The sequence below is a fragment of the Ranitomeya variabilis genome, chromosome 4 (genome assembly GCF_051348905.1).
Source record: "Ranitomeya variabilis isolate aRanVar5 chromosome 4, aRanVar5.hap1, whole genome shotgun sequence".
In the NCBI taxonomy this organism is placed as follows: domain Eukaryota; kingdom Metazoa; phylum Chordata; class Amphibia; order Anura; family Dendrobatidae; genus Ranitomeya; species Ranitomeya variabilis.
Window position 1 is genome coordinate 206168377 of NC_135235.1, and position 72089 is coordinate 206240465.

At 43.0% G+C, this 72089-nt stretch overlaps 1 protein-coding gene across 5 annotated transcripts; it reads left to right on the top strand.

Annotated features, from left to right (window-relative positions):
* The first annotated feature begins 12179 nt into the window (after positions 1–12179).
* Positions 12180–46603, top strand: LOC143768618 (galactoside alpha-(1,2)-fucosyltransferase 2-like). 5 transcript variants are annotated; one of them, XM_077257259.1, is made up of 4 exons: positions 12225–12281; positions 16581–16721; positions 23623–23794; positions 45527–46603. In XM_077257259.1, exon 4 carries the CDS (start codon positions 45546–45548, stop codon positions 46581–46583), a length of 1038 nt encoding a protein of 345 aa, XP_077113374.1. In that variant the 5' UTR covers positions 12225–12281; positions 16581–16721; positions 23623–23794; positions 45527–45545; the 3' UTR covers positions 46584–46603. The 5 variants fall into 5 exon arrangements, with proteins under 5 accessions (XP_077113373.1, XP_077113377.1, XP_077113374.1 ...); XM_077257258.1 differs by lacking the exon at positions 16581–16721 and having other exon boundaries at positions 12180–12281; XM_077257262.1 differs by lacking the exon at positions 16581–16721 and having other exon boundaries at positions 12180–12281; positions 45625–46603.
* The last annotated feature ends 25486 nt before the right edge of the window (positions 46604–72089 follow it).

Consider the following 72089-nt stretch of genomic DNA (forward strand, 5'->3'; position numbering starts at 1 on the left):
GAATTAAAATAAAAAATATTGCTATACTCACCTGTCCGACGCAGCCTGGACGTCCGCGAGGGAACCGGCAGCGTTGTTTGCTTAAAAATCGCGGTTTTCCTTCCTTCCTTGAAGTCCCGGCTTGTGATTGGTTGCGTGCCGCCCATGTGACCGAGACGCGACCAATCACAGCAAGCCGTGACGTAATTTTAGGTCCTTCAGGATTTTAAAATTACGTTCCGGCGTTGTGATTGGTTGCGTCGCCCATGTGACCACACGCAACCAATCACAACGCCGGAACGTAATTTTAAAATCCTGAAGGACCTAAAATTACGTCACGGCTTGCTGTGATTGGTCGCGTCTCGGTCACATGGGCGGCACGCAACCAATCACAAGCCGGGACTTCAAGTAAGGAAGGAAAACCGCGATTTTTAAGCAAACAACGCTGCCGGTTCCCTCGCGGACGTCCAGGCTGCGTCGGACAGGTGAGTATAGCAATATTTTTTATTTTAATTCTTTATTTTACACACATTAATGTTGTTTCGATACCGATACCCGATACCACAAAAGTATCGGATCTCGGTATCGGAATTCCGATACAGCAAATATCGGCCGATACCCGATACTTGCGGTATCGGAATACTAAACAATGGCATCCGATCCGATTTTTTATCGGATCGGATGCCATGCAGGAGGGTCTGTGGGTCCAAACAACAGAGCTCCGGTGCAGAGCGTCTAGGCCTGGGACTTCCAGTAGGCCAGGCGCAGCTCCCGGAAGTCCCAGGCCTCTGCGTCGGATCTGTGTTGTTTGGGCGACATTGCGCTGCTCCCTGCTGCGCCGACCAGAAGTCCCAGGCTGCACCGACCAGAAGTCCCAGGCTGCACTTCTGAGGCCTGAGGAGATAGCTGTCTGGAGGCCCTGTGATAGCTGTCTGGAGGCCATGTGATAGCTGTCTGGAGGCCCTGTGATTGCTGTCTGCACTCAGGCCCTGTGATTGCTGTCTGCACTCAGGCCCTGTGATTGCTGTCTGGACTCAGGCCCTGTGATTGCTGTCTGGACTCAGGCCCTGTGATTGCTGTCTGGACTCAGGCCCTGTGATAGCTGTCTGGACTCAGGCCCTGTGATTGCTGTCTGGACTCAGGCCCTGTGATAGCTGTCTGGACTCAGGCCCTGTGATTGCTGTCTGGACTCAGGCCCTGTGATTGCTGTCTGGACTCAGGCCCTGTGATAGCTGTCTGGACTCAGGCCCTGTGATTGCTGTCTGGACTCAGGCCCTGTGATTGCTGTCTGGACTCAGGCCCTGTGATAGCTGTCTGGACTCAGGCCCTGTGATAGCTGTCTGGACTCAGGCCCTGTGATTGCTGTCTGGACTCAGGCCCTGTGATAGCTGTCTGGACTCAGGCCCTGTGATAGCTGTCTGGACTCAGGCCCTGTGATAGCTGTCTGGACTCAGGCCCTGTGATAGCTGTCTGGACTCAGGCCCTGTGATAGCTGTCTGGACTCAGGCCCTGTGATAGCTGTCTGGACTCAGGCCCTGTGATAGCTGTCTGGACTCAGGCCCTGTGATAGCTGTCTGGACTCAGGCCCTGTGATAGCTGTCTGGACTCAGGCCCTGTGATAGCTGTCTGGACTCAGGCCCTGTGATAGCTGTCTGGACTCAGGCCCTGTGATAGCTGTCTGGACTCAGGCCCTGTGATAGCTGTCTGGACTCAGGCCCTGTGATAGCTGTCTGGACTCAGGCCCTGTGATAGCTGTCTGGACTCAGGCCCTGTGATAGCTGTCTGGACTCAGGCCCTGTGATAGCTGTCTGGACTCAGGCCCTGTGATAGCTGTCTGGACTCAGGCCCTGTGATAGCTGTCTGGACTCAGGCCCTGTGATAGCTGTCTGGACTCAGGCCCTGTGATAGCTGTCTGGACTCAGGCCCTGTGATAGCTGTCTGGACTCAGGCCCTGTGATAGCTGTCTGGACTCAGGCCCTGTGATAGCTGTCTGGACTCAGGCCCTGTGATAGCTGTCTGGACTCAGGCCCTGTGATAGCTGTCTGGACTCAGGCCCTGTGATAGCTGTCTGGACTCAGGCCCTGTGATAGCTGTCTGGACTCAGGCCCTGTGATAGCTGTCTGGACTCAGGCCCTGTGATAGCTGTCTGGACTCAGGCCCTGTGATAGCTGTCTGGACTCAGGCCCTGTGATTGCTGTCTGGACTCAGGCCCTGTGATTGCTGTCTGGACTCAGGCCCTGTGATAGCTGTCTGGACTCAGGCCCTGTGATAGCTGTCTGGACTCAGGCCCTGTGATAGCTGTCTGGACTCAGGCCCTGTGATAGCTGTCTGGACTCAGGCCCTGTGATAGCTGTCTGGACTCAGGCCCTGTGATAGCTGTCTGGACTCAGGCCCTGTGATAGCTGTCTGGACTCAGGCCCTGTGATAGCTGTCTGGACTCAGGCCCTGTGATAGCTGTCTGGACTCAGGCCCTGTGATAGCTGTCTGGACTCAGGCCCTGTGATAGCTGTCTGGACTCAGGCCCTGTGATTGCTGTCTGGACTCAGGCCCTGTGATTGCTGTCTGGACTCAGGCCCTGTGATTGCTGTCTGGACTCAGGCCCTGTGATTGCTGTCTGGACTCAGGCCCTGTGATTGCTGTCTGGACTCAGGCCCTGTGACTCCTACAGCAACCATCATCCAGTGAACTGTGGGGTGTCATTGGCCATTACTGAGATAAGTGAGAGGGAGGCATCAGTGATGGCGAACCTGTGGCAGTCCAGCTGTTGCAAAACTACAATTCCCATCATGGCTGGCCATTCAAAGCAAAGGCTTTGGCTGTAAAGACATGATGGGAATTGTAGTTTTGCAACAGCTGGAGTGCCACAGGTTCGCCATCACTGGAAGAATTCCCCCTCCCCCTCACTTATCTTAGTTCACGGCACCCCACACAAGTTAAATAATAGCAAGACCAACAAAAGAAACCAACTGACAGATGAACAAAGAAGTCACTAAGCAGGTAAGTTAATTCTAATTATACATATTTGTTATTTAAACTATACATGTCGCAAAATTATGTTTTTTTTATCAAGGTGACACACCACCCAAGTTATGCTCGGTTTTTTGGCGAATTTTGACACACCGAGCTCAAAAGGTTGCCCATCACTGCCCTAGATGAATGTGCTTTAAGACCAACTGAGGGACTTTTTCCCTGCGCTTCATAGGCTAAGCTAATTGTAGATCTGATCCATCTCGCAATAGTTGATTTAGACGCTTTCTTCCCCTTATTTGGACCTCTGAACTGAACTAATAGATTGTTATCTTGTCTCCAGGCCCTAGTTGAATCGAAGTATCTGAGTACTGTTTCCCTAACATCCAGATTATGGTAAAAACGTTCCTTCTGGTTTCTAGGTAGTTGGTAAAGGGAGGGAAGAACAACCTCTTGATTCATATTTGAATCTGAGACGACCTTCGGGAGAAAAGTTGGATCAAGTCTCAAGACCAGCCTATCCTCGAATATCTGTATATACAGATTCTGAATGGATAAAGCTTGTAGTTCTCCTAGCCTCTTTGCAGATGTAATTTTCACTAAAAGTGCAGTTTTAAGTGAAAGCCTACTGATTTCCAGGCCCTCTGCTAGATTGTACGGGTGTCTGCATAGATCATTAAGGACTAAATTAAGGTCCCAAGGCGGGACAGATTTCCTTATTAAAGGTTTTAGCCTCTGGACTGCTCTAGAGAATCGACTTATCCAAGGGTGAGATGACAAAGGAGAATCATAAAATACACTCAGGGCTGCCACCTGGACCCTCAGAGTGCTAGGTCTAAGGCCTTTCCTGAAACCTGACTGCAAAAAATCAAGGATCTTGGGAATATCAGGTTGGTCAGTATCAACTGTCGTCTCCCCACAGTAACTGCAGAATCTTTTCCATATCTTTGCATAAATTGCGGAAGTCACCGGCTTCCTAATGGCTTGTAGAGTCGATATAACATCATCTGACAGACCCTTTGCTTTTAGGACCTGCCGTTCAGGATCCAGGCTGAAAACCGAAGAGTTTCTGGGTTCTGGTGTAGAACTGGACCTTGGTGGAGCAGGACTCTTCTTTTCGGTAGCGGCAAGGGTTCTTCCTCTGACAGCTTTTTTTAGTAAGGGGAACCAACTCCTCTTCGGCCAGAAGGGCGCCACGAGACTTACCCTGGCTCTGTCCTCCTGAGAGTTCTTGGGATCATTGCTAAGGGAGGGAATGCGTACAGCAACCCCTGGCACCAAGGATGTGAGAAGGCATCGATCCCTGCTGGGCCTCCCTGAGGGTTCAGGGAGTAAAGAGTTCCGACTTTTGCATTCCACCTGACTGCGAACAGGTCCACATACGGTTTCCCCCAGTGTTGGCATAGCTTGCTGAATACTTTGTGGTTCAGTTCCCATTCTGTTGGAGCCACCTCTTTCCTGCTCAGGAAGTCTGCAACCTGATTTCTGGTACCTTCCAGGTGTACCGCCGAAATCGAGAGCACTGACCTCTCTGCCCATCTGAAGATTTGTTCTGCTAGGCCTTGCAGCGCTATGTGTCTTGGACCGCCTTGATGACGAAGGAAGGCTACCGTCATTTTATTGTCTGAGAATACTTTCACGTGTTTGTTCTTCACTAAAGACTGGGCGGATAAGACTTTTCAAACTGCATGTAGCTCACTGTAGTTTGAGGATTCTCTGCTGTCCCTTTGACTCCACCGTCCCTGGAAGTACCTTCCCTGGACGTGTCCTCCCCAAGCTTGCTGACTTGCGTCCGTCGTGACAGAAACTTCCGGAGACTGAAGCCACGCCACACCGATGCGGAGATTTCCGGGAAGAGTCCACCAATCCAAGGATTGTCTGACTCGAGGGGACAGCTTTAATACTTGATTTAGTGAACTTTGCTTTCTGTCCCAAGATGCGAGAACCGCCTGTTGCAATCACCGAGAATGAATTGGCTCCAGCTCACACAGGGAATGCAGGCCATCTTTAGACCCAAAACCTTCATTGCGTCCCTGATAGAGACTCTGCTTCGAGAAAACTGATGAACTTTTTCCACTATGCCCATTAGTTTTTCTTCTGGAAGGAAATACATTCTTGCTTCTGAGTCTAGCATAAAGCCCAAGAACTTTACTCTTGGTTTGGGTACTAGATCTGATTTGGACCAATTTACAATCCACCCCAGTCTCTGCAGTGTGGAGATTAGAGATTGACAGTTGATCCTGAGCTGACCTATAGAGTCTGCTACTATTAGGAAATCGCCTAGGTAAGGAACTACCGTAATGTTCTGATTTCTTAGATAGGCCACTACTTCCACTATTAGTTTTGTAAAAACTCTGGGGGCTGATGCTAGGCCGAAGGGGAGACTGCAAAACTGATAGTGGTAGATTCTGCCCCCCTTTTTTACTGCAAACCTTAGGAATCTTTGGTGGTCTGGGTAAATTGGCACATGGTAATATGCACTTTTTAACCCCTTTCTGACCTCCGGCGGTGAGCCCGCATCAAAGCCGGGACATGTCAGCTGTTTTGAACAGCTGACATGTGCCCGTAATAGGCGCGGGCAGAATCGCGATCTGCCAGCGCCTATTAACTAGTTAAATGCCGCTGTCAAACGCAGACAGCGGCATTTAACCTGCTCTTCCGGCCGGGCGGCTGGAAATGAGCGCATCGCCGACCCCCGTCACATGATCGGAGGTCGGCGATGCTTGTACATTGTAACCATAGAGGTCCTTGAGACCTCTATGGTTACTGATCCCCCGGCAGCTGTGAGCGCCACCCTGTGGTCGGCGCTCACAGCACACCTGATTTTCTGCTGCATAGCAGCGAACAGCAGATCGCTGCTATGTAGCAGAGGCGATCGTGCTGTGCCTGCTTCTAGCCTCCCATGGAGGCTATAGAAGCATGGCAAAAGTGGAAAAAAAAAAAATTTAAATCACCCCCCTTTTGCCCCAATCAAAATAAATCAATAAAAAAAATCAAACCTACACATATTTGGTATCGCCAGATCTATCAATAAAAAAAAGCATTAACCTGATCGCTAAATGGCGTAGCGAGAAAAAAATTAGAAACGCCAGAATTACGGTTTTTTGGTCGCCGCGGCATTGCATTAAAATGCAATAACAGGCGATCAAAAGAATGTATCTGCACCGAAATGGTATCATTAAAAATGCCAGCACGGCACGCAAAAAATAAGCCCTCATCCGACCCCAGATCATGAAAAGTGGAGACGCTACGAGTATCGGAAAATGGCGCAATTTTTTTTTTTTTAGCAAAGTTTGGAATTTTTTTTCACCACTTAGATAAAAAATAACCTAGTCATGTTAGGTGTTTATGAACTCGTACTGACCTGGAGAATCCTAATGGCAGGTCACGTTTAGTATTTAGTGAACCTAGCAAAAAAGCCAAACAAAAAACAAGTGTTAGATTGCACTTTTTTTGCAATTTCGCCTCACTTGGAATTTTTTTCTCGTTTTCTAGTACATGACATGGTAAAACCAATGATGTCTTTCAAAAGTACATCTCGTCCCGCAAAAAATAAGCCCTCACATGGCCAAATTGACGGAAAAATAAAAAAATTATGGCTCTGGGAAGGAAGGGAGCGAAAAACGAACACAGAAAAATGAAAAAATCCCAAGGTCATGAAGGGGTTAAATCTAAAGTGCACATTACCACTCCTTTCCCTAACAGGGGAATCGTGAATCTTATCGATTCCATTTTGAACCTTTTGTATTTTACCCATCTGTTTAAATGTCTGAAATTTATTATTGTTCTGGACTCTCCAGATGGTTTTATTATCGATAAGAGGTTTGAGTAGTGTCCCCTGCCTACTTCTCGAGGGGGTACTGGAACAATTTCCGCTACCTCTAGGAGATCCTGAATATCCGACCACATAGGGGAAGCCGAAACTAAGACAGGAGCTGGATACGAGGAATCTTTCTGGAGGAAGAGAGACGAATACTATTCTGTATCCCTGGGAAATATCCTGTAAGACCCAAGGACTTGTGGTGATCTGCTGCCATCCCTCCAGGAACTCGCTTAGTCGGCCCCCTATTCTGATGGCGCAATTTCCTTTGGAAAACTGACCCAGAACCGGAGTAGCCAGAGTCCTTATTTTTGACCCGCTCTCCCCACATTTCTGATAACTCCATCTTCCCTCTGTAATCTGTTTTCTGATTATAACGGGGTCTACGAAAGCGCTGATATCTTTTGGGTTTTTCTTCTGGAAACCCCTTCTTTTCATCTGAGGCCTTCACTAAAATATCATCGAGGACAAGCCCAAAGACCCTACCCCCAAAACAGGGAATAGAGCAAAGCTTATTCTTAGAGTGCATATCCCCTGACCAGTTTTTAAGCCAGATTGCTCTTCTGGCTGCATTGGATAGGGATTGACTCCTTGCCGCAAATCTAACCGACTCCGCAGAGGCGTCTGCTAGGAAACCGGTTGCCAATTTTAGAAGGGGAAGGGCTTTCAATATAGTTTCCCTAGGAGTTTTGGCTGACAGTTGATCCTGAAGATCATCTACCCGCAGATGCATAGAGCGAGCTACCGATGTCGCAGCTATATTTGCACCTATGACTGCCGCTGAACTTTCCCAGGCTCTTTTCAATTTCTATTCCCCTTGAGAAAGCGGCAAATACAAAAGCGAAACGCGCTTCGGGGTTCTTCCATCCTCATTTGGTTCCAGTCCAGTGTGTTTTGCTGCCCCCTATTTCTGCGGTAAGCGTCGCATTGATACATTCCATACTTGAAACTCTGTGTTATCCTATATTGGTTATACATGGCGGCTTGCCGCAAATAGTAATACCAGTACGCTGATTTTTTCAGACTGGTTCATGGTCTTTCTGGGCATTTCACACCGGTGGACACCTGTTCCTTCCTACCATCCTTATGTATTTACTTTGTATCTCTAATTGTATGTACTTTTTGACACTTGTTTGAGACTCTTTGTGGCTATTTATTAATAAATTTATTGATTTTTCATACCCATGATACTCCTTGTCCGCTTCAGTTCTACTCTTTTCAAGAGCCCATCTGCCTTTCGGTCCATAGGTTCTTTTAAATTGGAGGAGTCTTCAAAGGGGATGGCCGTTCTCTTGGACACCTTAGCAACTGGAATGTCTATCTTGGGAATATCTACACATTCCTTGACTTCTTCCGGGTCAAACAGTAAGTGAAGTCTAAAGTCTCTGGGGATCGTTAATCTCTTTTCCGCCTCCTCCCATTCCTCTAAAATCATAGACCAGATATGGGAGTTTACCGGGAAGACCTTTGAGGTCTGAGAACGTAGCCCCCCAAACATTTCATCTTGTACTGAACAAATCACCTGGGGTTCTTCAATTTGCATAGTGTGTCTTATTGCTCCTAAGAGCTCATCCGTGTCCCCGGAAGAAAACAAATATCTCCTTCCTTTATTTATCTCATCCTCCTCCTCAAGCTCTGACTCGGAAGGGGTCATATCCGAAGAGGAAATATCTTCCCTGGGTCTTTTCCTGGATTTCTGGGTCTCTGAATGTGAGGACTGAGGGAATACCAGATCTGATACAGAGGCCTGAACTTCCTCTCTAATAATGGCTCTCATATTAGACATGAGAGATGCCTGCTCCTCCCCCACAATGCGACTGGTGCATGCCTCACAAAGGGGTTTCTGCCAGGAATCCTTCAATCTTAGGGTGCAAATACGGCATTTCCTATTTTTACTCGGTTTCTTCAGTCTTCTCTGGCAAGGAGGAAGCCTACAAAATACAAATATAGCTGCTTTTGTGGGACCGTATTATGTGGGCTTAGAAGGGATTCCTATCCTGAATCACTTACGTGCCCTTGGCTCTCCTGCCCCATGTCAGTTTTAATAGTGACCTCCATCCTGAGGATAGCCCGTGACCTGGCTGCTCCACTAACCCCCCCCCCCCCCCATTACCTTCCTTATATGCTTGATCCTGCTTGTCGATGCCGAAGCACTCCCGCACCATCCGACCCGCTCCGGAAGTATTCCTCTGTGGAAACGCCACCCCGGCCCGCGACCCTTAAGTGACTAGCGTCGCGGCCAAATCGGTGCTAGAATGTACCGCCAACAATCTCTCCTCCAGGAAACCGCGTAGAGATGTGCCCGCATAAGCAGAGACGGTCCGGAGCCTGGTACACCTGGGGGCGACGTAAGGGTCGAGAGCCCCCGACAGGAGGAAGCAGCCCTCAAACCAGGAGCAGCGCTACACTGGTAGGCTGAGGGACGCTCAGGGCGGGTGTCAGCCTGCAGGTATCACATGGTGGGAAGGGAGAAGCCAAGCCCCCCCGATCCACATCTCCAGCTCAGAACAGTCAGACTCTCGCCGTTCTTATCCACAATGGGACAGGAAAAACACTGATGGGTGGTAGGGGGAGGGTCCTTTTAAACTCTTGTGGTTCCTGTCCTACTATGGATAAGAAGGACGTCCTCCATGGTGCTAAATGAGTGGCCATCATCTAAATGAGTGGCCAAAGTTAAATGAGTGGCCATCATTACTTTAAGAAATGAAGGTCAGTCAGTCCAAAAAATTGGGAAAACTTTGAAAGTGTCCCCAAGTGCAGTTGCAAAAACCATGAAGCGCTACAAAGAAACTGCGTCACATGAGGACCGCCCCAGGAAAGGAAGACCAAGAGTCACCTCTGCTTCTGAGGATAAGTTTATCCGAGTCACCAGCCTCAGAAATCGCAGGTTAACAGCAGCTCAGATTAGAGACCAGGTCAATGCCACACAGAGTTCTAGCAACAGACACATCTCTACAACAACTGTTAGGAGGAGACTTTGTGCAGCAGGCTTCATGGTAAAATAGCTGCTAGGAAACCACTGCTAAGGACAGGCAACAAGCAGAAGAGACATGTTTGGGCTAAAGAACACAAGGAATGGACATTAGACCAGTGGAAATCTGTGCTTTGGTCTGATGAGTCCAAATTTAAGATCTTGGGTTTCAACCACCGTGTCTTTGTGCGACACAGAAAAGGTGAACGGATGGACTCTACATGCCTGGTTCCCACCGTGAAGCATGGAGGAGGAGGTGTGATGGTGTGGGGGTGCTTTGCTGGTGACACTGTTGGGGATTTATTCAAAATTCAAGACATACTGAACCAGCATGGCTACCACAGCATCTTGCAGCGGCATGCTATTCCATCCGGTTTGCGTTTAGTTGGACCATCATTTATTTTTCAACAGGACAATGACCACAAACACACATCCAGGCTGTTTAAGGGCTATTTGACCAAGAAGAAGAGTGATGGGGTGCTACGCCAGATGACCTGGCCTCCACAGTCACCAGACCTGAACCTAATCGAGCTGGTATGGGGTGAGCTGGACCGCAGAGTGAAGGCAAAAGGGCCAACAAGTGCTAAGCATCTCTGGGAACTCCTTCAAGATTGTCGGAAGACCATTCCCGAAGACTACCTCTTGAAGCTCACCAAGAGAATGCCAAGAGTGTGCAAAGCAGTCATCAAAGCAAAAGGTGGCTACTTTGAAGAACCTAGAATATAAGACATAATTTCAGTTGTTTCACACTTTTTTGTTAAGTATATAATTCCACACGTGTTAATTCATAGTTTTGATGCCTTCAGTGTGAATGTACAATTTTTATAGTCGTGAAAATACAGAAAAATCTTTAAATGACATGGTGTGTCCAAACTTTTGGTCTGTACTGTGTATGTATATGTGTGTGTGTGTGTGTGTGTGTGTGTGTGTGTGTGTGTGTGTGTATATATGTATGTGTATGTATGTATATATATATATATATATATAATCTCAGAATGCAATTGTACCCCTCATCCTACATGTGGTTGACAATTAAACCATTTACATCCCATTGATCCACAGGACGTCTCCAACCCCTTTTTTGTAACCCTTAAAATAAAATTAGTCAGCTTTTGTACTCCGGCCGGGTACTGGAGTACAACTGCGCAAAAGCAATGTCCGAGGTTTCGAAAAAGCTGCAAGTGATGAATTGGGACAAAACATCTGGATAAGACAAAGCTGCCCAATTTTACTAGTGCAAATTAAATAATGAATAAGGCACAAATACTAAGGTTACTATAAGAAGCAGAGGAGGAGGTGGTCAGAATCCACACTTGTATGGGAATTTTGAACACCTCTACACTAACGGGTGAGCGACTTGGCTCCATTGTCGAGCTAGATGTAAGTTCCCTTACTGGGACATCCTCTTATTTTCAGACAGCTTGTTTGTGACTATCTTAGAGTTTTGATTTTGCTGTAAAAAATTGTCCATTCACAGAAAAGTTGCACAGAAGCAGCAGGCGTCTGTGGTTTGCATGGGAATCTATGGTAAGTGTGATGTGTGGGAATTGTGAACAGAAAACATGTGCGACTCTGTGTCACGGTCCCATTATGGCACCATAGGAATTTATTAGATGCCATGTTGCAATGTGCCACCAAGATATCGCATGCCGCCGTGTATTACTGTTACCTGCGAAACCTGCTTCTGCCTCCAGGTGGCAGCATAGAGCAGGGAAAGTGTATACAAACGCCATATATCCGCTCTCCCTGCATGCCATCATGTACCGTAATAAGATGTGTGCGCGTGAATCTGCTCAAATTCAAGCAAATCTTCTTGAATTTGAGCAGGAAACGATTTGTATAAAATTTTATATAATGCGAAACCAAATTGCCATTGAAAGGGGTTTATTACAGTGTGAGGTCTCTGCAGACCCTAGGACATATTAGAGCATTGTAAAAGAGGATTTGGAAGGGAATGTCTCTTAAAGGGAATCAGTCAGCATGTTTTTTTCTATATAATCTGAGAGCAGCATTTTGTAGGGACAGAGACCCTAATTCCAGTGATGTATCACTTGCTAGCATGTGTTTTTTGTTTCAATGTAATCAGTGTTTTATCAGAAGTAGATTATCACTACAGGACTAGGTGTCCTGTGCCTCCTGGTCCAATCACGCCCCCAGCACTGATTGGCTGCTTTCGGTCACTATACAATCAGTGATGTGGGGGGGTTATACACAGCTCAGCAATCTGAGAAAACTGATTATACCACAACTGCTGCACCTAGTAAACTAAGTGTTACATCGCCGGAATCAGGCTCTCTGCCCCTACATCATGCAAATGTCTGATTACATAGGAAAAATTGGCTGATAGATTCCCCTTAAAATGATTTCTCCACTGTCTGTTAGGTGTTGGTGACATCCTCCCTAGTCTGCTCTCATCCTCCATACTACAGCTCATCCTGTGATGTCACAATCAGATGTCGGAGTCTTCCAGTCTCCGTGGCACTTGCTGTCAGTATAGAGGTTTCATACCTGGCCAACGCTGGATGCTTGGCAGTTGGCATACAGGTAATTGGTGACTAGTGAAAATCTCTGAAACTTTAAAAGGAGGTGAATCATGTGTCCCTCTGATGCCACCAATGGGTGGTCCCCACCACGAAGAGCGTGAATATTAGTTTTGAGATGGATACAAAGTAACATTGAGCAACCAATTACATAGACATGGGGAAATTAATTTGATTGATTGCTCTTGACAACACTTGTTTGCATGCACGAAGACACGGAGGCAGGTTTATGAAAACTGTTGTAGGGTTAAGAATCATTTTGTTTTTTGTTTTATAAAGATCCATTTGGTCAGTCTTCAGATTGTAGAGGAAAACCCCTTTATTCCATCTAAATTGGGAAATTAAGATACAATTTTGTTTATCACACACATGATACCTCCCCCAGTGCTTCCCTCACACCATATGATGGTGCCACAGTGCCCTACACACAATATGATGCTCCCACAGTGCACTACACACAGTATGATGCCCCCACAGTGCCCTACACGCAGTATGATGCCCCCACACACAGTAAGGTGCCCCCATACATAGTATAACGGCCACAAACTGTCTTCCAAACACAGTATATTAGTATATTGGCCACACAGTGTTATGCTGCTTAACATAGACACACAGTATGAGGTATCTGCAGTGCCCCCTAACATAATATGATGCCCCTACACTGCCTCCCACACATTGCATGATACCCCATAGCTCTCACACACAATATAAGGCCCTCACAGTGCTCCCTTACTCCCAATTATGTATATAAAATACATTATATATATTTATTTCACCTAGCCCCGTTCCCATGATGATATATCGTCAGCACAGTTGAATGGTAGAGAGTAAATAACCTTCCACCCTCCGCTCTTATATTCAACTGTATATGTGTCTTAACAGTACTGTCCCTCTGCATCCAGGAGGCATGATTATTTGTTCAAATAATCTCACAATAATACACCAGCTGAATATATCTGTATTTTATTTATTTATTTCCATTTATTTTACACAGATCTTCAATTTCCCTGCATGTGCATGAACGTAAAGCTAAAGGGATTTCCTTATCATCATTAATGGGCAAAATTGCTAAGTTCTTTGCAAAAATAAGCAACTTTGCAATTTACGTGTTTAAAATTTTTTTACTGTTCTTCCTCAAGAATGAGGGATTAATAACTTTACTGTTTACTTCTCCATGCCTGTAATCACTGCTCTGAAGCTGGCCAGATTGCTGGATCCACCAGTTTGTGTCCTGCTGCACTCCTTCAACATTGCAGAGGTAACGTTCCCTCTGCATGCAGCGTGGGAGAGCGCCACACAGTTAATCCAATGGTATAAACCCCTTTCTCCACTACACATTGGTCTGGCATTAGTTATGGGGCCAGTAAGAGCTGCTGCTGGTTGGTGGAGAGAGGTGAAGAAAAAGTGTGTACATGCCGAGTCAGAACTAGAGATGATGTGTACTGATTTGCCCGAACCAGTCCAGCAACCAGGTCAATTATCTCTGGTTGCTGGATAGAAGCTCTGAGGGCCGCCTCATACATTTCGGCATCCTCAGCTCTTCTTTTGATTAGCCGCCCCGGTGTGACATCATAGTTGCGGCGTGACGCACATGTGACTTTGTGCCAGACCGACAAATCAAAAGAACTGCCAACGCCAGGAGGTAGTAGATGGTTCTGAGGGCTCCTATCCAGCTGACTTGTCCTTTGCACTGGATCCTTTCAATCGAGTAGCACCGACACTAGTCAGAATCGAAAATACGAGGACAAGGACAAAATCAGAGTCAAAGGAATCGTAAAGGAAAGTCTGGTTTAAATACATGAGGCAGGAACGTTGGGCAAGCAGTGGTCAGGCAGTCATGGGGTCAAATCCAATCAAGCTGTGTATGGTCACATAATGTAGCATCTGATAACTGCCCTTAAGGCTTGGGTCACACGAGCGTAAATTCTCTCATCTGAGAGAATTGGGCCAATCATGCATACGCTATACGTTCTCACACCCATCAGCCTATCAAAGACTAGGAACAATTTAGTATTTTTACACTTGGATTGCCAGATTGTTACACCAGTCATGCCATCATTTAGCTAGGGTGGCAGAATCGAAGTGCCATCAGGACAGAGATTTAGAAAGTTTTGTTTTGATGGTGATATAATTAAATATACAGTTGGTGATGATGAGCGACTATCCAATGGTACAGGTTGCATATACTAACCAGACTCCATGTTGGAGCATTGGGTTCCCCTCCAAGCAACAGTGTCCAAATGCAACTACTACTTCTGCTCCCCTATAGCTGTGCCACAGCTTTACTGTGTGGACGCAAATTTCAACCTTAGGTAATTTCAACTTTGCACCTTAAAATAACAGTTAAAAGAAATCCTTTTCCCCCTTAAGACCAGTCAGTCTGCAATTTGATCTTGCACAATGCATCAAACATCCTCCACTTCTGGGAATTTCAACAATACGCCTGATGGAAACAATGCGGTTGTGGCTCAGGTTACTGAGGTTGTGCCCATCTTGTTCTCAGAAGTGGTGGCTCCACTCAATGCAAGGAATGCATCATTCTCAAAATAAGAGGGTAAAGAAGAAAAAGAAAGGTTATCATCAGAAAGCTCTTAGGTTTGCAGCCAAATCTTTGTTTCATGGGCAAATCATGAAAGAACACACCCATTAGAGGTCTACATTCGGCGCATTACGTCATGACCTTTCGTTAGGGTAGGACCAGACAATGATATAAAACACAAAGCATTCTTAGGAGGAATATGTTTGATAAATGTAATTTTAATGGGTTGTTCGGTATAGAAAAATCCTTTGTTGTGCACTTCTAAATAGTGAGGGGTTCTCTGTGATCCTCTTCTTTTGGCCATAGTGGAGAGCGGTTACAAGGAGCTTCTCTTGCTCAGGAGGACTTTTCTTATCTTACAGTACACAGACAACACAGTGATTTTAAAGAAGACCTCCCATAAAGTTCAGTTAAGTTTGATGGTCGCCAAGCATGGACAGCCCTCTTCAAATGATCCCACAGATGTTCAATGATATTCAGGTCTGGGGACTGGGATGGCCATTCCAGAACAGTGTAATTGTTCCTCTGCATGAATGCTTGAGTAGATTTGGAGTGGTGTTTTGGATCATTGTCTTGCTGAAAGATCCATCCCCTGCGTAACTTCAACTTTGTCACTGATTCATGAACATTATTGTCAAGAATCTGCTGATACTGAGAGGAATCCATGCGTCCCTCAACTTTAACAAGATTCCCGGTGCCAGCATTGGCCACACAGCCCCAAAGCATGATTGAACCTCCACCAAATTTTACTGTGGGTAGCAAGTGTTTTTCTTGGAACGCTGTGTTTTTTTGCCGCCATGCATAACGCCTTTTTGTATGACCAAACAACTCAATCTTGGTTTCATCAGTCCACAGGACCTTCTTCCAAAAAGAAATTGGCTTCTCCAAATGTGCTTTTGCATACCTCAGCCGACTCTGTTTGTGGCGTGCTTGCAGAAACGGCTTCTTTCGCATCACTCTCCCATACAGCTTCTCCTTGTGCAAAGTGCGTTGTATAGTTGACCGATGCACAGTGACACCATCTGCAGCAAGTTGATGCTGCAGCTCTCTGGAGGTGGTCTGAGGATTGTCCTTGACTGATCTCACCATTCTTCTTCTGCCTTTCTGATGTTTTTCTTGGCCTGCCACTTCTGGCCTTAACAAGAACTGTACCTGTGTTCTTCCATTTCCTTACTATGTTCCTCACAGTGGAAATTGACAGGTTAAATCTCTGAGACAGCTTTTTGTATCCTTCCCCTGAACAACTATGTTGAATAATCTTTGTTTTCAGATCATTTGACAGTTGTTTTGAGGAGCCCATGATGCCACTCTTCAGAGGAGATTCAAACAGGAGAACAACTTGCAAGTGGCCACTTTAAGTAGCTTTTCTCATGATTGCATACACCTAGCTATGAAGTTCAAAGCTCAATGAGGTTACAAAACCAAAAAAAAGTGCTTTAGTAAGTCAGTAAAAAGTAGGTAGGAGTATTTAAAACAAGAAAATGATAAGGGTGCCCATACTTATGCACCTGTCAAATTTTGTTTGAATGCAGATTGCACATTTTCTGTTAGTACAATAAACCTCATTTCAAGGCAGAAACATTACTGTGTCCAACAGTTATTAGATATATGAAACTGAAATAGCTGTTGCAAAAAAAACAATTTTTATAAAACATTAAGCTTAAGATTAATAGGGGTGCCCAAACTTTTTCATATAACTGTATATTTGTTTCTTTGAGATAGGGGATTGAACCAGATTCATAAGTCAAAGTATATGTATATTAGGGCTGAGGGCTGACTGGCTGCCGAAGGCAAGGGGATCAAAATGTACAAGGTGCACATTCTGCAGTCAGAAGAAGTCGTCACTGAAGTCCGGGCCTGATGGAGAATAAAAGAGAATGTCTGCAACCAGAATAGACGTCCACTGTGAGTCACAGGAATTAAACAGGATTAATCACTTCTCTTGATGCCTATTATACTAAATCATTGAAAAATAATAACAGATATGTCCATTTTTGATTAAGAAACAGCCAGCATTTGAATGCCATCAGGGTATCATCACAGTGCTGTCTGCTTTTTACTGTCTAATGGGTAGGAGAAGCTTAAAAACCTTTTATTTTTGCATAAAACAAAAACATATACCGCGCTGATGGTAAAAACGGGTACACAGACCCCAAAAATGTTATAGAAACTCATGAAAAAAAAATAAATCAAAATTTAACCATTTTTCTTAGACAAAAAATTTGAGGCCAAGGGTGTACATCCTTTTGTGGTCTGAGGGCTAAAATAGAAAAAAAAAATACAACCACAGTGCCCTTATGGCAGTGCCAGTTGCAGTGCCGTCCATTAGTATCAGCACTATCTCATGTTTTTAATAAATTAATTGAATCTCCCTGAAGGGACCTGAGAGTAGCGTTTCTAATATACTGATATTAAAGCTCAGTGGCTGAAAATCCTAAAATAACCAAAGTTGGCAAATACAATTGATATTCAAAGCGCTCAGAACTCTGTATTTCACCCCCTAAAAGCAGCATGTCAGAGCCTTTTGTCTGCCTGGTTGCCCATGGATACGTCCTTTACTTTCCTGCATGACAGGTCGCACATGCTCAGTAGATACTTGTTATTCTATACTGGATATCATCCTCCTTTTCCACAAGATCATCCTTACTTTTTTCTCATTAAAAGCATGAATATATATGTCCATACTTGTTATAAAGTACACCCCTACCTATAATAATAATATGTTTACAACTGGGCCTTCATCTACACTGTCTAAAGGAAAAACTCTCTCTGTTGCTCATAGCAACCAATCAGAGCTCAGCTTTCATTTCTTAAACAGCTCTGGATAAATGCAAGCTATGCTGTGATTGGTTAAGGGAATCCAATACAGACTTTGGTGCTAAGAGAGGACACATAGAGGGAACCTTACTAAAACACAAAGAAATAGAGGATAGAGGATTAGAAACTTTTACACAGGACACTAGGACAAATAAGAAATACTTTTATTGACATAATATTAGGAACTAAGCCCAGCGTCATGTCTCCTCCGCAATTAGCAGATCATAGGAGGAGCACCTAATGTTATCTCTGCATGAGGGAGAGCGGGGAGACTGGAGAAGAACCAGAGGATTGTGGGAAATGTAGTTTATGCCACATGGGCAGCACTTAAGGACCGCCCACTTCACACCAAGCACAGAGACACAAGTATGGAGGAGCTGGAGACAAAAGAAAAAAAGATGCAAATAATTGGTCAATGAGATTTTGAAGGCACGGTTGGGTTACTTTAGAGAAGTGAATAGACTACAGGGAGTTTGAAAAAAATAAAAAAATTCTGGGCTCACCCCCTTTAAGGCAGAATAACGTGGCTCAGGTACTTTGCTTTCTCTTGGGAGAGCAATTACATCCATGGTCTTGACACAATGTTGCCTATCTAATTCAGCCAACGTCAAGGTAGAGAGCTTTCTGCTACACAATCCAATGTCCATGACCAAACATTAGTATTACCAGTTTGTTGATTTGATGAAAGAACCCAAATGATGACTCCTCCAAAATGAGTATTCTGGTGCACATCGTCAAAGTGACATATTTGACATATCAAATCAATCTTTTCTTGGACTAAAGAGCAAAAATCCCTCTGTGTGTGCTCTGCAATGTATAGAGACATCAGGATAGCTAGTCTTATCCCACCAGCTCAGAGTTAATTGCAAATTAAAAGAGAGAGCCTGCAAAAGGGGAAAACTGATAAACATATACACTGTGTTCCAAATTATTATGCAAATAATAGTTCCTCATATTTTCTCTAAATTACCTATCTGAATTGCAGTCATTGTTATTTTCCAGTCATCTACTATTCTAGTATAACTGCAATGTTTGGGAACAAACTGCCTATGAAAACAGTATCTTTTTTTAAAAAAAATAAACACTCAAAATGCATGTTCCAAATTATTATGCACAGCAGAGTTTTCAACCTTTTTTTTAATTTTGAACAAAAAATGGTCAATTGTGAAGTTATAAGCATTATCAGCTTATTACAAAATGAAATCAAACAGTTTTCAAGTGAAAACTTTATTCTAGGTGATGTTACATTTGCACATAGGACCCCCTGTTCGAAAGAAGCTTCTGAACTCTCTCGTCCATTGAATTTGTCAGTTTTTGGATGGTTTCTGCTTCAATTGTTTTGCATGTGGACAGAATCCCCTCCCAGAGCTGTTGCTTAGATGTGAACTGCCTCCCGCCATCATAAACACTCTTTTGCTGATGCTCCAGAGGTTCTCAATGGGGTTGAGGTCAGGGGAAGATGGTGGCCACACCATAAGTTTGTCCTCTTTTATGCCCATAGCAGCCAGAGATGCAGATGTGTTTTTTTGCAGCATGAGACGGTGCATTATCATGCATGAAAATGATCTTGCTGCGGAAAGCACGGTTCTTCCTCTTGAACCATGGCAGGAAGTGTTGTTTTAGAAACTCCACATAGATTATGGAGTTCATCTTTACCCCTTCAGGGATCATAAAGGGGCTGACAATCTCCCCATGATTCCAGCCCAAAACATTACTCCACCTCCTCCTTGTTGGCGCCATAGCCGTGTTTTCATGGGGTGTCCATCAACCAGCCATCCTCCACTCCATCCATCTGGACCATCGAGCGTTGCACGGCACTCATCGGTGAACAAAACAGTTTGAAAGTCAGTCTTCATGTATCGTTTGGCCCACTGGAGCCGTTTCTGCTTGTGTGCAGTGGATAGAGGTGGTCGACAGGATGGCTTACGCACAGCTGCAAACCTCTGAAGGACCCTGCATCTTGTTGCTCTGGGGATGTTGGAGGCACCAGCAGTTTCAAAAACTTGTCTGCTGCTATGACAAGGCATTTTTGCAGCTGCTCTTTTAACCTTACGCAATTGCCTGTTTGAAAGAGTCCTCAATTTTTCCTTATCAGCACGCACACGTGTGCGCTGGGAATCAGCTACATACTTCTTGATTGTGCGATGATCACGATGAAGTGTCTTGGCAATGTTGATTGTAGTCATGCCTTGACCTAAATACTCCACAATGTGTTGCTTCTCAGCAGCTGACACATCCTTTTTCTTTCCCATTTTGGCAAAAAATGTAGGCTGCTTAATAATGTGGAACAGCCTTCTTAAGTAGTCTTGCCTTTATTTGGACACACCTGCCAAACTAATTTGCACAGGTATCTGCAATTGCTTTCAGTGATATAAAGAGCCCTGACACACATCACCATCAAGGAGTTTAAATGACAAACAAAAAAATTCGAACCTTATCACTCCTAAACTCTTTGTGCATAATTTGGAACACAGTGTAGGCTAAAAGCCATATAATAGCAAGAAATAAATATCATTAACATGCAGGAATTTGTAGTGTATGATATTTTGCACATGGAGGAATTAACGTGGAAAGATAATAATAGAAAAGAATCAACCCTGGTGCTGGCTCCTTCTTTGTGTCTAAGAGGGATGTTTCCCTACATCCCTGTAATGACTATCAAGGGTTTAACAAACTCACCATTGAAAACAAGTATCCCCTTTGATTTCTGAGCTGTTTGACAGAATCCGTGGAGCAAAGATCTTCTCCAAATTGGATCTGCGAAGGGCTTACAACCTGATTTGTGTCTGCAAGGGTGATGAATAGAAAACAGCCTTTAATACCCGTGACAGCCACTTGTTATGCCTTTTGGTCTGAGCAACATGCCCGCCATGTTTCAGAAGTTCATCAACGACCTCTTTCGGGATCTCCTCTACATTTCTGTGGTTGTGTATTTGGACGACATTCTGATTTTCTCTACTGATCTAGCTACCCATAGAAGGCACGTTTGTCAGGTTCTGCAGCATCTATGGGAGAACAATTTGTTTGCCATGTTATCGAAATGTATCTTCGAGAAACCCTCCATGCCTTTTCTTGGCTTTTTTGTTTCCAGTCTGGGCCTCAAAATGGATCCTGAAAAGGTTTCTGCTGTTCTTTTCTGGCCTCGTATCCAAGGCTTGTGGGCCATCCGGTGGTTTATGGGTTTAGTCAACTTTCACAGACAATTTATTCTGCATTTTTCTTTCTTCATGGCACCCATTTCCGCCTTAACACCTTAAGAAGGTGGCTAATGCCAGAGTTGGCCATGTAGGCCTTCCAGCATTTGAAAGAGGCCTTAGCAAAAACCCCGTTTCTGCACCACCCCAATCCCAACAAGCAGTTTCTCTTGGAGGTAGTTGCCTTTTCTATCTGTGCTGGGGCTGCACTCCTGCAAAGAACTTCTTCTTCTTCGAGGAAGTCTGTCTCTTGCGTTTTTTTCTCCAAACTGTTTTCACCAGCTGAGAGAAACTATACCACTGTAGATTGTGAGCTTCTGGCCATTAAGATGGTGCTGGAGTAATGGCCACATGTATTGGAAGGCACCAGCTCTCCGGTAATAATATACACAGATCATAAAAATCTGACCTTCCTGCATTCTACCCAACGATTGAATCCACTTCAAGCCAGGTGAACACTGTTTTCCACTCTTTTGAACTTTCATTTACACTTGCATCCTGTGGAGAAGAATGTCAAAGCAGATGGCCTGTCTCGATCCTTTGATGTGACCGATTCCGAGCCTCAGCACATCATTGACTAGGCTAGGATTATTGAAGCAGCCCTTGCCCTTTTAAAAGACATTCATCTGGGCAAAAACTTTGTCCCTACTGCTACGAGGAATAGAATTCTATCCTGGGGACACAAATCCAAGTTGGCTAGTCATATGGGCATGGGCAAGTCCACTAAGCTGATTGCTCTCCGCTGCTGTTGGCACTCGCTGTTAAAGCATGTCTGGGACAAGCCTGCTGGTCTCCTCCAGCCTTTTCTGGTTACTTCAGCTCCCTGGCAATATATTGCTCTGGACTTCATCATGGACTGTCTCCAATAGGTTACAACACCATCTGGGTTGTGGTGGATTGGTTCTCCAAGATGGCTCACTTTATTTCCCTGGCTGGCCTTCCCTCCGCACCAAAGCATAGTTCTTCCAGAAAGTTTTTAATCTCCACGGTCTTCCTCTGCACATAGTCTCTGACTGTGGAGTCCAGTTCACTTCTAAATTCAGAAAATCTCTTTACAAGCGGCTGAATATGCAGCTTAATTTTTACTCCACGCATCATACACAGACCAAAGGGCAAGTGGAAAGGCTAAATCAGATTCTTGAAAACAACCTTCACCACTTTATCTCTGCCTGTCAGGATGACTGGGTACAACTACTCCCCTGGGCAGTTTTCCTACAACAACCACGTTGGAGAGTCTTATGGAGTATTTCCATTCTTTGTTGTTTATTCCCAGCATCCTTAGTTGCCCTTTCTTATGTATACTTTCTCCGGGATACCAACAGCTGACTCCTCTTATGGCGACTTCCTTCACATCTGGTGGCAAATTCAGTCTTCCCTCCTTAAGATAGTGTTTCGGATGAAGATTCATGCAGACAAGAAGAGAGGTTCTCCACTTCATTGTCACCATGGGGATAAAGTTTGGTTGTCTTCCTGAAACATTTGCCTGAAGGTGCTTGTGTACAAGTTTGCTCCCCAATACCTTTTTCTATTTAAGATTCTCAGGCAGCTCAACCTGGCGACCTGTAAGCAACAGCTGCTACCCAATCTTTGGATCCTGAATTCCTTTCACGCCTCACTCTTGAATCTGTTAGTCCTAAATTGTTTCTCCAAGGCCCATACTCCCCTACGTCCATTCCTGAGGGTCTTTTGAGGTTTGAGGTTAAGGACATCTTGGATTCTAAGAAGGTCTGGGGGAAGACCTTCTATTTGGTGGATTGAAGAGGTTTTGGTCCCAAGGAAAGGTCTTGGGAACCTGCTGGGAACATCTGAGCCCCTGGCATTCTCTAAAGGTTCCTCCAACAGTCTGGCCAGAAAAGGAGGGATCGTAAGGGGTGTGTGTACTGTCACGCAGTTGACTCGCATTGGTGCTAAGTGCCATGCTACTCGCTTCGGTCACCTCTCTGCTCTTCCCAGTCTCAGGCTGCTTCTTGGAGCTTTTCCAACACTGCTGCATCCTCTTGCTGTTGGTGAGTCTCCAACTGGCTGTAGGGAGGAGTGGCCAGATTCTGCAGGAACCTAATCCCATTGTGTCCTGCCAAGATAAGCTTCCCTAGGTTATCCCCAAGCAGTAGAGGGTTTATTAGACAGCTCCTTCTACTACTTCTCACCTGATCTAAGGTTCTAGTTCAGTTCCTGTTAAGTTTCCTGTAATGTGCTCTGTTGTATTGTCTACCCTATTTTCTCACCTGGCTAGCCTACTCGTTTATTTTGATTTTCCTGCTCCTGACCTCGGCTACATATATTCAACCTGTGCTGCCTGCTCTGACCTCGAATTGCCTGACCACGTCTTTGCCTTCGTCCACGTGTACCTCGTACCTGTGTCTCTGACCCTCCGGTCAGCTGCTACAGACCCGGAGACTGCCCTGAAGTGGTACCTGGTGACAACATGTGACCATCAGATGCTCTAGTGAATGCCAGGTAGTCATTTAGTTACGCCCTTCCAGGGTAAGACCGGACCACCAGCATTACATACTAAAAGGTGTCTATAACACATCCTAAATATGGGGCAAGTCATTCAAGAAATGCAAATTGTTTATATGCAAATTAAAATTTAGATTAATAAATAAGCCACATTGTGATGTTCCAATGAGTTGCGCCACATGGAAATTCTACTCTGCTAAATTGGCATGTATCCACATATGTAGTCTTTATACCATAAGGATCTATAAAAAAGCAATTGCCTTGTTTGATCTCTTACAATAGTCCCTTGTGTCCCTCCTTTCTTTACTTTAAACTTCAACTTTGTATGTTCACAGGATTACAGACGAACAAACCGCAAACATAAATGACAGCTATTCTTGGACCAGGTTACTAAAGTAGGACCTGTCGAGAACGACAAGGTGTTGGCTGTGAGTCTGTAACATCACATCATGCTTCATTGCATCTATAATCCATCTAAGATATTATGAAATACGTTGCACAGAGAAGGTAAGCCCGTTGGGAGGTGATCACTGATAGATCGTGGACAAGGCACTAAGTTTGCACCCGGATTTTATATCAATTTATTTGGTATTATTTTTTTATTTTATTAATTTTTCATTGTACTACACTATATTATCATTTATTATGCAGAATGGTAATATTACAATCTTATACTAGACTATGTCCAACATGCTAATATGATGTATGATGTTATATTATCTTTTACTATTACCTTAAATGTTATGCTATAGATCTAATATTATTCTGCGTCTAATGCTATACATTACTAATACTATATCTAATGCTACACTCTAATCTAATGATATACTGTGCTCTGCTATATTATCTAAGGCTATATTATATGTAATAATACTATATACTATGTAAATGTATTCAATACTGTATGTCATGCTATATTATGTTGTACAGTGCCTTGAAAAAGTTTTCATACTCCATGAACTTTTCCAAACTTTTTCATGTTACACCCACAAATTTAAATGGATTTTATGTGATATACCAACACATGTAGAATTATATAAAATGATACGTGTTTTTTTAATAATTTTAAAGAAGTTTTTTTTTTATTATATGTGTGCATATGCATGTAATGTAGTGTGAGTGCATTGATATACTCTCCTACCACTGCTCTCTCCGGTGTCCAGCTCCGATCTTCTCTGCTTATCGGTGACGTTACGACAATCGCGACTAGCCAGCTAACTCTATACATGAGCCAGAATCCTCTTATCAATATAAGCATATGGAAACCTCATTCTCATGTTCCATAGACTTAAATTGTAAAAGCCACTTCTGGGTCACGCAGATCGCAGTGTGACCAGGAGAGCCTGCAGAGCGGTGACGTTGCTGAGAAGAGGAGAAAATGGTGCTAGACACCAGAGAGAGCAGTGGCAGGTGAGTGTATTAATACACACAGGCGGCATTACATGCATCTATACAAAAATATTTAGAATTGAGAGTCCTCAGTGGTTGATACCTTTTAATGGCTAACTGAAAAGATGGTAACAAATTGCAAGCTTTCGAGACTACTCAGGTCTCTTTATCAGGCAAAGACTAAAACAAATTCTGAAGAATCACATATTTATGCACAACATAGTATGGAAAAAAAAAAAAAAAAAGGGAGAGGGGAAAAAAACCATGGATAAGCCAGGTGACATGAAGCAGAATTACCATGGGTGATAAACAGTTACGTCCATAAATATTGGGCCAATTCTTAGATAAGGACTGTTTTATTGTCCTGTGATTAGGGTCTGTTTCTGTTGTGATGACCCCACATGGTCTGATGGGCAAGTTCATTAGTTGATGTAAAAAGACATAAATCCGTGTGACACATTCATTCCTGCATTTAGAGTGTCAAAGGTCATCATCAGTTTATATTCCCAGACTCTCCTGTCTTTCTGCGATTTGAAGTTACCCTATAACCCCTTAAAGACCGCCGATACGCCTTTTAACGGCGGCCGCTAAGGGTACTTAAACCACAGCGCCGTTAATTAACGGCGCTGTGGAAAAAGTGAATAGCGCCCCCCAGAGTTGGATTTTCTCTGGGGTCTCGGTTGCCGAGGGTAGCCGAGACCCCAGAGAACATGATTCGGGGTTTTTTTACCGACCCCCGAGTTGCGATCGCCGGTAATTAACCGTTTACCGGCGGTCGCAACAAAAAAAAACAAACAAGATTTGCCATTTAATTTCTCTGTCCTCCGATGTGATCGCACATCGGAGGACAGAGAAATAGTGTCCCTGATGGCCCCCAATAGCCCCCCAATACTCACCTATCTCCCCCGGTGCTCCTCGTGGCTCCTGATGGGCGCCGCCATCTTTTTTCCGGGAAAAAATGGCGGGCGCATGCGCAGTGCGCCCACCGCCTGGCACCCGGAAGATCTTTGGGGTCTCGGCTGCCGGGGGTAGCCGAGACCCCAAAGAACATGATCGGGGTCGGTTTTTACTGACCCCTGTTTTGCGATCGCCGGTAATTAACGGTTTACCGGCGACCGCAAAAAAAAAATAAAAAATAAGCGATCTGTAATTCTCTGTCCTCTGATGTGATCGCACATCAGAGGACAGAGAAATAGGGGGATTCGGGGACCCTATCATACTCACCCGGTGTCCCTGGGTCCTCCTGCGTCTCCTCTTGCCGAGTTGGGGCTAAAATTAGGGTTAGGGTTAGGGCTAGGGTTAGGGTTGGGGCTAAATTTAGGGTTAGGGTTGGGGCTAAATTTAGGGTTAGGGCTAGGGTTAGGGTTAGGCTACTTTCACACTAGTGTTTTTTGGCTTCCATCGCAATGCGTCGTTGGAGAAAAAGCGCATCCTGCAAAAGTGCTTGCAGGATGCGTTTTTTCTCCATTGACTTGCATTAGCGACACATTGCGACGGATTGCCACACGTCGCATCCGTCGTGCGACGGATGCGTCGTGCTTTGGCGGACCGTCAGCACAAAAAAACGCTACATGTAACTTTTTTTGTGCGACGTGTCCGCCATTTCCGACCGCGCATGCGCGGCCGGAACTCCGCCCCCGCCTCCCCGCACCTCTCAATGGGGCAGCGGATGCGTTGAAAAAAACAGCATCCGCTGCACCCGTTGTGCGGCGCTTACAACGCTAGCGTCGGTATGTCGGCCCGACACACTGCGATGGGCCGAGTACGACGCTAGTGTGAAAGTAGCCTTAGGCTTCTTTCACACTTGCGTCGGTACGGGGCGGTCACAATTGTGCACAACGTGGGCAGCGGATGCAGTTTTTCAACGCATTTGCTGCCCAGTCTATGTCCTGGGGAGGAGGGGGCAGAGTTACGGCCACGCATGCGTGGAAATGGCGGACGCGACGTACAAAAAAAAGGTTACATTGAACTTTTTTTGTGACAATGGTCCGCCAAAACAACGGATCCAGTGCACGATGGACGCGACGTGTGGCCATCCATCGGTAATACAAGTCTATGGACAAAAAAGGCATCCTGTGGGCACATTTGCAGGATCCGTTTTTTGTCCAAAACTACGGATTGCGACGGATGCCACACGACGCAAGTGTGAAAGTAGCCTTAGGGTTGGGGCTAAAGTTAGGGCTAGGGTTAAATTTAGGGTTAGGGTTGGGGCTAAAGTTAGGGTTAGGGCTAGGGTTGGGGCTAAAATTAGGGTTAGGGCTAAAGTTAGGATTAGAGTTGGGATTAGGGTTAGGGTTTGGATTAGGGTTGGTATTAGGGTTACGTTTGGGATTAGGGTTGGGATTAGGGTTACGTTTGGGATTAGGGTTGGGATTAGGGTTACGTTTGGGATTAGGGTTAGGGTTGGGATTAGGGTTAAGGTTAGGGTTGGGATTAGGGTTAGGGGTGTATTGGGATTAGGGTTAGGTTTGAGGTTAGGGTTGAGATTAGGGTTAGGGGTGTGTTGGATTTAGGGTTTTGATTAGGGTTATGGTTATGGTTGAGATTAGGGCTGTTTTGGGGTTAGGGTTGTGATTATCGTTAGGGTTGTGATTAGGATTTTGGATCATGTTGAGATTAGGGTTAGGGGTGTGTTGGAGTTAGGGTTGGAGTTAGAATTGGGGGGTTTCCACTGTTTAGGTACATCAGGGGGTCTCCAAACATGACAGCCAATTTTGCTCTAAAAAAGTCAAATGGTGCTCCCTCCCTTCTGAACTCTGCCGTGCGCCCAAACAGTGGTTTACCCCCACATATGGGGCATCAGCGTACTCGGGATAAATTGGACAACAACTTTTGGGGTCCAATTTCTCCTGTTACCCTTGTGAAAAAAAACTTGGGGGCTAAAAATCTTTTTTGTGGGAAAAAAAATATTTTTTTATTTTCACTACTCTGCATTATAAACTTCTGTGAAGCACTTGAGCATTCAAAGTTCTCACCACATATCTAGATAAGTTCCTTAGGGGGTCTAGTTTCCAAAATTTGGTCACTTGTGGGGGGTTTCTACTGTTTAGGTACATCAGGGGCTCTGCAAATGCAACATAACACCCACAGACAATTCTATCAAAGTCTGAATTCCAAAATGGCGCTCCTTCTCTTCCGAGCTCTGCCGTGTGCCCAAACAGTGGTTTACCCCCACATATGGGGTACCAGCATACTCAGGACAAATTGGAGAACCAATATTGGCATCCAATTTCTCTTGTTACCCTTGTGAAAATAAAAACTTGGGGGCTAAAAAATCTTTTTTGTGGAAAAAAAAAATATTTTCTATTTTCACTACTCTGCATTATAAACTTCTGTGAAGCACCTGGGCATTCAAAGTTCTCACCACCTATCTAGATAAGTTCCTTGGGGGGTCTATTTTCCAAAATGGGGTCACTTGTTGGGGGTTTCTACTGTTTAGGTACATTAGGGGTCTGCAAACGCAACATAACGCCCGCAGACAATTCTATCAAAGTCTGCATTCCAAAACGGCGCTCCTTCCCTTCCAAGCTCAGCCATGCGCCCAAACAGTGGTTTACCCCCACATATGGGGTACCAGCATACTCAGGACAAATTGGACAACAACTTTTGGGGTCCAATTTCTTTTGTTACCCTTGTGAAAATAAAAACTTGGGGGCTAAAAAATCTTTTTTGTGGAAAAAAAAAATATTTTCTATTTTCACTACTCTGCATTATAAACTTCTGTGAAGCACCTGGGCATTCAAAGTTCTCACCACATATCTAGATAAGTTCCTTAGGGGGTCTAGTTTCCAAAATTTGGTCACTTGTGGGGGGTTTCTACTATTTAGGTACATCAGGGGCTCTGCAAATGCAACATAACACCCACAGACAATTCTATCAAAGTCTGAATTCCAAAATGGCGCTCCTTCTCTTCCGAGCTCTGCCGTGTGCCCAAACAGTGGTTTACCCCCACATATGGGGTACCAGCATACTCAGGACAAATTGGAGAACAAATATTGGCATCCAATTTCTCTTGTTACCCTTGTGAAAATAAAAACTTGGGGGCTAAAAAATCTTTTTTGTGGAAAAAAAAAATATTTTCTATTTTCACTACTCTGCATTATAAACTTCTGTGAAGCACCTGGGCATTCAAAGTTCTCACCACCTATCTAGATAAGTTCCTTGGGGGGTCTATTTTCCAAAATGGGGTCACTTGTTGGGGGTTTCTACTGTTTAGGTACATTAGGGGTCTGCAAACGCAACATAACGCCCGCAGACAATTCTATCAAAGTCTGCATTCCAAAACGGCGCTCCTTCCCTTCCAAGCTCAGCCATGCGCCCAAACAGTGGTTTACCCCCACATATGGGGTACCAGCATACTCAGGACAAATTGGACAACAACTTTTGGGGTCCAATTTCTCTTGTTACCCTTGTGAAAATAAAAACTTGGGGGCTAAAAAATCTTTTTTGTGGAAAAAAAAAAAATATTTTCTATTTTCACTACTCTGCATTATAAACTTCTGTGATGCACTTGGGCATTCAAAGTTCTCACTACACATCTAGATAAGTTCCATGGGGGGTCTAGTTTCCAAAATGGGGTCACTTTTGGGGGGTTTCTACTGTTTAGGCACATCAGGGGCTCTCCAAACGCGACATGGCGTCCGATCTCAATTCCAGTCAATTTTGCATTGAAAAGTCAAATGGCGCTCCTTTGCTTCCGAGCTCAGCCATGCGCCCAAACAGTGGTTTACCCCCTCATATGGGGTGTCGGCGTACTCAGGACAAATTGTACAACAACTTCTTGGGTCCATTTTCTCCTGTTACCCTTGGTAAAATAAAAATTTGGAGGCAAAAAGATCATTTTTGTAGAAAAAATGCGATTTCTGTGAAGCACCTGGGGGTTTAAAGTGCTCACCACACATCTAGATAAGTTCCTTAAGGGGTCTAGTTTCCAAAATGGTGTCATTTGTGGGGGGTTTCCACTGTTTAGGCACATCAGCGGCTCTCCAAACCTGACATGGCGTCCGATCTCAATTCCAGCCAATTCTACATTGAAAAAGTAAAACGACACTCCTTCTCTTCCAAGCTCTGCGGCGTGCCCAAACAGTGGTTTACCCCTACATATGGGGTATCGACATACTCAGGAGAAATTGCACAACAACTTTTGTGGTCTAATTTCTCCTGTTACCCTTGTGAAAATAAAAATTTGGGGGCGAAAAAAATCATTTTTGTGAAAACAAATGCGATTTTTTATTTTCACGGCTCTACGTTATAAACTTCTGTGAAGCACTTAGGGGTTCAAAGTGCTCACCACACATCTAGATAAGTTCCTTAAGGGGTCTAGTTTCCAAAATGGGGTCACTTGTGGGGGGTTTCCACTGTTTAGGCACATCAGGGGCTCTCCAAACGCGACATGGCGTCCGATCTCAATTCCAGCCAATTCTGCATTGAAACAGTCAAACGGCGCTCCTTCTCTTCCGAGCCCTGCGGTGCGCCCAAACAGTGGTTTACCTCCACATATGGGGTATCGGCGTACTCAGGAGAAATTGCACAACAAAATTTGTGGTTAAATTTCTGATTTTACACTTGTAAAAATAAAAAAAAAATGGTTCTGAATTAAAATGTTTGCAAAAAAAAGTTAAATGTTCATTTTTTTCTTCCACATTGTTTCAGTTCCTGTGAAGTACGTAAAGGGTTAATAAACTTCTTGAATGTGGTTTTGAGCAGCTTGAGGGGTGCAGTTTTTAGAATGGTGTCACACTTGGTTATTTTCTATCATATAGACCCCTCAAAATGACTTCAAAGGTGATGTGGTCCCTAAAAAAAACATGGTGTTGTAAAAATGAGAAATTGCTGGTCAACTTTTAACCCTTATAACTCCCTAACAAAAAAAATTTTGTTTCCAAAATTGTGCTGATGTAAAGTAGACATGTGGGAAATGTTATTTATTAACTATTTTTCGTGACATATCTCTCTGATTTAAGGGCATAAAAATACAAAGTTTGAAAATTGCAAAATTTTAAAAATTGTCGCCATATTTCCGTTTTTTTCATAAATAATCGCAAGTAATATCGAAGAAATGTTACGACTAACTTGAAGTACAATATGTCACAAAAAACATTCTCAGAATCAGCGGGATCCGATAAAGCGTTCCAGAGTTACAACCTCTTAAAGTGACAGTGGTCAGAATTGTAAAAATTGGCTCGGTCATTAAGTACCAAATTGGCTCTGTCACTAAGGGGTTAATACAAGTAATTTCATGTCCATAATGTTATGATTTGGGAGACAGAAATGTATTGCCACAAGTATATCCATTCTTTTTTCTCTTATTGTATGGCGATGAGAGTTCATCCTTGTTCTCAGTTTCTGCCCTGTCACCCCTACATACAGACCCCCAGTTGGACATTTAGTACAAATAATTAGGTACACCACATTAGAAGTGATGCAGCTGAAAGTACCTGGTATCTTGTAGTCCTGATGTGAATTGGGGATCTTTATCTTGTCCGTGGTCATTATAAATGGAGGTAACTACTAGAGGTACCCGGTTATTTTCTTCTTTAGTTTTGTAATGTAGCAGGTGATTCCTTGATATTCTGGTGGCTCTTGTGATCTGATTTTCAATTGTTCTTGGATGGTAGCCCTGATTCAAAAAGGTCTTTCTGAGGTCTGAGGTCTTTCTGAGACCTAACCTTGCTTTACTCTTCTCCACAACTTTATCCCTGACATGTCTGGTGTGTTCCTTGGTTTTCATGATGCTATTTGATCCCTAATGTTCTCAAACAAACCTCTGAGGCCTTAACGGAACAGCTGTAGTTATACTGAGAATAAATTACACACTGGTGGACCCAGGATTTTTACTTTTCTAGAAGATCCCCTTTAAGTCGTACTGTGCTATCCTATATCTTATGCCATAACATATTATTCTAAGTTATGCTAACATTTTGCTATTATTATGTTATCCTAAGCCATACTATACTATGCTGTATTATACAACAGTGTACTATGCTGGTTATGTTATGCTATACTGTAGTATGTTATACTTTACTATGTAACACTGGGCAAAAAAAAAAGAAGAAGAATACAGTGTTTGAAATTCATTGTTTTAAAGGTTAATTCTTTGAGTTCCTTCTTCTGCTGAAATATCTGTGGTTCCATCTTCCGTCTTTTTTGACATGTGTCTACCAAGTGTTGCAATCGTGAGCTTCTGAGTATATTATGTATATTATGCAAAGTTTTTGGCTGGCAATGTATTTTGATTTGAGAGAGCGCACGGGGTATTCTGGAGGATGGGAACCAAGGTAAGACATTGGGGAACGGGTTAGGAGACTAACTACAGACAAACTTTAAGTATAGAGAAAGTTGCAAGACTTGTTACATACGGTAGTTCTGTTGGTAAACTGTACAGTAGAAGGGGAAGAGCTCCAATACTAGACAAGTTGTTTTCTAATCACTGGAAATCCTCTACTAAGAATTTTAATGTTAGGACATATTCACACATTGGATTTGAAATTTGTCAAGACTGGCATTCTGATTTCTACTTGCGTTTACTGCGGGATGGCAGCAAATCTGCAGAAGATTTACAAAAGCTCCTCTGTGATTTGAGACACATGGCAGCCAGCAGGTTCAGCTCCTGAGCCCGCTCCATACAGCCCTTGTAATGAAAATAGGTAAGGTGTTAAAGGGAATTTGTCTAAAATATTTACCCTAGACAGAGGAAAGATATATATCTTGGTACCGTGTCAGCCAGTAGATAGAAAAATGTTTAGAATTGAGAGTCCTCAGTGGTTGATACCTTTTAATGGCTAACTGAAAAGATGGTAACAAATTGCAAGCTTTCGAGACTACACAGGTCTCTTCATCAGGCATAGGCTAATACAAATTCTGAAGAATCACATATTTATGCACAACATAGCACAGACATACATCAACTAAGGAACTTGCCCCTCAGACTATGAGGGGTCATCACAACAGAGATCCCAATCAGAGGACAATAAAACACTCCTTATCTAAGAACTGGCCCAACACTTATGGACATAACTGTTTATCACTCATGGTAATTCTGCTTCATGCCACCTGTCTTATTCATGTTTGTTTGTTTTTTTCTGTGCTATGTTGTGCATAAATATGTGATTCTTCAGAATTTGTATTAGTCTATGCCTGACGAAGAGACCTGTGTGTCTCTCCCAGTAATATAGGCTGGATGTGATGTCTATGTGTCTCCCAGTAATATAGGATGGATGTGAGCTCTGTGTGTCTCCCCCAGTAATATAGGCTGGATGTGAGCTCTGTGTGTCTCTCCCAGAAATTTAGGCTGGATGTGAGCTCTGTTTCTCTCCCAATAGTATAGACTGGATGTGAGCTCTGTGTGTCTCTCCCAGTAGTATAGACTGGATGTGAGCTCTGTGTGTCTCTCCCAGTAATATAGGCTGGATGTGAGCTGTGTGTGTCTCCCAGTAATATATGCTGGATGTGAGCTGTGTGTGTCTCCCAGTAATATAGGCTGGATGTGAGCTCTGTGTCTCTCCCAGTAATATAGGCTGGATGTGAGCTCTGTGTCTCTCCCAGTAATATAGGCTGGATGTGAGCTGTGTGTCTCTCCCAGTAATATAGGCTGGATGTGAGCTCTGTGTATCTCCCAGTAATATAGACTGGATGTGAGCTCTGTGTATCTCCCAGTAATATAGGCTGGATGTGAGCTGTGTGTATCTCTCACAGTAGTATAGGCTGGATGTGAGCTCTGTGTCTCTCCCAGTAACATAGGCTGGATGTGAGCTCTGTGTGTCTCCCAGTAATATAGGCTGGATGTGAGCTCTGTGTATCTCTCACAGTAATATAGGCTGGATGTGAGCTCTGTGTATCTCTCACAATAGTATAGGCTGGATGTGAGCTCTGTGTGTCTCCCAGTAATATAGGCTGGATGTGAGCTGTGTGTATCTCTCACAGTAATATAGGCTGGATGTGAGCTCTGTGTATCTCTCACAGTAGTATAGGCTGGATGTGAGCTCTGTGTGTCTCCCAGTAATATAGGCTGGATGTGAGCTCTGTGTATCTCTCACAGTAATATAGGCTGGATGTGAGCTCTGTGTCTCTCCCAGTAATATAGGCTGGATGTGAGCTCTTTGTGTCTCTCCCAGTAATATAGGCTGGATGTGAGCTCTGTGTGTCTCTCCCAGTAATATAGGCTGGATGTGAGCTCTGTGTGTCTCTCCCAGTAATATAGACTGGATGTGAGGTCTGCGTATCTCTCCCAGTAATATAGGCTGGATGTGAGCTCTGTGTATCTCTCACAGTAATATAGGCTGGATGTGAGCTCTTTGTGTCTCACCCAGTAATATAGGCTGGATGTGAGCTCTGTGTGTCTCTCCCAGTAATTTAGACTGGATGTGAGGTCTGAGTGTCTCTCCCAGTAATATAGGCTGGATGTGAGCTGTGTGTGTCTCCCAGTAATATAGGCTGGATGTGAGCTCTGTGTGTCTCCCAGTAATATAGGCTGGATGTGAGCGCAGTGTGTATTTCCCAGTAATACAGGCTGGATGAAACTTTTGCATTTCTCTCCAAGTAATGTAGGATGAATATGACATCAATGTGTATCTCCCAGTAGTACAGGCTACTTACTTTCATGTAATCAGTACAGCTCTAAAGCTCTACTTAATCTCTATTCCCACTTGTGTATAGCCTGTTTTCTCTGTTCTTTTAATGATGCTTTCTTTATTTCAACTGAAAACCTTGTAGAAGCCTCTCCCTTCCTCCTGCTATCTTCTCTAACCATGAGAGAAGGGAGTGGAGAGCAGAGAGAGCCATCATGGCCAGGATCTCTGATGGATTTGTTACATTTTTGAAAAAGTACACATCTAGATAAATGACTTACAGACATTCTGCAGAAGTAAAAGTGACACGGATACCAGTAAAAATACATATAAGCACCTTTGTGACTTACTGTATATGTGCTTTACTTTATAGGTAATAAAAAATAAATTACATCAGATTATGTATTTAGCACTCTTCATCTAATGATTTGCATTTTACCCTTTAGTGTGTTGTGGTGTGACACCTTTAACCCCTCCATGACCCAGCCTATTTTGGCCTTAATGACCTGGCCGTTTTTTGCAATTCTGACCAGTGTCCCTTTATGAGGTAATAACTCAGGAACGCTTCAACGGATCCTAGCGATTCTGAGATTGTTTTTTCGTGACATATTGGGCTTCATGATAGTGGTAAATTTAGGTCGATAATTTCTGAGTTTATTTGTGAAAAAAACGGAAATTTGGCGAAAATTTTGAAAATGTCGCAATTTTCACATTTTTCATTTTTATTCTGTTAAACCAGAGAGTTATGTGACACAAAATAGTTAATAAATAACATTTCCCACATGTCTACTTTACATCAGCACAATTTTGGAAACAAATTTTTTTTTGCTAGGAAGTTATAAGGGTTACAATTTGACCAGTGATTTCTCATTTTTACAACAAAATTTACAAAACCATTTTTTTAGGGACCACCTCACATTTGAAGTCAGTTTGAGGGTTCTATATGGCTGAAAATTGTACAATGCTATTGCAATAAGACAGTAACACTGATTGTCACGGTTGGCATATCTGCCATAAGCCTCTCTCTGCGGAAGACATTGCTCTGAGTGAACTCTTTGTGATACGCAATGTGCAGCAGAATGTTTTTCACAAGGAACTGGAATGTATACGGAAAAAACAAGACGTTCCTAAAAACAGCCCCATTGTCAACTTAAACCCAGTAATAGACGAGAGGTGTTTATTGAGAGTTGGTGGTCGTTTAAACAAAGCTAAATTGGATGAGGCAAAAAAGAATCCTCCAATTATTCCTGGTCATCACCATATCACCACTCTACTAATACTACATTACCATGAAAAAATCAAACATCAAGGCAGACACTTCACTGAAGGAGCCTTAAGAGCTGCAGGCCTCTGGATTATGGGAGCAAAGAATCCGGTTTCCCATTTAATTCATCATTGTGTTCAGTGTCGTAAGACAAGAGGAAAACTGCAACAACAACAGATGTCTGATTTGCCTGCCGATAGGACAAGCACAGAGCCTCCATTTACCTATGTTGGCTTAAACGTTTTTGGCCCATGGGCAGTCGCTGCACGTCAGACCAGAGGCGGACATGCGGAAAGTAAACGATGGGCAGTGTTGTTCACGTGCATGAGTGTACGAGCAATACACATAGAAGTGATAGAGTCCATGGATTTCTCCAGTTTCATCAATGCCTTAAGATGATTCTTCTCCATCAGAGGACCAGTGAAACAATTAAGATCTGATTGTGGAACCAACTTTGTAGGTGCCTGTCGAGAACTACAACTGAATTCAACACCAGTCCAGAACTTCTTCACAACCAATGGCTGTTCCTGGGTCTTCAATCCTCCTCATGCTTCCCATATGGGCGGATCATAGGAAAGAATGATAGGCATTACCGGTTGAGGATTGATTATCCATCCAATCAGTAGGAACTCTTTCAAGGAACTTGAACCTTTAGATTACAAATGGGTTGGAGACAATTTGACCTAGCGCGGCTACTCCAATCCAAAGATGGGTTATCCTTTGGATTACTTCAGGAACTCGTTATAGACATTCGTCTATCTTGTTATACAATATGTTATTGTTGCATTGCATACGTTGTTTTTATCTTACAGGTTGAGGTATCCCTCCATGCACTTCAGGTTAACACTCCCAATTTGAGACTGTTGGTATAGTGAAATCCAAGGATTTCAGACAGGGAGTGTGCTGTTCAGTTTATTCTGATAGACTTTCAGCCATACATGGACATTTATGTAATGGTAATATACTTAGTTCTATCATCTATTGTATTTGTTATACTTTGCTGCCATCTACTGGCCATTGCTCTATTACACTGTAATATTTTGTTATGGTACTTTCCCATAATACCTCTCTGTCTATAGCTCCTCCTATCTTTTTCCTTCTCTTCCTGTTTGTACTCCGTGCCATCTTAGAACACACATGTGCTGCAGAGCTGGAGAAAGGATTCTCTTGTTACCTCCAACCTGGAGCTTCTATTATCTCCAACCTGGAGCTTCTATTATCTCTAATCTGGTGCTTCTATAACAGCTCTAACCTATGGTCCTCACTCCTACCTCATCTTCATTCCTTCATCTTCCCTGACATCTCATCTCATCAAGGTACTGTAAATAAAGTCTGTTGAATTCATCACTGCATCATCCTTCCGGACCACCACATGCAGCTGATAAGGACTAGGAGCACAGGTTGGCGAGTAACGCTATCCGCCATTGTTTATACAGAGATTCGTGATCACATCCCTCAGACACATCTCATCCACGTATATCGGTGGCAGAATATATATATATTTATTTATTTATATATATATATATATATATATATATATATATATATATATATATATACTGTACATAAATATGATGCAGTGTAGCTTGCTGCCAGAGTGGTTTTCCCACTCAGCGATGGTGGAAGGAACGCAGATGTACACACTAGCCAGTTTGGAAACACTTTACTCGCAGCGAGGCAATAAACTTGACAGTTACAAAGAATCTCACAAAAGGCAACAGCTTGAACAGAGGTAGAAGAGTGGTATGACCAATAACGCAACAACAGTTGGCTTGTACTTGTGACTCTTTAGATAGCCTGCTGTCTGTCCCCTCACACCCATGATCCATCTGATTTCTCACAATAAATAAGTAACTCACCTGCAAGTAAGTAAAAGAGAGTTATTACCCATATTGGTATACAGGAGCATGCTGCACCGCTACCCCAACGCGCGCTTCGTGTCACTTGCTTCCTCAGGGGGCGTGGCTGCAATGGATCCGGTGATGTCATTTTATGACCGGCCCCTCAGAGTCACCCAATCTGTCTCAACCAAAGAAAGTACCGTATGTGTTGAATACACATTAAAGTTCATAGCTTCCAAACTCTTCCCCGTTAGTCTGATCGTACCACACCTGTGTATCAGTGCCTCACACTCAGGCACCAGTCTCCTAGCTCTCACTATGGTGACAAACCTCTTTCCTCAAACTATCAGCACACAGACTCACTTCGGTGTGGTCATCTCTTCACACCTTGCGGGAAGCTGCTTTGCTCCTCTGTCGCCCTTTTTGTATGCCTGAGGAGCACACATTGTATAGTGAGTGACACTCACCCCCACTACTAGCTAACTAAGATGCAGACACTTTCCATGCTGTGCTCTTTAGATGTCCTTCCTTTTTCCAGACTCTCTATTAGCATATATCAGACCCTATACACTACTCTTGGACTAATATCTAGCAACTTAGTAGTACTTCAGTGATCAATCTGATTTAGACAATAAATAAGTAATTCGCCTGCATTACTCGTGGCGTTCCTCCTAATTGTTGCACAATATGTTGAACATTTCTCACTCTTCAGTTGCAGCCCCAAAAGTCCCAAATGAAGCAGTAATCATTATATAAATTAGAAAATGTAGATATATAGGTTCAGTGAGTATCTAACGGGAAGAAACACAAGAATATTTAGTAAGTGAATAGTACACAGCAGGGGATTACACACCATATAGTAGTATAAGATATCACAAGACATGCAAACACATTGCATGACAGTCTTTGAAACTATATAAAGGTGGTGAACTTACTTTTAACCCTTTTATGTTTACACCGTGTTACCTAAAACAGTCCCTCCTTGCGTATACACATTTTCAACACTTGTTAAGTGTAAGTCTCTCTTTCAGTCCCTTCTTCTGGGGCTTTGTCTCTCCACTTTCAGAGTCTTAAGAGCCTTGACACTCCCTCCAACATTGTCCCAACTTCTCAAGGATTTCAGTCTTAGAAGTTCTAGTCTCTCTCTAGTGCTCCTTTGCCACCACTCCCTGTCTCTCAAGGTTTAAAGGACTTCTCAGGGACCTAACAATCGATACCCTATCCATAAGAGAGGTCTTTAAAATTAGATTGGGTGGGTTTCGACACCCAGAACCCTTGACGAACAGCTTTAAATGGTGTGATTGGCAACCGAAGATCTACGTTGGGCAGACAAGCCAAGAAATCAGGCGTAGAATCCAACAGCATATGTCCAACATCAGCAGAGCAAAGGGGGATAAAGAGAAGGATAAACCGATTTCATCTGTGGCATCTCACTTTTTGGACAACCATGCCAGCAAGTATCACAATATACGGGTCATGGTTTTGGATCAAGTGTTGAGCAATATACGTGGGGGTGATCAGACGAAGGAACTATTACGTTGAGAATCCCGTTGGATCTTCAATCTAAAAAGCTTATCACCCAATGGACTAAACGAGGAACTTCTCTTTTCTGGTTTTTATGGCTGAGTTGGATTCGCTCCATATTTTGTATTGTGCCACTATAAAATCATCCACATGTTGGACAATATGTGTAATTGTTGGAGTTACTTTGTCTGTGTTTGCATTGCTCTTACATACGTTTAGGTAAATATATGATGCCATTTGCATTTATTGGTCTATGTATATTCCTGAATTGGGCTCCATGGTTTCCTTTTAAATTCAAGTAGGGTGAAATGTTGCAATACCATACATTTGGCTTTGCCATGACTTAGTGCGCAGGTTGCATCATGCATAGGTATACGAGGGTGTCGAGAATGATGCTAATGCATATTCTGTTATGGACGCGGCTGACGAACGGAATCTATGTCTGTTTACAACCTATTGTACTCATGTACTCTGCTCATGGTCAATTATAGCTATATATATCTGTTTTGGGGGCATATGGTACTTACAACACATATATGCATGTCTGTCTATGCGCGAAGTCATGAGTTTTCATTCTTGCACATATACTGTGCAGCGCTATGCATTTGTGCGGCACACACAGTGCAGGTATTGGCGCTGTACTCACCCTTCTTTGTAATCAACTCTGTGGCGATATTTTACTAATATATTACATTCATGTTTGTGCGCAAACACATTTACTGCTTTGCTATTTTTCAATTTGACATAATAGGGCTGTGCTCTCATTCAGCGATTATGCGCATAGCTCCCTACAGATGTAATTGATTATATGTATTTTTCTTGATTTGCTATGTAAAGAGTGCCTGCTATAACATGGGGGACTGGGATGTGCGGTGCGCGTGCGCCAAAACCATCCTCTAATTTTGCGTAGTAATTACTTGTTCTTGTGCCAAGCATTTTTTTGGACATGGGGGTTTTGGATATGTGGTGCGCGTGCGCAGATCGCCTTTTCGGTGCCTGCGCAGCAACCATCCGGCATCCTGGGTCTCAGTTTGTGAGACAGTTTTCTCTATGTGTGCGCGCATGCGCCTTAACAATTTTGATCAAACTTTATTGCTCCAGCCTGGATTATGACACAGACAAGATGGCTGTGGCCATGTGGCACTACATGCGCGTACTCCGTTTTGATCTCCGTGCACAGGTCAATATGCTTTATACCTTTAGGGATGTGTATATATGTTACCGCACTGGATGTTTCACACTACATGATATTCTTTCCCTGAGGAAGCCGCTATCCGGGCGGCGATAAGCGTGGGAGCCTTACCCACATGTTGCTTCCCCACTTCACACAGACTCTTTTACATGGTTCTGGACTACTGGTATGATGGGGTTTTTTTTATGGGATTGAGGTTTTTGGGCTTTTGCATTGTCTGGCTCTCCCTCTCCCTTCCCCTCGCAGGCCACATGTGTACATTTCTTAGTTATTTTTCTAACTGTACTCCATCCTTGGCACATGTTCATCAGGGCTTGATTTTGTGCTATATGACCAGGATCTGAACATTGTTGTAGTTTTTCTGCACATGAATTATGCACTTTGTGCTGGGTAGTTATGGTATTACAACATTAATACCACATTATTGAGCGGTTATTAACCCTTGCATTTTGTCTGTGTGGTTAGATCTTTGTGATCACTTCATTGAAGGAAGCATAATTTCTGTGGGTTGTCATCTTCCCTATTGTAGGATTTGACAAACACTCTAGTATAGGCATGTTGTTTTTGCATAATTGCAATTTTTAAGTGTTTTTAAGTGTTTTGTGGTGTCATTCTTTGCATGTACGTATATGCAGTTTCTGAGGTTCATTGTCAATAAAAAGTATTTTTGATATCAATATATGTTTGGAGGTGTTCCTATACATGTGGGCATGATCTTTCTCTTGTTGTTTTTTTCCTATGGCAACCAGAACTAAGTAATTGGGCTCCTTTGCACAGGTTGCACTAATAGTATGTACGCTCCTGTACTGCACTTTATCTCCCATTCCAATGATTTGCTCAGTCACATACATCATTAGGGAGCAATTTTCAGCTTAATGTTGGGGTTGTGGGTGTTGGACCCCCATCGATCTCATTGATGGCTTATTCATTGTTTGGTCCTGGGTAACCCTTTTAGGTCTTGAAGAGACACTGTTTTCCAGATGTTTCTCCAACAATCACGTTATCATCCCCTTCGCAATGAGATGTCCAGACCACATTCCAGATCTCTTCTTCATGCACACTTGGACAGATGGGTCAAAGAAATGACTTCCTTAGAAAGGGCCTGATCTAGGTCAACTTTTTTAGTGTTCATGCCACGCATCCCAATATGTCCAGACCACACCTGAGGGCTACAGGGTAACCAAATTTCTGCTATAGTCCCTACAGGGACAAAAGTATTTTCTCCACCCACAGCCTGTACTCCAGAGCTGTCTTTACAATTCTGCTGGTTGTTTTTGGAAACATTCAAAAAGTTTGTTGGTACCCTCCGTGTGACATCTTACCAGGGCTCTCACAATGGTGCGGGTTAGTATTCCTACTTCAGTTTACTAGACCGTACCTGCTGTAAAGACAATACTTTTCAGAATGCAGAGAGATTTCAGCTCTGAAGCCTCATAATTGTGAAAGCAGCTATGGAATTTAAAACATGTAACTAATGATCAGTACAAGATAAATACCATATTATTATAGTTAGTACTGTATGTTTGTTTCTCTTATTATCCTGCAAAGTTCATCCAGAGGACGACAAAATGTCCTCAAAGATATTTTTGGAATTTTTTTTCTTACCCTCAATAACTTCCTGGATCAACATCTTATTCCATCCTTAACTTCTTCTAGAACATATGAAACTTTTTTTTTAATGAATTCACCATGACATCAGAGTTTCACAGTGTCACTGCTCTTACAGTTAGGTCACACTCAGCCATCTTTTTTGTAACCCTAACCCTAAATGACCTTAACTTTGCTCATCTTTCTGGGTATTTTCTTCCAAATATTCCATTCAATAATTGGTTTTCTGACTTTGAACTTGCTAAAGATCTACTATTTATTTCTTGTACACTGATGCGAAAACTGAACCCAAGATTCCAAGCGGTCTTGTTTTTCTATACCATAAGGAGAACATAGACAGGTCTACTCCTAACCCTAATCTTATTTGCTTTGGCAGTGGCTACCTAGCACAAGCTGACACAGTTGTGATTTCAATGAAATTCCTCATTCTTTTCAATGTCAGTTGTGCCCACAACTTTCCCATTTAGTAAGCTACAGTATCTTGCCACCATTCCTATGTGCATAACCTTATTTGTTAGGATTAAAACTCCATTGTCACTTCTCTCACAAAGCCTTGGACTTTAAATTATGTCAAAATTGCCTGTTCGTTTTGTGTATACACAAAGGAAATAAATAAGTGTATAACAAAACGTGTAATTGCAATAATTTTCTGGGAGAAATACTTTTAACTACTGCATAGAAATCAATGGGCTGGAGATAGCTGGCAGGTATGTTAAGAGTTAACCCCTGTCCTGGAATTCAACAGGGATGTTGATAGTTAACCCCTCTTTTGCAATTTAACTACTGTGCACTGATGGCCAAAGTCTAGGCCGTCACTATTGGCTAAGTTTTATAGAAACCACATGAACACTATGAAAGATAAATGATAGCAGATATAAAAAGTCAATTACACATTTTCTTATTTTTATGCTGTCTAACTAATTAAAGCATTTTAATAACTTAAGAATATCTCTTTAACTCATTAAAGGTCAGCCTGATGATCCAAATAGGTAATTATATTGTTACAATGGGCTCTGGCTTAGATCGTCAGAGTATATGACATTAATCGGCAATATGAGATAAAAATCCAGCTTGTGTTTTATTATTATTGTATAGATGCAACACATTTTGATTTAACGGCATGAATCTTCATCAGGCATAATCATAATTGTATTTAACATACTCCGACTAGTGACACCCTGAAATAAAATGGTGAGTGAATAGAGGGAGGGAAATTGGAAAGAGGCATGTGTAAGTCTTATGACATCCTGTAGGATTATTATAGTAAAAAAACATACACACTAAACTCAATTAAATTCTATATACCAAAAGCAGTGGAGATTCCACATATGCAGCCAGTTTAGCAGCACATATTCCCAGTTGCACTGCATGTTGCTCAGGTGGGATGCTGAGGCTTCCCTCTCCCACCCCCTGGATCTTTCTGTTCTAATTTGGTGCCTTTATATCTAGTCAATAAATTATTCCCAGGATTCAAACTCATGTTGTGTAGCATAGCAGGCAGCAGCTGAGCCACAGGCTGCACTGCTAAATATAGAAGAATTTTCTCTGCCTTAATCTCAAAATAGTATTCTTACGGAAATAATGTACTAGTATATGGAGATGTATCTTTATATTGGCATGTCATATATTAGCATGGGCATATTTTATATATGTGTGTGCCTAATGTTTATATACATGTTACTGTACTTGTGTATACGCAGATAGGAACTGATGAAGGAAGGGGGGCTTAGATTCTATTCCTGCAGAGGTGACCTTCACTGTCAGTGTCTGCACCCTGAAATGATAGGTATCCTAATATCACTCTAAAACACACCTAATCGTATCACAATGTTGCCTTTAAAATACTATATTTATGTTTATTTATGTATTCAACTATTGGATTTTTGAATTGCAGTGCCTAACTTTCAGTGGACTATAATCAAAGCAATTGTTATGTCTGCTAAAGCACATTCACCCTGAATGTCTTTAGCAGCTCCTAGGATCGCTAGAGTAGCAGTTCCCTAAAGAATACAGAAATAGTACAACAAACTACTGCAACCAACACAAACTACAGCAAAGTGAATGAATCCAACAAAGTCTATCACCAGCAGGGAACACCAGTAGGGAAAAGTATTTTAAGCTGCACCCAAAAGGTGATAGGACAGAGAAACAGAGTAAATGAAAAACACCTGTTACCCAAAACCAACAGAAACAAAAAATAGCAGAACTAAAACACCCAAAGAAAAGGTGTATCAGGTGTGGCTCAGCGGCAGGAAACGCCGACCACAGAACCAAGGGTTTGAATCCAGAAGCATGATAGCAATTATGTTTGTATATACTTTTATGCCTGGTGAAAATTGAAGATGTTGAACCGAAACACGTTGCATTGAAACATGTTACATAACTTAATACGCAAAGAAATTGTCAGCGCTCCATCTGCATATCCTCTAGGCGCTACGGCTGGCGCTTTTCGCTTCTTGCGGTCTTATTTATTGGCAATTGTTTCTATTGTGTGATCTGTATGTCTGAAGCTTTGAGGATATAGAGCGAAATGTCAAATGCATGTTTTGGATTGCCTACATATTAAAGAATTGTAAAGGGAACCGGTCACTAGGTGTTTAGCTTACAATCCCAGCCCATCACCTTTAAGATCATGTGAATTGGGGTTCTCACAATCCCTTTATATCCTCAGAGGTGCACCTGTGTACCTCAGAATGTGTATTTCATACATGTCCCGCACTGCATGTAAATTGCGCGTTCCAATACCATGGATGTCTCCAGATTGTGATCGGCGCCTCCTTGATCTTTAGAAATGCCGCCTCTTCTCTCTGGATAAAAGTGGATGACATCTCTACGTCATCCCTACGGTGCCGATGTCTTGTGCCTGCACAGTGGAATCAAACCGGCAGCGCAAAATCAACAGCTCCTTGGCTGTTCAGTTGGGCAGTGAGGCGGCGGTGCGCCTGCTCTCCTGCGGAGCTCTCTTATTCTACTGCATAGGCGCGAGACTTCGGGCACTATGCAGATAACATAGAGAAGTCATCTACTTACATCTAGAGAGAAGAGGTGGCGTTTGAAAAGACTGGGGTGGCACTGATCACAATCTGGAGACATGGAGACACCCATCAGACCAGATTGTGCAATTTCCTTGCAGCACGGGTCATGTATTAAACACATTTTCGGGGGAATTCAGGGGCACCTCGGAGGACATGAAGGGGTTGTAGGAACCCCATTCGCATGATCTGAAAGGTGATGGGCAAAAAGTTTTACATTTAAGTTTTAGGACTTGTTAGTGAGGGTTCCTGTTGGGTCATCCCAAATTGTACATATTCTTAGAAGTGAAAGTGCCACCATGACACTTCAGAAGTGTACCCTTCCCATGTCTTCCAGCTACCCTCTTGCCAGGGATCAGTGCACTCCTGATGATTGACAGTTCATGGTTGAGTCTTTGGCCTGAACTGTGCACTCTCCACTGTAGCATTCGAGGGTAGCTGAAGTTGCAGTGTCAGTGTTTGCAAGCTCTATGCAAAGAGTGAGCAAGCGCAGAACTCCTTGCCTTGGATTCTATTGTTTGCTGCTGCAACAATTCTATTGTTTACTCCTCGTTGCCTGGGTTACCAGCCCCTACTGAAGTATATCAACAGTGGCCAGTATCCTAGGAAATGAGTAAACAATAGAAATGATTGGAGAACGGAGATGATTTTTTTTAAAGACAAGTTGCGAAGTTGTTTCTTTTTACTAGCACTTTGCAATTTTAACAATTTATGATGTTGAGACAAGCTTCATTAAGAATTGTAGTATGTACTAAATACGTAAATGTGACTAAATCCATTGCAATTTCAATGCCATAATTCATATTTTTCATTCTTTAAACAGAATCTAAATTTCGTAGAAAATGAGAAGAAAGTGGAAAATCATCGTACACGCCACAGTACTTATTCTCATTTTGAACACCCTACATTTTCTCCTCGTAGGAAAATCAGGACCTTTCATGACAATCCATTTTACCCAAAAGCTACAAAGATATATATATGGAAGTCAAAACAGGATCATCAAGGAACCTACGGGCATGTGGACAATAGAACCAATTGGACGACTCGGCAATCTAATGGGGGAGTATGCCACACTTTACGCCTTGGCAAAACTCAATGGCCACAAAGCTTATGTTATGCCTGAAATGTACTGGCCACTTTCAAAGGCTTTTAAGATTACGTTGCCTATGATGGACCAACAAAAATTTGGGCAAATTGATTGGATAAACTTTCCTCTCCATGACTGGATGTCTCCAGCATACAAAGAAATTGACTTTGATTTTGTGCAGCTTCTGGGTTATCCTTGCTCATGGACGTTTTATGAAGAGGTGAAGGATGAAATTCTCAGAGAGTTCACATTTCACGACAACATTAAAGAAGAAGCAAATAAATACCTCTCCAGGCTGCAGAAAGGCCGTGGAAAGGTTATTTTTGTAGGTGTTCACGTACGAAGAGGGGACTATCTGACCATCATGCCCAATATATGGAAAGGGGTGGTAGCGGACAAGCAGTACTTACAGACGGCTATGGACTATTTCCGAAAGAAGTACCAAAATCCTTTATTTATAGTAGCCAGTAATGGGATGGACTGGTGTAAGAAGAACATTAACACAACATTGGGAGATGTCCACTTTTCAGGAGACGGTGAGGAATCTTCACCAATCCATGACTTTGCTCTATTGGTGCATTGTAACCACACCATCATGACAATAGGGACATTTGGATACTGGGCCGGATATTTGTCCAGAGGGGAAACTATTTACCTATCAAACTTCACTTTGCCAGACTCGGAGTTTCTTAACATTTTTAAATATGAAGCAGCTTTTCTTCCAAATTGGATCGGAATTCCTGCCGACCTATCGCCACTTGAAAACATGACGGTTGACCCGACGAAGAAATAAAGCACTACAATACTTCCAAACCTATGGTTATTTCAGGGATTAGCACTCACCCTATATACCTCACTAGTAGAATTAATCAGATTCACATGGGTCTCTTTTGTTTTATTGTTTTTGTGTGTGGTTAAAAAGTTTGTTTGCTACCGATATGAAGTTACAAATCTGGGTTCTTACGTGTATTAATTTGACTTTTCTAGTGGCGCTTTTGTATTCTCTTTGTGGAGAACAGAAGGTCCTAGAAAAATAATATCTGGTTTAAAACCATCATCTGATTTAGCTATGTTCCAAATTTAGGGGAGATTGGTCCAATCGTTTGGCCGTAAATTAATTTTTATTTTTGTAATCCGTTTTTTTCTCCCCATGATTATTTCGAGAACAGTACATACTAGAAAGCTGAAACTGTGTCTAAAACCTTCCAAACTGCCTGAAGTAGCTATGTGCCAAATCTGAGGCACATTGGTGCAGTCATTTGGCCATAAATTATTTAATTTTATAAACCCTTTTTTGCGAACATGACGAGAACTATAGGTCCTAGAGAGCCAAAACCTGATCTGAAGCCCCTAACTTACCCATTTGCCAATTTTTGGGTAGATTGGTCCAGTTGTTTGGCCGTGAATTAATCTTGGCTTCTGTAATCTGTCCTCCTCCTTCCCAACTATTTTGAGAAAAGCTGAAACCCGGTCTAAAACCTTTTCACCTGCCAAATTCGGGGCAGATTGGTTCAGATGTTTGGCCATAATTGAATCTTTACTTTTGTATCTATTTACTTTTTGCAGTCTATTTTCTTTTTCTGAATATTTTGAGAAAGGTAGGTCCTCAAGCTCCTGGTTTACTAATGTGCCAAATTCGAGGTAGATTAGTCCAGTCATTTGGCTGGTAGTCAATCTTCGCTTTATAGTTCTGCTTTTATTTTCTTCCGAAGATGAGGAGAATGGTAAGTTCTAGAAAACTGAAATCCAGTCTAGAGTCTTCCATAGCACCTGATTTTCCTACGTGCCAAATTCTGCAGAGATTGGTCCGTCCGTTTCGCCATGCATAAAGAACAGATAATGAACAAAAGACAACAGAAATATATATATATATTATATATATATATATATATATATATATATATATATACATATATATACACAAAGATAGATCAATTGTTGACATGTGTATATAAAATGAATACAAATATGTAAAAGAGGACTCTTCTTATAGAGCAACCACTGATGAAATTAGAACACAACTGTGTAGATTGGGCCTCTATATGTTCTTCATCTAGGTCCCCAACTAACTTCTGCATTATGTCCTGCGTGTAGGATCTATAGACTACATAAAAGTCTGTATTCATGAGTATAATAAAAATACCATGAGATGACATTGCCCATCCACAATCATTTGTATAGTGCCACCATCAGGATCCAGCTGGCCTAACACAGCATCTGAGAGGCTTTGGGTAGTGCCAAGTACAGAGAAAACAATAGGCTCCAAGTAACCCGTTAAAGCCTATTTTGAGTCCATGGAGACTCTTATGGATTAATTAATGATATGACCTGTATGCACAATGATGATTATATAGTTTAGGGTGAAATTAAAAGTGGACAAGCATATTTACTGTATTACTTGATGGTGAGCCCAAGGCACTGGCTACTGTATTCTTTTCCAGAAAGGGGACCATAAACCCCCTTTAAATGGTCACTGTCATTTAAAAAAAAAATTGCCAAAAAAATAGTGCTAGCGAATCGGATATGCTTCTTTTTCTAATTAGGAGGACCCTTTCTTTCTCCTCCCTTTGTCTCCTAAACTTATCATTCACTCTGAAATAAAGCAAATAATCTGTCTGGCTCAATTCAAAATAGATATCTAAGAGGTATTAGCAGAGTACGTAAAAAAGTGAGAAGGACAGACTAAGAGTGAGTTGTTGCTTTCTAGTAAGTGTTTCTCGCACTTCAGTGTTGGATTCACAGCTACATTGTTCAGTACCATGGTATAATGTCCTGCTTCTACTGCTGCTTCTGAAAATGAAACTCTTTAATATATTTTTATCAGAAAAATATAATTTTCTCTAATTACGAAACTTTTTCTCCTCCCTTTCTCTTCCGAACTCATCATTCACTCTAAAATAAAGCACAAATCTGTCTTGCTATAGACAAGATAGACAACTGGGAGGGTAAATAGAAAATAGAAAAGAGGAAGAAAGAGGCGCAGACTGAGTTGTTGCTTTGTAGTAAGTGTTTATCTCACCCCAGTGTTGAATTCACAGCTACATTCCTCAGTACTACTGTATACTGTTTTCCTGCTACTGATGCTTCTGAACATGAAACTTTTCAATATATCTTTATCAGAAAATATACTTATTTCTCTAATTATGGCACACTTTTTATATCTCCCCTGAACTCATCATTCACTCTGAAATAAAGCAAAAATATGCCTTGCTCAAAACAAGATAGACAATCAGAAAGGATTAGCAGAGTAAGTAGAAAAGCGAAAGGGAGAAGCGCAGACACAGACTGTTTTTGCTTTCTAGTAAGTGTTTATCCCACTCCAGTGTTGGATTCACAGCTACATTGCTCAGTACTGCTGTATAATGTCCTCCTGTTCCTGATGCGTATGAACATGTGCTGCCTAGAGACGGGAGCACAGGAATCCTTGATGTTTCTCTGTACTGTGTGCAGGAGACATCATGTCAGCTAGTCTTCACCCACTAGCTCAGGGACAACTGACAATTAATGACACAGCCTGCTGAGTGAAAACTGAAGGATACAAATCATATAAAGGCCATAAATAGTGTTATTCCTCATGTCCACATGACAAATTATTCTGAACAGCTATTTGAAATAATATTTTAACAATACGAGATGAGAATTAAGTGTTATTTATTCTCTGCCGAAAAGTTATGCTGGGAATTGTGTCTGATTTTTCATTTTTTCTGCGTTGTCAACCTAAATGTATATTTTTTATAAAACACTGATTAATTATATTGCTGTTTCCATGCAGTGTAATGTCATCTACGAGTGCAATAAAGTGAGTCACAGCACCTCTTACACTGCTGCATGTTTCATCTTGTATGGTGGGAGTTACAAGTAAAATAGACTATAAAACAGTGAGCATTTACATAATAATAAAACAGAGTGCTGCCTATGTGTTTAAGAAAAAAACGAGAAAAAAATTAAAATAGAGAAGCTATGCTAATAGTTTATTGTACCTCCCCCACAAAAAAATATAATTGTAAGGATTTCAACTCACAAGTAGGCACTAAGTTCAACACAGGCACAGGTCTTGATGTCTAAAGACAAAGTAACTTTTATTGAGTTTTTCCGCACTTCAACTGAAATTGCATTCTTCAGCACAATAGGATACAGCATAAACAGTCTTTTTCTTCAGGAAAGGCAAAACTAAGTAACTGTAACGGTCTGAACACCCTGAGCTGTGTCAGCTACTTTCCATTAGGCCAGTAAAACCCAAGATGGAGTATGGGAGTGACCTTTCCCACCCATGCTCTCTAGTCACTCCTAAATCCTGGACCTAGTGTTACTGGTGTAACCTAGTCTTCATGGGATTTTCATCACCGAGACCAGCCACCTCAGTGGTATCAACCACTTTACTTGACTCCTTCTTACAACATACAGTATATATATATATATATATATATATATATTTATTTATACAGTATGTACTTATCTATGTCATGATAAGGTAAGCACCTACTTAGCAACCATCAGATCATAGCCCCATGTTTACAGTGGTGTGGATGGAATCGGTAGGTGAGATGGCTAAATGATCTGTGTGTCTTTCACTGGAGGATCAAGGGATTTTAAATGAATAAACTGGGTAGGACCCAGTTTGTTAATAAGAACAGATATCTAAGGACCCACACCCTGGCATACAAGAAAACAAGTGACAAAGCCAAAGCATAGCAAAAAAAACCCAAACAAATAGGGCTCTTTCGGTCACTGATATTCTGTTTTATTGGGTGGCACAGTTCCATATTACCCCCATGGGCTTGTAAGGACTATACTGTGCAGACCTCTTCTGAGAGTTGTCTAGAGATGTAGCATGTATTGGCCATTGGTGGTAGAGTGGTTTTCCACTTCTGGTTGGCAGATGGATACATAGATGTCAGTTCAAGAATTTTACCCTCTGGCAGACAACAAACTTGTTGGGTTTAAATGGTCTTACAAGCTAGGGGCAAAAACTCAATGCTCAACCCTGGGTGATGTATCCCTTGGGCAGCCCACATATCGTAAAGGGCCATCTTGCACATTATATAAAAGTTGGCCAGTCACACACATTATTTCAGAGGACATAAGTATCGGGCTGTTGGAATTAAATTGCCCAATCCTTTTTGGCAGCTGCTCTCCCACAGAGATGTGAGGGAACGATCATCTGAGCCAAGCATTTGTGTGTATGGGAGAGATGGATGTCGTTCGGCCACCAACACCTACCTAAGATGTATGGCAAGCTTAGGAACTATTGAAAGCTGTGACAACAAGCATTAGCTAAACACTTGCCCCTCTCTAGCCTAGAAGTAATATCCTCAGCCTTAAACCCAATGAATGTTGGAAAAAGCGGTTAACTCAGGAGTTAGCACCATGTCTCATATAGTTAGAGGTCACCCCCCCACCCTGATATACATTAAATAAGCCAGTAAAGTGTGGACTTACGAGAAGCTGAAGCAGAGGTCTGATTGCTTTGAAGTTGGATGTTTGACCTGGATAACTAAGGCTACTTTCACACTAGCGTCGGTACGGGGCCGTCGCGCTGCGTCAGCCCGATGTACCGACGCAAACTGTGAAGAAAATGCCCGACGTTGGCAGTGGAGGCAGTCTTAAGACGCTTCCGCTGCTTCATTGTAAGGTACGGGGAGGAGGGGGCGGAGTTTCGGCCGCACATGCGCGGTCGAAAATGTCGATCCCGACGCACAAAAAAACGTTACATGTAACTTTTTTTGTGGCGGCGGTGCGCCAAAACAGGACGCAACCGTCGCACGACGGTTGCAACGTGTGGCACTGCGTCGCAATGCGTCGGTAATGTTAGTCTATGGGGAAAAAAACGCATCCTGCAGACAACTTTGCAGGATGCGTTTTTTCTCCACATCGACGCATTACGACGTGCAGTGCACAACGCTAGTGTGAAAGAGGTGTGTGGTGCCTTAAGGCTGAGTCACACATAACGATATCGTTAACGATATCGTTGCAACGTCACGCTTTTGGTGACGTAGCAACGATCCCGCTAACGATCTCGTTATGTGTGACAGCGACCAACGATCAGGCCCCTGCTGGGAGATCGTTGGTCGATGGGAATGATCAGGACCTTTTTTTGGTCGCTGATCACCCGCTGTCATCTCTGGATCGGCGTGTGTGACGCCGATCCAGTGATGTGTTCACTTGTAACCAGGGTAAATATCGGGTTACTAAGCGCAGGGCCGCGCTTAGTAACCCGATATTTACCCTGGTTACCATTGTAAAAGTAAAAAAAAAAAACAGTACATACTCACATTCTGATGTCTGTCACGTCCCCCGGCGTCCACAGGGTTAAAACTGCTTTCGGCAAGAGCGCTGCTAATATGCATGCGCTGCTGCCGAGAGCTTCCCTGCACTGACTGTCAGCGCCGGCCGTAAAGCAGAGCACAGCGGTGACGTCACCGCTGTTACTGCCGGCGCTTACACATTCAGTGCAGGGAAGCTCTTGGCAGCAGCGCTTGCATATTAGCAGCGCTCTTGCCGAAAGCAGTTTTAACCCTGTGGACGCCGGCGGGGGACGTGACAGACATCAGAATGTGAGTATGTAGTGGTTTGGTTTTTTTTACTTTTACAATGGTAACCAGGGTAAATATCGGGTTACTAAGCGCGGCCCTGCACTTAGTAACCCGATGTTTACCCTGGTTACCCGGGTGCTGCAGGGGTATTTCGGCATCGTTGAAGACAGTTTCAACGATGCCGAAGTCGTTCTCCTGATTGTTGGTCGCTGGAGAGAGCTGTCTGTGTGACAGCTCCCCAGGGACCACACAACGACTTACCAACGATCACGGCCAGGTCGTATCGCTGGTCGTGATCGTTGGTAAAGGTACCGTCACACTAGGCGATATCGCCAGCGATCCGTGACGTTGCAGCGACCTGGATAGCGATATCGCTGTATTTGACACGCAGCAGCGATCTGGATCCCGCTGTGAAATTGCTGGTCGCTGCTAGAAGGTCTGCACTTTATTTGGTCGCTAGGTCGCCGTGTATCGCCGTGTTTGACAGCAAAAGCAAGGATACCAGCGATATTTTACACTGGTAACCAGGGTAAACATCGGGTTACTAAGCGCAGGGCCGCGCTTAGTAACCTGATGTTTACCCTGGTTACCAGCGTAAAAGTTAAAAAAACAAACAGCACATACTCACCAGCGCGTCCCCCAGCCTCTGCTTCCTGACACTGACTGAGCGCCGGCCCTAAACTGAAAGTGAAAGCACAGCGGTGACGTCACCGCTGTGCTGTTAGGGCCGGAGCTCAGTCAGTGTCAGGAAGCAGACGCTGGGGGACGCGCTGGTGAGTATGTGCTGTTTGTTTTTTTAACTTTTACGCTGGTAACCAGGGTAAACATCGGGTTACTAAGCGCGGCCCTGCGCTTAGCAACCCGATGCTTACCCTGGTTACCCGGGGACCTCGGCATCGTTGGTCGCTGGAGAGCGGTCTGTGTGACAGCTCTCCAGCGACCAAACAGCGACGCTGCAGCGATCGGCATCGCTGTCGCTATCGCTGCAGCGTCGCTTAATGTGACGGTACCTTAAGTCGTTTAGTGTAACGGTACCTTAAGACTGAACTTATTTCCCACCAGGGCCTTTGAAGTGCAGAGTCTAGAGGAGATTAACTCCTGGAGACAGGGCCTGAGTTATCAGAGGCTGGGATCTTGAGGGCAAGGTTTGGGTAAAGAGATGTTCTACTCTACTCTAGGGTATGTGCACACGTCAGGATTTCTTGCAGAAATTTTCCTGACAAAATCCGGACATTTCTGCCAGAAATCCGCATGCTTTTTTTTTGCGCGTTTTTTACGTGTTTTTTGAGCGGTATTTTGTGCGGAATTTTTTCGTTTTTTTCCTGACACTCCAATTTCATGGGAAATCCGCCAAAAATAATGAACATGTTGCTTCTTTTTCCGGAATGCGTTTTTTTTCACGGAAAAAAAACGCAACATTTGCACAAAAAATGCGGAATGCATTCTAAATGATAGGATGCATAATGTATGCGTTTTTTATGCAGAATTATAGTGTTTTTATGGGGGAAATCCGCAAAAAAAACCCGCAAAAAATGCTGAAGAAATCCTGACGTGTGCACATACCCTTAAGATTGGGGCTTGGGATATTAGAATTGACCACCTGGAAATCAGTGGGAAAATTGTTAATTGGGACCTTTGCGATATAACACTGTCCTGGGGGTTGGCTCCTGTGATGTTAGGGGACTAACAAATACAGCAAAAAGTAAAAAAAAAATGTTTTAAAGAGTTTTGAAAAAAATGTTGAAACCATCCTCGTTCCCCCCATTAAAAATTAAGAATAAAAAAGAAATACACATATTTCGTATTGCCAGGTGCATAAAATATAAATTGATAAAATATAAAATTGATTAATCCGATCAGTAAACGGCAAAACGAGAAAAATAATAAAAAATGTCAGAATTGCATTTCATTTGCCACCTCAACAGCCCCAAAAAAATGCAATAAGAGCGATCAAAACATCGTATCGACCCCCAAATGGTATCAATAAAAACATCAGTTTGCCCCACTCAAAAAAAAGTCCTAATAAACCACCATCACCTGTAAACTCAAAAGTACAACTAGTCTTGCAAAAAAACGAGCCATCATACGTCTATGTCATCGGAAAAATTAAAAAGTGCATGGCTCTTGGAAGAAGAGGAGGAAAACAAAAAACGCAAAAATGGAAAAAAAAAATCGCAATCATAAAGCTTTTTGCACTACTATCTGTGAAGAGGAATACAAGTTGAACTGTTTAATCTTGCGTTGGTCCATATTTTTATTAAAAGGGAAACCATTCAAAAGTAAGAGATTTTCCAGCTCTTCCAGATCACCCACGTTGGCTTGAGTCCCATGGCCATTTGGGGAAAGTTGGCAAGTATGGCGTTGGCTGACAGCTGCACTATCTTTTTAGCGGCATGGCATTTATAGGAAATAGTGAGCAGCGCCCAGTGCTAAGGTTGTCTTGATTTAAACAAGGTGTGAATTAGCTATTCCGAAACGTTTCTCGGGGATTCAAATGTAAGCCAACGTGTCAACCGTGAATAAGCAACTGATAAGCTTCAGAGATACAATACATACTGGGTTCAAAGGGTTGTCTACTAGTGTTGAGCATTCCGATACTGCAAATATCGGGTATCGACCGATATTCGCTGTATCGGAATTCTGATACCGAGTTCCGATATTTTTGCGTTATCGGAATCGGGATCCATATTCATGTAAAAAATAAAGAATAAAAATAAAAAATATGGATATACTCACCCACCGACGGCCCCTGGCTCTCAGCGGTGCAACCGGCAGCCTCTGTTCCTAAGAATGCAGTGAGTGTAGGACCTGCGATGACGTCGCGGTCTTGTGATTGGTCGCTTGACCGCTCATGTGACCGCTCACGTGACCGCGACGTCATCGAAGGTCCTTCACTCTGCATTCTTAGGAACGGAGGCAGACGCTTGCAGCGGTGACAGCCAGGGGCCGTCCGAGGGTGAGTATATCCATATTTTTTATTTTATTCTTTATTTTTTACATGAATATGGATCCCAGGGCCTGAAGGAGAGTTTCCTCTCCTTCACACCCTGGGAACCATCCAGGATCGCTCCCTATTACGTTCCGATATTTGTGTCCCATTGACTTGTATTGGTATCGGGTATCGGTATCGGCCATATCCGATATTTTTTGGATATCGGCCGATCCAATCCGATACTTTCAAATATCGGAAGGTATCGCTCAACACTATTGTCTACTACTAGGACATCAAAGATCTATCCTTACTGTTCCAAGAAAAACCTAGTTATCCTGAAGAACAAGTTCTCACAAAGCTCTGGTGATGGAAAAAACATGTTTTGGCTATCAGATAAACAGCAAAACAACATTTTTTCATTACTCTTCTCTAAATTTTTTGAATAAAGTGTTCAAAACATAAAAAAACACCATACATCATAAATTAAAAAAAAATAAATAAATAAAAATCACAGAAAAAAAAACAGAGATGATTACCTGCTCAGGCCTCCAAACAAATGTAAATTTCAGATTTACTGATTTTTTTTGCTCATGCCTCCTGCCAAAAAAATAATTAAACAGTAATTAAAAAGTTGTATGTACTCAAAAATGGTACCAGTAAAAAGTACAGCTTGTCTCAGAAAAAAACAAAGGCTTACATAGCTGGGTGTCAAAATATGGTGACCAAAAAGAAAAAAAATAATTTTTTTTAAAATAATTTCTTGTGTAAAAATAGCAAAACGCAAAAAAAGCCTACATAAGTTTGGTATTACAATATAGGAGAACCCAGAGTCAAAACTGGCCAAAAAATCCACAAAAGATTATATTTATTGAATAAATTCATTACAATAGTAAGATGAATAATAGCAAAAATAGTTAATTAAAAGAGCACATAGCAACTGCTTCCATAAGTACATCCAATCGCCCAGGTGACTATGACAGGACCAGAATAAGTATAATACACAATTTAGCAAACATGAGGGTCAGAGCAAGTGCTGCCTACACATGAGCATGATTAACACAGGTATATGGTGATCAGACAGAGTCTAAAATAGTATACTGCCAGTAATCAAATAGTAAGGATCACTACATCACACTGTGGATACATCAGTGGTAACCGAAAAATCAGATAAATAAATTACCCATGTATATGGTGAGGTCCTGTCAGGGTCCTGGGTCGTATACCCCAACGCACGTTTCGCAGTAGGTTATTGCCGCTTCCTCAGGGGGCGTGGTTTAATGAGGATCTCTATCCGGTTTAAGTAGTGTTCCCATTAGGTCATGTGACGAAAAGTAATAGATAAAGTGCGCAAGCGTGAAACGCCGACCATACTTCCTGCTGCGCTCCAAACCTCAATCTCAGCTGGCCGATACCAGTCACGTGAGCGGGTCGGCGCCACGCCCACATCACGCGGCCTGGGACCGCCGCCAGGAAGAAGGTAGAGCGCAACACCGTCCATGTATCAGCGTGAATGAATTTAAAGTGACCGTGCCTATAAAGTGCATAGTTTGTGCAATATGTGCTAGTAGGAGTGTATATAAGTGAGTATTATCAGATAAAACAGTGCATACATGAGAAATAACTTTATATCTCAGTATGTCACCATCGGTTGACCAGCTACTTGTAAGTGCTGGACACACCCGTGAAAGTGATAAAAAAATGATAATAAAAATAATAATAATAATAGTGCCCAATAATAAAATATGACAAAATTACATTCAGTATTATTGTCAGTATTATGTAAACATACAGTGTTCTATGCTGAGAAAAAGGTGTAATTAAAACATTGATTACCCAATGAGCACTACAGTATCCCCTATACAGATAACTAAATACTCACACAATAGACAAACTAAAACAATCAATAAAATATACTGAAACCATAAACAATGAATACACCGACGTTGGTGATAAGTCCATGAGAGGTGTAGATGTCATTATTCGCCAATATCCAGTTCAAATCCTATCACAGGTAGGTGAACATTCAGATGTATCCAATAGTCCACCGTCTGACTGTTATCAAATTGTGGAAAGTGTGTACCACTAACGAAAGCTGTCCACTCCAAAATATTGGCGATTTCCTCCTCACGGTTTGCAGCAGGAAGTATGGTCGGCGTTTCACGCTTGCGCACTTTATCTATTACTTTTCGTCACATGACCTAATGGGAACACTACTTAAACCGGATAGAGATCCTCATTAAACCACGCCCCCTGAGGAAGCGGCAATAACCTACTGCGAAACGTGCGTTGGGGTATACGACCCAGGACCCTGACAGGACCTCACCATATACATGGGTAATTTATTTATCTGATTTTTCGGTTACCACTGATGTATCCACAGTGTGATGTAGTGATCCTTACTATTTGATTACTGGCAGTATACTATTTTAGACTCTGTCTGATCACCATATACCTGTGTTAATCATGCTCATGTGTAGGCAGCACTTGCTCTGACCCTCATGTTTGCTAAATTGTGTATTATACTTATTCTGGTCCTGTCATAGTCACCTGGGCGATTGGATGTACTTATGGAAGCAGTTGCTATGTGCTCTTTTAATTAACTATTTTTGCTATTATTCATCTTACTATTGTAATGAATTTATTCAATAAATATAATCTTTTGTGGATTTTTTGGCCAGTTTTGACTCTGGGTTCTCCTATATTGTTATTCATTTCATGAGTCGCCATATATGCTTATATAGTATTTCAAACTGACGAATTTTGTGTTCATGTGCTTATTTCTGTATCTTCTACAGCAACTAAAGTCAGTTCCAATATGGACTTTAAAGCCCGTGAACAGACGTGGCTGGTACAGCTTAATGATGTATTCTGTGACGATCCTGGTACATCCTTGATGGGAAATGGTAGAGAAAAACAAGAGATTTTCAGACAGCTTAAAGATCTTCTTAATAAACGTTTAAGGACTTGGTGGAATCGGGCGTTTCTTAACAAATATTTGGAAAAGGGTCTTATACCAAGGGGACTTAGGATACAAGTTTTCCCTTCCTTTGAAATAGATGATGTCACCTTTAAACAAAAATGGGAGGAATTGGCCACTGGGTGTTCCAGGGGCTTCATGGAACTTCTGGCCCAGAATAACCAAAGTAACCTGGAGATCCTAGATAAAAACATTGAAGAGCTGCAGATCAAACTCAGGCAGGATCTACCGAGTGAAACTTTGGCGCAGTTTAATGCTGAATTGGAGAACAAATTCAGCAAGTGGGAAAAGGGTATTTGTGAAAACAAATCTAGGAAATTTCAACGTGACATGAATGATCAACAATCCAACACAATGTACAGATGGAATAGGAGGGGTAATCGGTCGAGGGGATCCTCCCGCGCCAGATCTGCCTCCACAGTATCAGTGGCATCTAGTGAAGAGTCAAACAAGACGCAACCCAGGTTTTACGATTTACGCAATTCTGGTTTCAACAGGGAGAGAAATGCTGGGAAACGTAAAAACCTCCATAACAATCCACCCAACAATCAACCAAACAAAAAGGACAAAAAGGGTTTGGAGGTAATTAACCTTTCCCACCATGTTCTCTCTCATGACCAATTGGATGTTTTACAAAGGGGTCTTACCTTCTCCCCTACTAATAAATTTGATCTCTTCACAGCCACCAAAGACTTACACCTCTTCTCAAGGAAACTAATTCTAAAAAAGCTTTTTGGGAGGGATGGCCATGAGTCAACTACTGATGATGCTGAAAGGGAGGCACAGATGGCGCTGGAGGATCTCTTAGACGAACAGACATCTGATACAGTAAGTACCTTTCCACATGACTGCAAACCTAAATCTGCCACATTTCCCCCCTTGTCCCTGTGCCCAGCGGTGGACATCTTTACTAAGATGGTCACACGGGAATTTCAGGGTATATCTACCAAGCGTAGACATGATAACCTTACATCAAAACAAAGATTGGCTCTTGAACAGCTCAGGAATTATGAGGATGTTGTAATAAAACCAGCGGACAAGGGGGGAAATGTGGTTATCTGGCCCAGTGTCCTTTACGAGAAAGAGGCCTCTAAACATCTTAGGGACAGGGAAACATATAGAAGGCTGGATTCCAACCCATCTAATAAATTCTCATGTGAACTGGAGGGAATTTTGAGGGATGCCTTTGAGAGGGGCATAATTCCCAAAAGAGTGTTGGATGGCTAAGGGTACCGTCACACAGTGCAATTTTGATCGCTACAACGGCACGATTCGTGACGTTCCAGCGATGCATTTACGATATCGCTGTGTATGACACGCTACTGCGATCCGGATCCACACTGAGAATCGTACGTCGTAGCAGATCGTTTGAAACTTTCTTTTGTCGTCTAGTGTCCCGCTGTGGCGGCATGATTGCATTGTGTGACACAGGTTGTATACGATGTGCGCACAGTAACCAACGGCTTCTACATCGCAAATACGTCATGAAATTATCGCTCCAGCGCCGTGTATTGCAACGCGTGACCGCAGTATACGACGCTGGAGCGATACTTATACGACGCTGCAACGTCACGAATCGTGCCGTCGTAGCGATGAAAATGGCACTGTGTGACGGTACCCTTACTTACCAAGTTTCCTAGGGTTCCAACACTCTATTTTGTCCCTAAGATTCACAAAAATCCCACTGACCCACCAGGGCGTCCGATAGTCTCTGGCATGGGAGGGTTGAGTGATCCCATATGTAAATTTGTGGACTATTACTTGAAGCCTTTGGTTGAGTCGCTCCCCTCCTATGCCAGAGATACGTCGGATGTCCTTCGTCGGATCGATGGGATACAATTGGAAGACAATATGTGCCTTGTCACCGCGGACATACAGTCCTTATATACCTGTATTGCACATGACATTGGCCTGGAAGCGGTCCGCTTCTTCCTGGATGCGAGCAGTTGGGATGGTGCCATTTGTGACCTGGTCATTGAACTTTTGACATTTATACTGACAAGAAACTTCTTTGTGTTTAAAGATGTATTTTACTTGCAGCAGCGCGGCACTGCCATGGGTGCGGCCTGTGCGCCCTCCTTCGCCAATCTCTTCCTGGGATACTGGGAGAGGGAGATTTTTGGTGGGGGGGGCCGCAGGCCGTGGACCATGTGCAGTGCTGGCTGCGCTACATTGATGACCTGTTCATTATATGGCAGGGGCCCGATGATGTTCTGCATGAGTTTATGAAACAACTTAATGACAATACATACAACATCAAATTAACATATCAAATCAGCAAGACCGATGTGGACTTTCTGGACATCAAGATTGAGGTTGATAGTGATCGGTATCTGCAGACGGATGTCTACAGGAAGTCCACATCGGTCAATGCACTATTACATGCAGACTCGGGTCACCCCTTTAGTACCATCAAAGCCATCCCGATTGGTCAGCATCTAAGGATGAGGCGGATCTGCTCTTCCACTGCCAAATTTGAGGCCCAGTCAGCAGATCTCAAAACTAGGTTCCAAATGAGAGGATATAGCAACAGGAACATTAGGAAAGGCTATCTGAGAGCCAAATACACATCAAGGAATGAACTTCTATGCCAGAGTAGCAGTATTCGGAAAAACAAGGAAACATCTCAACAATATGACATGGTAAGGTTCATTTCCACCTTTAATGGTGAATGGGCCACGATGAGGAGGTGTCTCCAAAAGCATTGGGGCATCCTCATGAGTGACCCATTGCTTGCTCAATGCCTGAAAGATTATCCTTCAATGACGGCGAGAAGGAGCAAAAATTTAAAAGACTTATTGGTGTCAAGCCATTACGTTCCTAGACTTAGTAGGTACAATTTTGGATCTAGTGGGCCACTTAGGGGATGTTTCCCATGTGGTGACTGTGTCTCATGCTCAAACATTTCTCGAGTAGCCTCCTTTAACTCAGTGGATGGGAAGAAGACTTTCTCAATTAATTATCATATAACCTGCAACACCATACAGGTTATTTATTACGCTGTATGCAGTTGTCCTAAGATCTACATAGGGTTGACATCCTGTAGGTTGGGCACACACACATACGTGAGCACGTACGTGATATAATGGCTGCGAGTGAGGAGAAGGATCTGACGAGACTTAAAACTATACCACGGCATTATAAGCAATGTCATAGCTGTGACCCCAAGTCTCTTATGGCACGGGGTATTGACCATGTGCAATGCGGAGTTAGAGGGGGTGATATTAGGCGCGTTTTGGCCCAAAGGGAATGTCGGTGGATAAATACATTGGGTACCATGACACCTATGGGCCTTAATGAAACAAATGGATTTTCCTCCTTTTTATGAAATAGCTGTCTGAGGGGGATATACATTTTTTATTATATGTTCTTTTTCTTTGCCATATACCATCAATTTTAATTTGGTTTCTCTTCCAATAATCTTTTTAGCGTGTTTATACCTATAACCATATCCATATACTCCCGAGGCTGGTGGTACGTGAGTGGAGTAATCCAAAGACTGAAGAAATACTGCAAACCGTGAGGAGGAAATCGCCAATATTTTGGAGTGGACAGCTTTCGTTAGTGGTACACACTTTCCACAATTTGATAACAGTCAGACGGTGGACTATTGGATACATCTGAATGTTCACCTACCTGTGATAGGATTTGAACTGGATATTGGCGAATAATGACATCTACACCTCTCATGGACTTATCACCAACGTCGGTGTATTCATTGTTTATGGTTTCAGTATATTTTATTGATTGTTTTAGTTTGTCTATTGTGTGAGTATTTAGTTATCTGTATAGGGGATACTGTAGTGCTCATTGGGTAATCAATGTTTTAATTACACCTTTTTCTCAGCATAGAACACTGTATGTTTACATAATACTGACAATAATACTGAATGTAATTTTGTCATATTTTATTATTGGGCACTATTATTATTATTATTTTTATTATCATTTTTTATCACTTTCACGGGTGTGTCCAGCACTTACAAGTAGCTGGTCAACCGATGGTGACATACTGAGATATAAAGTTATTTCTCATGTATGCACTGTTTTATCTGATAATACTCACTTATATACACTCCTACTAGCACATATTGCACAAACTATGCACTTTATAGGCACGGTCACTTTAAATTCATTCACGCTGATACATGGACGGTGTTGCGCTCTACCTTCTTCCTGGCGGCGGTCCCAGGCCGCGTGATGTGGGCGTGGCGCCGACCCGCTCACGTGACTGGTATCGGCCAGCTGAGATTGAGGTTTGGAGCGCAGCAGGAAGTATGGTCGGCGTTTCACGCTTGCGCACTTTATCTATTACTTTTCGTCACATGACCTAATGGGAACACTACTTAAACCGGATAGAGATCCTCATTAAACCACGCCCCCTGAGGAAGCGGCAATAACCTACTGCGAAACGTGCGTTGGGGTATACGACCCAGGACCCTGACAGGACCTCACCATATACATGGGTAATTTATTTATCTGATTTTTCGGTTACCACTGATGTATCCACAGTGTGATGTAGTGATCCTTACTATTTGATTACTGGCAGTATACTATTTTAGACTCTGTCTGATCACCATATACCTGTGTTAATCATGCTCATGTGTAGGCAGCACTTGCTCTGACCCTCATGTTTGCTAAATTGTGTATTATACTTATTCTGGTCCTGTCATAGTCACCTGGGCGATTGGATGTACTTATGGAAGCAGTTGCTATGTGCTCTTTTAATTAACTATTTTTGCTATTATTCATCTTACTATTGTAATGAATTTATTCAATAAATATAATCTTTTGTGGATTTTTTGGCCAGTTTTGACTCTGGGTTCTCCTATATTGTTATTCATTTCATGAGTCGCCATATATGCTTATATAGTATTTCAAACTGACGAATTTTGTGTTCATAAGTTTGGTATTGGTGTCATTGTACCAACCGACATAATAAAGATAACTGTCATGATTCTCAATGGCGAGAGAACATTGCCCAGCATATATGAGAACTAGCTCTTGGAAGATGGAAACTATTCTGACCATGAACTAAACCTGCCGCACAACTAGAAGTGGCCGGGTAGCATGCCTACGTTTTTTAACCCTAGATGCCCAGCGCCAGCCGGAGAACTACCTAATCCTAGCAGAGGAAAAGACAGTCCTGGCTCACCTCTAGAGAAATTTTCCCAAAAGGCAGACAGAGGCCCCCACATATATTGGCGGTGATTTTAGATGAAATGACAAACGTAGTATGAAAATAGGTTTAGCAAAATCGAGGTCCACTTTCTAGATAGCAGGAAGACAGAAAGGACACTTTCATGGTCAGCAGAAAACCCTATCAAAACACCATCCAGAAATTCCTTTAAGACTCTAGCATTAACTCATAACACCAGAGTGGCAATTTCCGATCACAAGAGCTTTCCAGACACAGTAACGAAACAGCAGCTGTGAACAGGAACAAAATGCAAAAACACACAAGGACAAAAGTCCAACTTAGCTGGGAGTTGTCTAGTAGCAGGAACAAGCACAGAAGGCTTCTGATTACATTGTTGACCGGCAAGAAACTGACAGAGGAGCAAGGTTATATAGCGACTCCCACATCCTGATAGGAGCAGGTGAACAGAGGGGATGATGCACACAAGTTCAATTCCACAAGTGGCCACCGGGGGAGCCCAGAATCCAATTTCACAACAGATAACATTACAATTATACCGAACTGTGATTGATTTTTAAAAATAAAAACACCTTATAGAATTGCTTTTATTTTGTTCTTTTGTTCTTTTCGCCACCCAAAGAGTTAATAAAACTACAGCTGGTCACACCAAATATAAGCTGACATTCAGCTTCAATGCTGAAAAATTGTAAGGCTAGGTTCACATTGCGTTAGGGCAATCCGTTTAGCGCTAGCGGATTGCGCTAACGCAATGTTTATTTAGGGGCCGCGTTAGGGGTCGCGTTAACGTCCCCGCTCTCGCAGATCCCCGATCTGCGAGAGCGGGGAACGGACCTCGGGCGTGCCGCGGACGCTGCAAGCAGCGTCCGAGGCGCGCCACAGGAGAACGGCACATCGCTAGCGCGAGCCGAAAAAGGCACGCGCTAGTGATGCGCTACAGGGAAACTTCACATTGCTGTCAATGGGTGTGCTAACGGACCCGTTGCACGGCGTTAATTGCGACATTTTCGCCGTGCAACGCTGTCCGTTAGCGTGCACACATTAACGCAATGTGAACCTAGCCTTAGACTTACAGCTACCCAAAAATAAATTAATTTTTTTTTCAAACAGTTTATTTATTATACAAAAGTAATAAAAAAAGAACCAAAATTGTATAAACCTGGTGTTTACCTATAGAATAAAGTTAAGACTTTATTTGGGTAGCTTAAAATTCAAAATGCAAAAAATAATGGGAAAATTGTTGTTTTGTTTATATCCCTTATCACAAAGGTTTGTTTAACGTACCCCAAAAAAAAGATGCCACGGACAAACACTACTCATCCTGAAAAAAAAGCTGTTATATAACCATGTCACAAAAAATAAATAAATGAAATAAAATAAAATGAAAAAGTTGACTTCTGGAACACAAGAATAGAAAAATGAAAATAAAAGTCTAAAAAAACAGTCTAGAATAAAAGCCAAAACTGGTTGTGACACCATGGAGTTAAAGAAGGACATCAGGAAAAAAAAATCAGCTAATGTTTATACGTCAACTAATATTAATTTATTTAGCAGTTCCTTTTTGTCTGAAAATTCACAGATTCCTTCTATTAAGTCATGTGATCTCATAATGAACTACTTTCTGTTCTCTCTCGAAGTCCCCATCTTAGCAACCAGAAGTTCTTGTATGATGAAACTCTATGGACTGCAACCCATAAGTTGCAGAAGTGGGTGGAGCTCCAGGGAGGAAGTACGCAGCCGTCCGCAAAGCCCCGGTATGCAAGTGTGAACGTAGCCTAAACTGCACACATTACTGAAGATCTACAGTGTTAGGCAGCTGTCTCAGCTGGTCCAGGCTCCGCTTCCTTCCCATATGTTAGCTGACCTTTGCTGTGCTCCACGTTGCATTTTAAAGGTTGCTTGGTGTGGCTCAGTCACTTCATCTCTCCCTGTTGGATACAGCCCTATGTCTAAGTATTAAGACAGTACTGTGTTTAGCTCGTGCTGTGAATATCCAGCTTCTTCTGTTGCTACTATCTACTCAGACTTTTGTGATTTCACATCTGGGACTTATCGCTCCACTAGACCAGCTGCTTAATCCATCACTTGTAGTAAGCTCTATGAACTGACATTTAGAGACTAATCATTGTACTGCATTTTTCATTGTAAATTCCTGTGATTTCTGCAAATCCTCAGACCTGCTGGTTAACGCTTTTCTGGCTCTCTGCAGGTTATCCTATCATTTGCTGTGAGCACCTCAAACTGTTACTAGAGACTGTTTTTGGGGAAATGAGCATAACATTTAAAACTTAAAAATCTGGAACAGTATGATTACACCCAGTTAACATCACTGGTAGTTGGGAACAATTTGTACAAAATCAATACTTTGCCGTAAACACCCTTCTTACAGGCATATTGTATTGTGCATTGCTGAATCTCTGCCATCTGTCTGTACAGTCAGCAGTGCCCAATATAACATCAGTCTGGATGTGTAGTCTGGAGCCTCCCTATAATAGCAATCTGGATGTGTAGTGTGGAGCCCCCTTTAACAGCAGTCTGGATGTGTAGTCTGGAGCCCCCTATTACAGCAGTCTGGATGTGTAGTCTGGAGCCCCCTATTACAGCAGTCTGGATGTGTAGTCTGGAGCCCCCTATTACAGCAGTCTGGATGTGTAGTCTGGAGCCCCCTATTACAGCAGTCTGGATGTGTAGTCTGGAGCCCCCTATTACAGCAGTCTGGATGTGTAGTCTGGAGCCCCCTATTACAGCAGTCTGGATGTGTAGTCTGGAGCCTCCCTATAACAGCAAGTTACAAAAAAAGCAGTAAAGCCGCACCCTATAATCACATTGTCTCTATGGACATCAGGACGCACGTCCTCACCAGGGGGTCCATCCCAGATAGAACATCCAAATCCAGACTGAAGAAAAGGACAGCGCCACACCGGATAGTGAAAAGCAGCTCACATATTTATTCTGCCTCCTGCGGCAACGTTTCGGTCCGAAGACCTTTGTCAAGCCCAGTACACAGCATTTCAACCACCATTATATATCCATAAGCCCTCCCCTTTAATTAACCATCTACCAATAGGAATACAATAGAAAAACATACATAACACAGTTCACATATACACATATAAAAAACAATTGTACATGAGTAGTAATCATTGCACCACCCCTTCTAACATAGATCAACTAACCCTGATCCCTCTTTTGCATACATCGTATTACCAAAACACAGAGATGAAATCCCAGTACATAGAATGTAAACAAACCGTGTCCCACCTATCGGAGCAATGCTTTGGCGGTTACCATAGTACCCAGATACTCCCACAGGCATGTTCATGAAGGATATCATCCAATCATATCGCCAGGTTACAGGTTATGTGACCGCATTATCCCCATGTGATATGTATCACACTGCACAGGTCCAGCAAACACCTCCCCAGTCCGAATAATAATCCCAACTGCGCATGTCGCCGGCAAGATTCTGCTCATAGGAGGCAAAGTCCCACATATTAGTGCGCATGTCCATAGGGCTCATAAATCCGGAGATATCCTTGCGCACACATATCTTTTCAGTCAATGTCCGCAGTGGGGAAGCAGGTCAATAGTGCGCATGTCCGGAACTCCTCCTCAACACTCCTGCATTCAGCACCGATACATAGCAAAACAATGATGCGTATGTTTGAAATCACAAATCGTATCTCCAGACAACAGATAGAACGATGTTATGCATGTCCAGAAAGCCTTCTTCAATCCTCCATATATATGGTAATGGCACATATGACTTAAACAATCGCACCTTTAAATATGTCCTTAATGCTGTGCTGAAACCTATAATAGAATATAATATACCTCAAAGGGAAAGCACATCCCTCCCAATCGTTTAATAATATATACATCACAATATGCAAATGAAAAATCACATTTACATATTACATTATAGTGCCCTAGAATATTAATCATTTAACTCTAAATATAAACAAAAACAAGAAAAACAGCATCATGATGAACATAACCAAATAGAGCCATATCTCAACTTAGTCATCCACGCCACCATGTCCCCTATGTCATGCCAAGGATTCCCAGCCAGTCTCCCATGCTGGCACCTGCCCAGCCCCAAGCTGCTTAGCATCCGCGATCTAACGGAGGCAGGAACATTCAGGCTAAAGTGGCCATTGACACAAGGGGCATAATAGCATAGACAGCCAGTCTCCGAAAGGTATATATCCAAACACAGCGTATCGCCTTTAAGGCTAAATGGGGACTTGTAACCATAATATAATTATGGAATAACCCTCATCAAATAGGTAAGGGACATAATATAACAAACATCACAGCATATTAGCCATGTAGTAAAGCCCCATAATCTCCTTCATAAACCAATGTTCATATAAATAATAGTATCAATAATCCCTGGGACACCAATCGGCCTCAAATAGACGGTCACATGGTTAACCCCTTTATCACTGATACTCAACAATTATCCCTCAAAAGAAGGGACAAAAGATTAATCGGAGTGTGCACCAAACTACCCAAATAATCTGTACAATATAAAAAAACAAGGCAAACAAAGAATATATAATACAGTTAAAAACATTATACCGATGAGATACCGCAACAAAACCTCAGAGGAAACAATTCTGTTGGTATTCTATATTCAATCCTTTGGGGAAAAGAGTATCCAATTCAAATATCCATTTTAATTCTTTTCTCTTCAGGACAGTAACGCGATCTCCACCCCGCCTTAGTATGGGTACATCGTCTATAACCCTGTACCTCAATTGATTAACCGAATGGCCCATTTCATGAAAATGTCTCGGTACCGGAAGTTCAATTAATTTCGTTCTAATAGTGCTTTTGTGTTTACTGATCCTCGCTTTAACCTCCTTCGTGGTCTCCCCCACATAGAAGAGACCACATGGGCAGCTGAGGACATAAACAACAAAGCTGCTCTTACATGTATAGCGTTTCCGTATTTCGTACCTCTTTCCAGTGTATGGATGATAGAAGGATGCACCTTTTCTAAGTTGTTGCAACATGCGCATCCAAGACAAGGGAAATTTCCCAAGCTAGGACGGCTAAGGGTGGTTTGTACGTCTCTCCTAAAACTACCAACATCTGACATAACCAACTCGTCCTTAAGGTTCCTAATCCTCCTATAGGAAAATAAAGGAGGTACTTGGAACTCATTAATATCGGCATGACCCTTACTCAATAATGACCAATGTCTACGTATGACATCTGAGATCTTATTACTCAAACCATTATACACTGTAACAAACGGTATTCTTTTGTTTGATTCAGCAGACACTTTAGGTATAAGAAGCTCATCACGTTTTTTAGTCAAGGCCTTCATTTTAAACTTGTCAAGATCGACCTTGGAATAACCCCTTGACAAGAATTTCTGACACATCTCAGTAAGTCTATCATCAATGAAAGAATCACAGGAAACAATTCTTCTGACTCTCAATAATTGGCTCCATGGCAGAGACTCCACCATCCGACGCGGATGTTCACTGGTATGTAAATGTAGTAGATTATTTCTGTCCGTATGCTTAACGAACAGATCCGTATGCAAAAACCCATCCATCTTGTAAACACAAGTATCAAGGAATTGCATCCTCATCTGAGAGCAATCCATGGTAAAACCCAACCCAGGATAGATGTTATTCAAATATAAATGAAAATGTTCAAGCTCATCCCTGCCACCATCCCATATCAGGAAGATGTCATCGATATAGCGCCGCCAGCCCCTAACATGGCCCCAGAACCGCAAACTGTACACATGTTCATCCTCCAGGACAGCCATGTAGATGTTAGCATAAGTGGGGGCCACATTGGACCCCATGGCTGTCCCGCGGCGCTGCAGGTAGTAATCATCCCCGAAGAGAAAATAATTCCTCCCGAGGAAGAACTCCAGCAGCGCCAGGGCGAACCGTGCACAGTCCGGGGCCATGTCAGAGCCGGCAAGCGCCACACCGACCGCTGACAATCCCCTGGCATGCTCAATGGAGGTGTACAGGGATGTTACATCAAACGAAACCAGCCACGTGGATTCCACAACCTGCACACCCTCCAAAGATCTTATGAAGTCACTTGTATCTCTTACATAAGAGAGTGCAGAAGCGGCAAACTTCCTTAGTAAGCGATCCAAAAAGATCGCCACTTTATTGCATAGAGACCCCCTGCCCGACACAATCAGGCAACCAGGGGGTCTCTGAAGATCCTTGTGGATCTTCGGAAGGGTGTACAGAACCGGAACCACGGGTGTTATGACCTGGTGGTTACGGAGTGGTACTGAGATGACCTGGTGGGTAAAACCAATCATAGACAAGCTCAGAGGAGGTGGCAGCTCTACAGACAGTAATCACCTATATGACCTAGTAATTACGGAGCAGCACTGTAATGACCTAGTGGGTAAAACAAATAATGTACTAGCTCTGAGGAGGTGGTAACTTTACTGACCGCAATCCCTACTCCTAACACCAACACTAGAAATAGCCATGGAGCGTTCCTATCTCTGCCTAGACGCCTCTTCACAGCCTAAGAACTAGCTACCCCTGAAGATGGAAACGGAAAACTATCTCGCCTCAGAGAAACCCCCAAAGGAAAGATAGCCCCCCACAAATATTGACGGTGAGTGAAGATGGAAATGACAAACTCAGAAATGAAACTAGATTTTAGCAAAGGAGGCCACTACTATCTAAATAGACAGAGAAATAAAAGGCTACTGTGCGGTCAGTATAAAAACTAAATGTCCACGCAGAGTTTACAAAAATAACCTCCACACCGACTCACGGTGTGGGGGGGCAAATCTGCAACCCCAGAGCTTCCAACTAGCCAAAATATTTCATGATGACAAGCTGGACAAAAGAGACATAACTTAAACTGAACAAAAGGTCATAGGCAGGGAAACACCCAAAAACTAGCAGAACTTATCTTAAGCTGAAATGGACTGGCCAACAGAGAACTTCCAGGAAAGGACTGAATCCACAGGAAGGAACATTGACAGCTGGCATCAACTACAGCCTAAAGCCCAGTTAAATAACAAGGCCAGGGCACCGATTAGTGAAAGCAGCTGCTAAGTTCCACTTGAAACCACCAGAGGGAGCCCAAGAGCAGAACTCCCAAAAATACCATTCATGACCACAGGATGGAGCCCAAGAACGGAATTCACAACACACGGGATACTCAACTTTTAGATATTTTGCCAATTTCATATCGATGAGACCACTATTCAGTGCCCCATCAATCAATAAATCCAGTTCTAATTTAAATCTCTGGGTTGTGTTCACCTGCAATCTTTCATAAACATAAATATCTGAAAGCTGCGACCGTATCTCACCAATATACTGAGAGGTATCCATCACCACCAAAGCCCCGCCCTGTCGGCTGGCTTTATGGTGATGGATTTATTCCTCCTCAGTATCCCAATCTCTTTCCGTTAAGCAAAGGTCAAATTAGAACGACAAACAGCAGTCTGGATGTGCAGTCTGGACTCCCCTTTAACAGCAGTCTGGATGTGCAGTCTGGAGCCCCCTATAACAGCAGTCTGGATGTGTAGTCTGGAGCCCCCTATAACAGCAGTCTGGATGTGTAGTCTGGAGCCCCCTATAACAGCAGTCTGGATGTGTAGTCTGGAGCCCCCTATAACAGCAGTCTGGATGTGTAGTCTGGAGCCCCCCTATAACAGCAGTGTGGATGTGTAGTCTGGAGCCCCCTATACCAGCAGTCTGGATGTGTAGTTTGGAGCCCCCTATAACATCAGTGTGGATGTGTAGTCTGGAGCCCCCTATAACAGCAGTCTGGATGTGTAGTCTGGAGCCCCCTATAACAGCAGTCTTGATGTGTAGCCTGGAGCCTCCTATAACACAGTCTGGGTGTGTAGTCTGGAGCCCCCGATAACAGCAGTCTGGATGTGTAGTCTGGAGCCCCCCTATAACAGCAGTCTGGATGTGTAGTCTGGAGCCCCCCTATAACAGCAGTCTGGATGTGTAGTCTGGAGCCCCTTATAACAGCAGTCTGGATGTGTAGTCTGGAGCCCCCCTATAACAGCAGTCTGGATGTGTAGTCTGGAGCCCCCTATAACAGCAGTCTGGATGTGTAGTCTGGAGTCTCCTATAACAGCAGTCTGGATGTGTAGTCTGGAGCCCCTATAACAGCAGTCTGCATGTGTAGTCTGGAGCCCCCCTATAACAGCAGTCTGGACCCCCCTTTAACAGCAGTCTGGATGTGCAGTCTGGAGCCCCCTATAACAGCAGTGTGGATGTGTAGTCTGGAGCCCCCCTATGACAGCAGTCTGGATGTGTAGTCTGGAGCCCCCTATAACAGCAGTGTGGATGTGTAGTCTGGAGCCCCCCTATAACAGCAGTCTGGATGTGTAATCTGGAGCCCCCCTATAACAGCAGTCTGGATGTGTAGTCTGGAGCCCCTTATAACAGCACTCTGGATGTGTAGTCTGGAGCCCCCCTAGAACAGCAGTCTGGATGTGTAGTCTGGAGCCCCCCTATAACAGCAGTCTGGATGTGTAGTCTAGAGCCCTCTTTAACAGCAGTCTGGATGTGTGGTCTGGAGCCTCCCTATAACAGCAGTCTGGATGTACAGTCTGGACCCCCCTTTAACAGCAGTCTGGATGTGTAGTCTGGAGCCCCCTTTAACAGCAGTCTGGATGTGTAGTCTGGAGCCCCCCTAGAACAGCAGTCTGGATGTGTAGTCTG

Excerpts from the sequence above, each read along its gene's own strand:
- LOC143768618 (XM_077257258.1), top strand. The coding sequence starts at position 45,546 with ATGAGAAGAAAGTGGAAAATCATCGTACACGCCACAGTACTTATTCTC.